The following is a 58,730-nucleotide window of genomic DNA, read 5'->3' as shown; positions in this document are numbered from 1 at the left end:
AGCCAAATTAGCAATCAAAAAACATCAGAGACATTCTCACACATATACACACAACCCCTCCCGCTTCCACCAAATCACACACTTACTAAAATGCTTGCAAATGCACGTTTGCTTTATTGTCATACCCGTTTGAGGAAGATGCACAGAAGCTCTAAAAAAGCAGATTTAATGGTAGAGCATGCACAGAGCAGACCCTTGTTTAAACACCTCATTAGAGAACATGTTAACTTGAGAGACAACGAAGCCTGCGGGTCTTGGACACAGGTAGATTAAATGATAACATCCACAGGGGATTTCTCCAACTTTCAGAAAACTGATGCCTTTCCAATTCTAACTGACATTTTAATGAACTGTATACAAGGAAGAGCACTCTGTAAATGTTACTATTTTAACCATTGTAAACATGCTACAGGATTCTGCACACTAAATTGCAATAAATTGCAGCTACGCAAGCCAGCAAAAATGGACATTAATCTATCCTTCACACTTGTTGCCAGAACTGTTATTTCTTCCAGATTTCATTTTTCATAAGAGCTGCCAAAATGCTGTCTGAAATGCCTCACTTCAGTTTCAGCCTAGCAAATCCTACGTATTGGCCATGTACACACTGGAGCTACAGTAAATCTATTCTGTACACATAAAGTTCAGAAATTTACAGGAGTGATTTATACAACCAAATTAGCTCTCGAAAAATTCAGGTAGCGACAACTGCATTTAGAAAAAAATCTACGCAGTGTGAACGGAAACTGCCTTGAACAACTAGTTTTTAAAAGATTTTTTTTTTTTTTTAAATGTGCATCAGAGGTCTCTCTTTTGTATGAAAACCACAGGGAAGATGTACGAGACTTGACTCATTTGCGTTGCTAGATCGTGCTAGGAAAAAAAAGGACAAGCACATAATAGATGCTTTATATAAAATGACATCAAAATATTTTGACCCGCAAATTCTCACTTTCCTTAAAGGTATAGTTCACCCAAAAATGGGAAAAAAGGGAAAACCCTTTCAGGTTGTTCCAAACCTGTAATTCTTTGAGTTTCTTTATTCTGTTGAACACAAAGGAAGATATTTTGAAGAATGTTGGTAACCAGAACGTTGACGGTAGCCATTGACTTCAATAGTATTATTTTTCCTACTATGGAAGTCAATGGCTACCGTCAATTGTTTGATTACCAACATTCTTCAAAATATATTTTGTGGTCAACAGAAGCAAGAAACTTGGGTAAACTCTCCCTTTAATCGCATAAACTTGATCGCTTTAAAAGCTAAGCCCAAACAACAAATCCAAAAAACGCTTATAAGTGGACATGACAACACTGCAAGGAGTTCTCTGCTAAGCAGCCTTCCCAGCAATACACAACGCCTCTGTTGATGGTGGTTTAGTTAAAATTGCAGAACCTTGCGGTTCTTTAGTCACTGTAACATTACTTTGGTCAAAAATAGTGGAAACCAAACACATGAGATGCCAGACTATTGCTATGGTTACCACAGTGGCAATCACTGCAATTTCGGGAACGATCATTTAAATAAACTTCTGTATTTCAATGCGGTTGTCACTCCTAAAACTTTACAGTGTGTTTGTGGCCATGTGCCAGCCAACATTACATGGTGGACACAATGTAAGCACAATATAGGCTTGATGTATGGGTATTACATGGGTTTGTCCATGGGTTCTGTGTCAGCCTTATTTGAATCATCCCATACTTGTCATGGGTTCCGACATAGAACCCAAGGAGAAACCTATGTAGGGATCATACTGGGGCTTTTTCAGATAGGGCTTATTCAATGTAGGATTACATTGGCTCCACCATGAAATCTTGGTTAGGTAAAAAGCTGCGCAAAAAAGAGTGCCAATCAAGAAATATCTTAAATGTCTTCTGAAAACAGCGAGGAGTTGCAGATGTAGGGTTCTTTGTGGCACTCATCGTCTTCCAGCAGTTTCTCAAGGGCCAGAGTGCCCTCGGGGGCCTGGGGAGGCTCCACCTGCCTAGGATCAGATTCTGGTGAGATTACTGGCAAGGTCAGAGGCACTGGGAAGAGCTGGGAGGCTGACAGGGCTGCTTGCACGGAGGGGGACTGCATGACGGTGCTGGAGATAGTGGATAAAGGCTGAGCCCAAGGAATGTATGTCAAGGAGGAGTCTGGGACCTCCACCGGAGGCAAGGCTGAGCTGGAAGTGCTCACGGTCTAAGAGGGAACCAGATAAAAGACTAATTAACATCTGAAACAATCGCAGTGCCCTGAAACAAAAGCAGTGAGTTTGCATCAGTCTGTGGCTCACCGCAAGGTTGGTGAAGAGAGGGGTGTGCGCAAACGTCAGCATGGGGGAAGGGCCCACCACAGTGTAACTGGGACAGATCGGCTGGACATACATATCAGCGTGGGATGGGATAGTAGGGTCGTGGTGTTGGCAGTCTGGGGTAGTCCAGTGGCTCAAAGGCTGGAGAGCAGACGTGCCGGTGGTCTGGGCAATCCATCCTGTGCAAAGCCCACTGACATCCACTAATGAATCATTAAGACCACTCTGGATGGCTTCTACAAAGCTAGAAGTCCCTTTTAGAGAGAAATAAGAGCATAAAAAAATATTTGCGCAATCAATGAAATACAATAATATTCATATGTAACTTACCAGCGTGTGTGTATGACGGAAAAGTGTTGTTGGGAACCATCACCTTAAAAAAATAACAATGGAAATACAATAATACATTGTTTCATTTGATGCTAATATATAAATAAAATATATGTTACATATTTGATGATTTTGTATAGTTTATTAATGTGTCTTATTGTTTGATTTTTGACAGGACATTTCGAGAAGGGACAGGAATTGATAGAAGTGAGTCTCTTGATAGAAGTGAGCTCTTACAGTAAAAGCAGAATACACACAATACGTGATACAGTAAGTTACTGTAGATGGCCCACATGTCTTTGAACTGCTTGTGTCACTCATTAGCCAGACTACTTAAAGACACAACGTAAAGCATGAAATGTAGTTTCTAATTTTAACACGCATTAGTTAGAAAATATTCTGAAACCTCCTCTTACACTCTAAAAAATGCTGGGTTGTTTCACCCAATTTTGGGTCAAATATGGACAAACCCAGCCGTTGGGTTAAATTTTAAAATGACATTTTTAACCCCACATTTGGGTTTGTCCATATTTGACCCAAAATTGGGTTTTTCTTGTTGCTTTACACAGACAACCATTAGAACTATTCCACCCTGAGGGTCCAGTAACTGGAGCCATGGCCTTTTTGTTTTTCTACAATCAGGACTGAGATCTCAATGAGGACTGTCCAAAACCGGAGCCATTGTTTTTCTGCAATCAGGATTGGGATCTCAGTGAACATTGTCCAGAGAAACATGGCTACAACAAACACTTAAAACCAAAAACACCAAAAATGTAACCCAATGGTTGGGTTTGTCCATATTTGACCCAAAATTGGGTTAAAACAACCCAGCATTTTTTAGAGTGTATGGTGAGCACACCATATATTAAAAGGGATGCTGACGTTTTTAGTGTGAAGTTTTGACAGAAGAATCTCAAGAGTCCCAAGCAAGAATATGAAAACATTAAAAAAGCAACAAACTTGTTATTTTTGGTAAGACGCAGGATAATGTGCAGTTAATCGTCTTCAAGTCAGTTTATATAACAATGATAACGCCAGCTTGTTTTACACAAAAGAAAAACAATTAAGGAGTAGCACAATGATATTCCTTTGTAAAATGGTTTGCATGTCAGGGCAAGTGTTTCCACTTAAACAGATGACAGGGACTTTTGTCTGAGACTTACACCTGGTAGATTGGATCAAGGCATTTACTGCTGTGGCCCCCAGCCCAATAATGTTAAAGCTGCTTAAAAACCCCATCTCCCTTAGAGAGGCGTTAAATTAAATGGCAGAGAGCCAGGGCCGGATTAAGAGTTCAAAGGCCCCTGGGCACAATGACTTGTAGATGATTTTTATAAACTACAGTGTCCCGTTCCTCTGCATTTCATGTGAATATACGTCGCGCTGTACAGTATGTTGAGACGGAGGCGCCAGAACTGCAAACTGATAGAATGCACGATCCTACGATATTTCTTCAAAAGCAGATCGTGGAGACATTTTAATCATAATATTTGACATAATATTTGACGGTGCCCAGGGCCCCTTAGATGTCCTGGGCCCCTGGGTAACTGCCCAGTTGCCCTAATGGTTAATCCGGCCCTGCAGAGAGCACTTGGAGGGGTTGGCTTATGATAACCTAGCTAACCTAAAATAACAGACAAAGATAAGCACATTTCCAGCTCTCGTGCGTGGTTTCGCTTTGGGAGCAATTACTGACTCACGTCTCAAGCTTCAGCAGAATAGCATTTATAAACAATCAAGATGGCATTGCAAGAGAGTCGAAGAGGCTTCACAAGATGTTTGCTAAAGACATACAAGCTAATTTTTAAGAGAATTGAATGGCTGCAGTGTGTGTATTTATGTTGTGTTGTCAGGTGCAATTTTAAGGTTGGTAGGCAAGCCTCTTGGCAGATCCACAAACGGATTTGCATAGGCCCTATGCCCAACCCCTCAGGCTATGTGGGGTAATAGTTTAACTGTCACGGAAAAACACCTGGATTATATTAGGACAAAATCCCCTTGGAGTTTGGAGAGCCTGCCTTCTTGCTCTCCGTAATGCCTAAAATTCAAGCTGACATTGATTTTGCAATATTTCGCAATCCTATGATCAATTTCTGAGTTTTCAATCCTCATTTTTCCCCCCATTATTCAGCCAATTATTAAAGTGCTATGACCTGAATTGTGTTTGTCATATTGTCATATAGATTAGATAATGAAAATAAAAGCTATAAGACTTGAATGAGTAATGAATGAGATAATGTTAAGTTTGCCAGTTTCTACAATCAAAAGCATGTTGTGTGTGCACACGTGGGGTGTAGTTCATACTGTGCCGGGGGGCGTCGTTCTGGCAGCATTTCCTCTTTTTCTCCGCAGCAACTCCTTCACAGGGTCTTTGACCCTCACTCCCTGGTACGGCTTGGATGAGGGCGCCTCTGACAGTGCTGTACCAAAAAACACACCATGAACATGCTTGACATATGAGCATGCCTCGTGATGAGTGAACAAACAAAAATTGCACTACTATTACTGCACTTTAAAAACCATGTAGACATGTAGGGATTTCTTGTTCATGCCAAGTCAAACAAGGTGGGGCAGAAAGTGTTGAAAGTTTCAGTCATTCAACAGATACCTCTTTTATTTGGACCTTTCGTCTTTTTTGTTTTGTGTAATCTGACGTACAAAGCTACTGTAAGACAGTAATCACTCAAACTCTTGCTTTCTTGTTCAATTTCATTCATTAGTGAATAGTGTGGACCTTGTAAGTCTGAATGACACTGAAATCTGCTTGTTTGCAGAAATAATTATACAAATCCCACTTCCCAATCAATTCAAATGATGCAGCCAGTCAGATATAACTACATTGCAGGGCTGTTTTTCATTAAATAAGAAATGGTGGAACATGGCAGTAGTAAATTTCCACAATTGACGTGTTGAAACCCTGGAGCAAATTCTTACGCTTGTCTCTCCATGTTAGGAAACTCCATGTGAACCTTTTTTTAGGGAAGCATCACTGGAGTATCACTGCTTTCTGGACGCTATATATTTCATGGTTGGAACGTGACCACTGAACATCTGTTCCAACCCCTCCATACAGATACATTTACAGTAATAAATAGCAAGTAAGTGTGATAATGGTGTCCAGGCATTATGGAAGGCTGAACATTTTACAGTTCAAAACTGCACGTATCATTTTCTTATATAATGTTAATTTATGAACTTCCTGGAACTACTTGAATCTGCTTTGAACTTTAAAATATGCCGATGGCCATGTAATTAAACAGGTTGATAAATAGAAGGTCATAAAAACTGGCCTCCATGAACTATGGCTCGTGAACAAGTTTGTGTGGTGCACAGTATTCACACAAAACACTAAAATAAAGCGAAATAACGGAATTACACAATAACATGTAACAAAACACCCCAATGTACACATTCAACATTTTTGAAAGAAGGCTTACCAAGGCAGCATTTATTTGACCAAAAACAGAGTAGAAACAGTAAAATTGTGAAATATTATTAGAATTTAAAATAACTATAAATATTTAAAACTATAATTTATTCCTGTAATGGTAAAGCTTCAGCAGAATTACTTCAGTGTCACATGATCCTTCAGAAATCATTCTAATATGCTGATTTGCTGCTCAAGAAACATTTCCTTTTATCAATGTTGAAACCAGTTGCTGCTTCTTTGATGAAAGTTCAAATAGAACATCTATTTGAAAAACTTTTGTAACATTATAAATGTCTTTACTGTCACTTTTGATCAAATTAATGTGTCCTTGCGGAATAGAAGTATTACTGACCCGACCCAATCTTTTGAACAGTATTGTATAATAACAGTATATTGTATATACACATCTATGATAATAACAAAACACTCTCTCTCTCTCTCTCTCTCTCTCTCTCTCTCTCTCTCTCTCTCTCTCTCTCTCTCTCTCTCTCATTACTTTCTAAATTCCATATCACTTTCTAAATTCCATATCAACCTCTCATATCACTTTCTAAATTCCATATCAACCTCTCATATCACTTTCTAAATTCCATATCAACCTCTCATATCACTTTCTAAATTCCATATCAACCTCAACCAGTTGAACAAAACAAGGACAGAAATGAAACTGCAATGAATTGAAATTTCTTCTGAATTAATAATTTAAAAATGCATAAATTATTATTGAAATTACCAAAGTATTTAAAGGGAGAAGGTTGCATTAAAAACATACATTTTAACATTAGACATTCAATTTTGATGTTTAATCCATTTTTTTTTGATAGAATTGTTCTAAAGCTTATTTAATGCAATTACATCAGAAGTAACTGTAATTAACAGACAAATGAAGAGTAATCTCTTACTTTACTTTTCAAGGGACAAGTAATTAAGTTACAGTAATTAATTACTTAGTAATGCAGTTATGCATAACACCCAACACTGAGCTCATCTCAAAATGTCCACGAAGAGCCCACACTCTCAGAACTTCAGTGTTCTACATAGAACCATAGGGTTCTTAACTCAATAAAAAATAACAAATATACCGCTTTATGCCAAAATGTTAAATGTCTTAAATGACTGCATAATACTTTCATGTTTAACATGTTATTTTAAATATTTGTACATAGTGATAATAAAGTTATGAGCTCTTTTTTCATAAAATATAATTAAAATGAAAAATAAATTATTTTAAAATAAATTATTTAAAGCGAAATCCACAATGGTCCCAAGGCAACCCCTAATATCTGAACCCTTAAGGCTCTATATAGAACCCTTTCTTCTAAGAGTGCTTAAAGTGATTGATTCTAACAGTACATCTCAAAGATATATTTGCTTTTTACATGAACAGGCAGGTTCTTTGCACAGCCTGATAAGTTGAGTTGCGTGAATCTACACAGATGCAGCTGCAGTGAATTCGAAAGAAAGCTGCATGCAGTGCACACTGTGTACTTAAGGAGGTGCGCTTGTTTGGTGATGTTTGATTGCCTAACTGTGCTCATACCAACAAAACAAAAAACAAAAAGTTTATTGTGAAAATCCTTGATGAAGCTCCAGATGTTTCATTTAAGCAACCCCTGGACAAAATTGAGTATAATGTGATCAATGAATAAATGCATCACTCAAGTCAACATGTGTGACTCATGATTCAATCATTTGTGAGTCACACGATCCTTTAATGTGAAAATCTGATATAGCTTTCCCTGTTTGAAACACTGTTTGCGTATACGTCTCTCACACTCTCCACGCCCCATTCTCGCACAACTGTTACTTCTTAAGGCTGAAGTCTCAATGTTTAATCACCAAATAATGCAACAGTAATGTACCTGTTCTGTGCCATTCATCAGATTCATGACACACATTGGTCTCTGTTAGAACAGGCCGACATCTAACCACCTGTAACTCTCCATAGCCTTGACAAAACAACCGTCAGGTCTTTTTTTTCTTTAATAAATGTCTGATTGTCATTCTGCAAACAATAATAAAAAAAATCCTTTCAGTAAGTCACTGCACTCTCATAGAACAGACATTGTTTGGGATTTGTAATTTATGCATTCCCAACAGAAACTAATTCCGTTTTTTTTATCATTCACCGACACAGTCACTCTAAATATATAACAATGAAAGCAAAGAGGCTGCTACAGTTGTGCAATACAAGCACAGCATGATTTAAAAAGTTGAAAAAAGAGGAAGCTATGCAGCTGTGAAGTCTTTTCTTTCAGGAGGAGGGCAATTGAAGAGTTTTATCAAGATGAAGCCACTCCACAGAATGTATGGTTTCTGAAATGGTGCACATGTTTCCCAAGAGGTCAGTAGTAATAAACCATCAGTCTAGCAGGGAAAACCCTACTGGCAATAAACATGATGATGACCTCCTTTCTGCTCTCACCTCGTAATTTAAAGGTGAATGTGGAACCCCCATGTTTGAATTTCTTGCGAACAAAATGAGTTGCTGCTGTTCATACTGCTCATTTACATTTACCACTAGATAAGATCTCGGAGACACAGTGAGTGCATGCGGAATTAAAAACGGAAATTAAAAACTAACCCCTAATCTCCCCTTGAAATTATTTTAAGTCCACCCATCTGTTATTTTTGTATCAATCAAGATACTTTGAATTAGATTATATTTTAATATATTTAACATATTAATTTTAGTTAAAGTTTTAGTCATTGTGTTTTGTTAAATATATATTTATAGTTTCTATTGAGTTTTTAGTTTTAGTTACTTTAGAACTTCAAACTCAACTAAATTAATATGACAAATGTAATAGGTGAAATTAAATATATATTTTTAACATATTTTTATCATTTTATTTCAGTTAACATTGGTTTTATTGTTAACTAACCTTAAAATAACCCTGATTTCTGACGTTTTAACTCTCCGTTTCAGCACAAAGTAGGCATGCGTTTTTTTTAGAAACGTGGCTGGTATACATCCAAGTAAAAAAAAAAGATTCTTTTAGGGGTTAATTTGACTTCAGAAAAAAAAAAGCAGAAAAATCAATAAAAAGAAGTAAGCTTGTACTGCACCAGTCTTGAGCTTGTACCGCACCAGTCTGAGAACTTTATGTGATAATTCATTGCATTTATTCATGTTTTATATCCGCTCAAAAAAAATAATATATATATATCATGGAGGACAAAAGAGAAAAATTTGAAGAGTGAAATGTTGCTTATAAAATTCCTTATAAGATTAAGAAAAATCATGAAGCATCAATGTGATACTTAAATATTAAAGCATATTTTTCAAGATATTGAAATGACTCCAAAATTACATTTAGAGTTTCTGTCAAACTGCCAAAGAACAGGCCCCAGTGTTAAATTATCACTGCCAGTGTTTAAATAATCCGTGTGGATGTTGAAAAGGCAAACACGGAGATATTAATTAATCACGCCACTTATCAGAACAGATAATGAGCCCAAACAGCAACGCTCAATTGGTTTCCATCCGTATAATGCAATGAGAGCATATGCTAATAGATTTTGCATCTGAACTTAATTGAATAAATTAATATTTTCTTGATGATTCAGGCTTTTGCCGTGCATTTTATTTTCATAAGTAAATAATCGTACATTTGCATACTGCAACACAATGCATTGTGAAATGTGCAAATCTAATTGTATTGATATTCAGAAATTGTACTTACATTTTCCCATGTGGATATGTAACAATCTAAACTCTTATGATATCAAGTGAAAAACTCTTTTATTACTTCCTGAGATCATCTCATAATTGTACAGCGGTCGCTTGAGAGGGCTGCCTTATAAAAGCATTCAAGTGATGTCACCATAAAGGGAAGCCGCTATCCTCATTAATTCAGTTTACCAGAATTTAAAGTTTCAGCTTCAAATTCTATGTCCATAACTCCTCTATAGTGAAAGCAGAGAGGGTTTTGGTAAACTGGTGAATTCCCCTTTTGTCTTGATCTTATATTTGTTCCAAAAGAGACATTAAAATGTGCCACGAGGCACATCTGTACAATTTGTTTTCTTCTAATGATCAGGACAAAAATGACCAAAACTCTTAAAATGCAAAATTTTTCAAATTATTTTTATTATTTTAAAATCCATGCCTGTGAAGCAAATAAGTATTTTTCTAATTTCTTTTTTATATGTAATTGATGTCTCCATTATTTTGAAGATTATGATATGCTCCATTGATAAATATGCCTCATGATTACTATGCAGAGGCAGTTATATAATATATAACATATGATCTATATTAACTTTACTGCTCATTCTGGGTGCAGCTGTTAAAATCTGAGTCCAAAATTAGGCTGCTGAGAATTGATGTACTCTATCTGAAACTGCCACGCTAGTCAATTTATTAGTGGTAAAGGAAACACCTGCACGCACTTTGAGCTTCATTGACCACTCAAGCCATGAAACTCATCATGTTCCTTTTCTCAGCTCAGTTCTTTCTATTATTACACAAACAATCACACATCTCAGCAACAAAAACAAGGAACAGTTTTTTTTTTTATAACAAAATAACAAAATACATCTGCTTGTAATGTACTATGATGCAAACACTTCCCACTGCACAGTTAAAGTTCAAATAAAGCTGACACTTAAAAGGACTTCACAAGGCATTTTCAAAGTTATTACACAAACAATCACACATCCCAGCAACAAAAACAAGGATCAGCTTTTTTTTATATAACAAAATAACAAAATACATCTGCTTGTAATGTACTATGATGCAAACACTTCCCACTGCACAGTTAAAGTTCAAATAAAGCTGACACTTTCACAAAGGACTTCACAAGGCATTTTCAAAGTTCTCATCAATATTTGAAGCAGCCTCTGGAAAAGGCATATTATAGAGGAAAGTCAAAAAGCTAAAAATACTTACTTCACCCCTGTGTGAGAAGACAGATCTTCCTTCTAAATCAGAAACAAAGTGTAAATGAGATACAACACAGTGCCAATGGTTAATGCACGAGAGCATTCTCTAATGCAAACTACAGTGTGGGCTCAATGCAAAAGAAGCAATTTTCAATAGGCCTCAGTGGACATAACATTTTTTTTTCTTTCTACTGCAAATTTTCAAGTACAGCATGAAACCTTGTGAAGTTCTGTGGGTAAAAGCACTGAGATATTTTTACGAGCTCAACCTAGAGTCAATGAGGTCTGTCAGGTGAGGAAATAAGGTCTTGACCTTTAGGACTGTTGTCTTTATATAGGCGCTGTGTAATGTTAAACTCACTTATGCCAATTTATTTTTTTGAAAGTTGTGACTAAAGAAAAGAGGAAGCGATGAAACGAGTACAGCTTTGCTTCAGGCAACTTGAGCATCCTAGTTTACAAGTTCAGTTACTTTAGGTTTTAGGTTCAGCTTCAATAAAGACGCGTCGAGCGTAACGGTGAAGGATGAAAGGAAAGAGTCTTATCCTCGCTCATCTTTCACCTGGAGCATCGCTGGAAAGCAGCAACAAGTCGAGGGCAGGGGTCACTGTCATACACTCACCTGCAGACACAACGTGCTGCTGTGTGTGTTTTAGTATGAGGGCAAATACCACAAAACAGCCTCTGGGGTCGGGAGTGACGGCCTCGGCCAAAGATGGAGTGGCCATTCATATTAATGATCTATGGGCTGAAAATACCGTTTTGAAAAATAATGATACAAAGCGAGATTGTGCAAAAAAGTCATTCATCTTTTATAGTGACGTTCAAAAATATGTATGTTTTATTATCAACAAACCTTTTGGCATATATAAAGAGATGGGCATACATGAAAATGAAATAGAAAATTTCTCAGTTGAATATATCAAAATGTATATACTCCGTATCTAAATGAAATACCAACTTTGCTGTGCAGAAAAAACTAAAGTATTAATACAAATACAGTATTCAGTGAGGTATCACTATTAGGCTGAAATCTATCTGGACCTATTCTGAATGTATAGGACAATGTGTAAGAACATTTTGGTATATCTGTGCACCATTTCTGACCAGGTTACTGGAACATACTAAATAGTTCACATGTAGCCTAAAACTGTGGGAACTTTTCCTGTAATAGTAAGGAGTACATGTTGGGCAATAAGTCTTATCAAAATTTAAGATAGGCCTACAATTTTTTATAATCTCTATAACAGATCCTTACAAAAAAAGAGAGTATATTTTAAGTTCATTGCACTGTTTCAACTTGAGACTGAATTGGCCCACTAGAGTATAAATGTATACTTTTTTAGTATACTTTAAGTGTAACAGTAGCCAACTTTGAGTAGGCATACACATCTAGTTTACAGTTTTGTGTGACTCCCAGAGGGTTAAAGAATTCATCCAAAAATGTAATTCTCATTATTCGTTTACCCGAATGCAATCCCAGATGAGCACAACTGCCTTTCTTCAGAAATTCAAGATCTTTGGATGCATACCATGAAAATGAAAAACTGCAATGATTTGGAAAGTCCAAAAGTAATGCATGATCCTGAACAATTAATATTGAATGTAGCAAAACAATAGGTGTATATTGATATATACAAATAAAGATTTAACAAAAAGCTCTTCCTGTCTGTACTCAATTCATTGAGTAGCTGTGCAACGCAAATATGTTGGCATGTTCATGAGAGTTGAAAACGATGCTTTGATCGCAAACAGAAGAATGAACTTTACATTAAAATTCAGATATTTCAAACAGTATCAGAGCCCTGGTCAAAAGCACTAGTTTAAAGTAGAGAATATTTTTTTTTATTGATTTGTTTCTTACATTAATCACAATGCTGGAACCCATTTTCTTGCATTGCATGCATCCTACAGAGCTGGAATTTCCTCCAGATTAAATATATGCATTTGTGTTCTGATGAAGAAACTCATATACACCACGGATGGCATCTGGATAAGTAATTAATGAGAATCTTTATATATGAAACTATGCTTGATTATATTTTTAAACATTATGATAATAGTTTTAAGAGGATAAAACAATGTCAAAGAGAAAAGTGTAAATTACCCAGTCCAATGAGAGGAACTAGCGTGTGAATTAACCTTAAAGGAACACGCCGACTTTTTGGGACTTTACCTTATTCACCATATCCCCCAGAGTGATAAGTCCATACATACCCTTTCTCCGTGCGTGCCGTAACTCTGACTGACGCACCCACTGCTAGCCTAGCTTAGCACAAAGACTGGAGGTAAACGGGTCCAGCTAGCATACTGCTCCCAATAAGTGACAAAATAACGCCAAGATTTTCGTATTTACATGTTATGATTTGTATAGTCACAGCGTGTACAAATAAAAAGGTCACATGAGACACAGCCATCTTCTAACCGTATACATACTGGGAACTATATTCTCAGAAGGCAAAGCACTGCTAATTGGGCGGAGTGATTAGCACAACACTATGAACGAACTCTCTGCTCCTCACCACGGGGCTTCTCAGGTGCTGCGAGCAAATCACTCCGCAGATGTAGCAGTGCTTTGCCTTCGGAGAATATAGTTCCCAGAAAGGCCCGGAAAGGTAGGAAAGACATCGTTAAAATAGTCCATGTGACTACAGTGGTTCAACCTTAATTTTATGAAGCGACGAGAATACTTTTTGTGCGCGACAAAAACAAAATACTGACTTTATTCAACAATTTCTTCTCTTTCGTATCAGTCTCCGACCCGCGTTCACGAAAGCACCACGGCGCATGCGTGACCTTGTAGTCACATGGACTATTTTAACAATGTCTTTCCTTTCCAGGCCTTCAAAGTGCTCATTAAATAGCTGTTAATGGAGCACGGATTTTAACCCTGAGCCATCGGATTTCATCAAAAAATGTCTTAATTCGTGTACCGAAGATGAACGAAGGTCGTACGGGTTTGGAACGACATGAGGTCGAGTAATTAATGACATAATTTAAATTTTTGAGTGAACTATCCCTTTAAGTAAATAAATGAGGGTGTAGGTTTCTTACCGTAGAGAAAACAACAAAATATCATCCTAAAAGAAACAAGGGCCAAGACATGACAGTTTAGATGTGTGTAAAAGCAAGTGATTTTCCAGTTAGCCAGAGAGGAGTGAATAATTAAGTGATTGAGTGCGTGTCTGTAAACTATGGGTGTATTCTGTATATGCTACTGATAACATGCATGTGAATTTGCATGTGCCTCACAAATGCGGTAGCTACTGCATGTGTGTGCACACATTTTTGCAAAAGTACACTACTCTGATCTTACAAAATTGGAAATACATTAAAATCAGTTTAAGGGTTCCTATAAAAGAAAACCAAACCACTTTTGCAATATTACCTCTTTATAATATTGTTCCAGCTGTTCCAGGCAGGTCAAAGTAGTTCCAGCCATCTTGAGGATTTGACCGCATTACAGTTCCATATCACGCCGCCAAATTATTTCAGTTATCTCAAAGGTCCTCAGGGGCTAGAACAGCAAAATAACCAAAACCCACAAAAAAATGATCAATCAAATGAATATAACTAACAACAGAATAACAATTACAAACTTTTTTCATGTTTTATCATCTATGGAACGCAAACTCTTTCTCCCGCTCTTTCTTCCAACGTTGAATCGGAAAAGGCGAAGTTGAGTAAAATACATGTAACAACAAAGAAATAAACTTACCTTGAACTAATTTCTTCTTTAGTAAATTGATGCGTTTAATGTAAACTTATCCCTTTAAATACTTTGGTCAGTTCAAGAATAGTTTAGGCAATTTTATAGGCTATTATTTATTTGAAAGAATAAAAAAAGAAGAAGAAGTTTCGTTTCGTTTCTTTCCTTGAGGTTCAACACCTCCGTGAAGTTGGCACCCCATAAAACTAAATAATCTCCAAAACTATGCCATTGGTTTGTGCTGATTTGTGCCGCAAAAACAAACGTTTGTGCTGGTTTGGTGTTTGAGATATTGAACATTATTATTTCTAAAGGAGGGGATATAGATACAATGTTAATTTTAACGGCACAAATCGGCACAAACCGAGCACAAACGACCGACACAGTTTTTGTACGATTTAGAAGAAATGGGGTGGAGAGTGACGTCACAGCTCCCGAATTAAATGTGTTATATCTGCCAAAGGAAAATAGATACAATGTTGTTCTAATGGCACAAACCAGCACAAACGAACCACACCGGTTTGGAGCGATTTGAACAACATGGGGTGGAGAGTGACGTAACACAACCAAAAAAATAATGTTCAATATCTCAAACACCAAACCAGCACAAACGTTCGTTTTTGCGGCACAAATCAGCACAAACGCAGCACAAGGTTGATATGGGGTTTAGAACATTATTAGTAAGAAGTAATGCAATACATTTGAGAGTAGTACAGTAATCTAATATTAGGTATAGCTAGTAAATAAATTACTTTTTAGAGTAACTTACTCAACACTGAGTATATTTTATATATTACAATCTATTATAATATGCTAATTTAGTGCTAAAGAACCATTTCATTATTATCAATGTAGAAAACAGTTGTGCTGCTTAATATTTTTGTGGAAACATTTTGTGATACGGGATTATTTGATGAATAGAGTTAATAAATAATTGTTGATAAATAAGTTTATTCGACATATATCTTTGCTGTCACTTTTGATAACTTTTTGATGTTATTCTTTTCTGAATAAAATAAAATAATATATATATATATATTTAAATATCATCGGCCAACCAATCAAGCTTTGCATGATTAGAAGCAAGATCTTTTCTTATTATTAACTGTGTCCAACTAGTTTGTGGTCTCCAGTAGGCTACAGAATACTGTAAATGAATCAATAATATATCAATCCCATCCCCTTTGAGAAAAAAAAGACATTCACAAAACAAACATCAGCATTTTTTGCTTAAAAAGGTTAGCATTTGGTTTCGCCTGCAGGCCAGAATGAAACCTTATGTGCCAGGCGAGGTTACAGCCTGTGTGTACATGCCACTTCCCAGAGTGCCAGAGCAGGCAAGGGCCTGCTGAACAAACAAACCAACGCAACTCTATCAACAAACTTAACAGATACATGAAGGAACAGACACCAAACACGGCTCTTGTCTCACGTGCGCTCTCCTTGCACGCCTCCAGCCTCACATGCTCTGTCCCATGGTGGACACGGGCAGGGGACCCAAAACTAATCCCCAGAGATTGACAAATGCATCTTATGTGTACTGAACTTAACTGAACTCAAGTAAGGACATGACCTGTTGTGAAAAAATAAATAAAAATACAAGCCATTGATTACGTCTCATATGGCGTATTGTAAGTATTGCAGAACAAAGGGGCATGTAGTTGCACATGCTCAGGCTGCAGTAAAAGCTACATCTAAATAGATATGTAAAAGCTTCCTGAAAAACTTTAAGGACTTAATACACAATACAACAATAGTCAAAAGTCTTTTATGACAAGACAAAAGGTCAAAGGATTCATCTGCAGCCACAAAGCCACACTAGGTTCACTAGTGTAATGAGGGCTGGGTGGGAGGGACGGGTTAAGAGAGACTGAATGAGTGAGAGCAACTGAACAAAAGGATAAAGACAGGAGCAGAGTGCAGCGCCTGAGGCGGCAGGACCAAATTCCTGTTGTCTTAAATGAATGAGATGATAAGCTTCCCTGACATACACCAGCAAGAACTTTGCAGGGAAATGCCAATATCAAGTTCTTGTTAAAAGCAAAGACATAACAATACAATATGATAAACATGGGATTGATGGGTCTAATAAAGTGTCAATAATACAAGCTGACTTTGCTGTGAAAAGGACTTACTCAATATTATGGTTGGGCAGGTTTTTTTCCACCACATTTGGTTGCAACTTGCCAAGGTACTGTAAAACACCTCAAGCTGTTATAAAAAAAATGTTTGTGTTTAAATGCTGATGATAAAATTCCTTACGATTTTCGAATCCTTTTCATCCTTTTGGGGCAATTTAGCATTGACAAATAGCCCACATTATATGTCATCTTAAAGGGTTAGTTCACCCAAAAATGAAAATAATGTCATTAATGACTCACCCTCATGTCGTTCTAAGCCCGTAAGACCGCCGTTCATCTTCGGAACACAGTTTAAGATATTTTAGATTTAGTCCGAGAGCTTTCTGTCCCTCCATTGAAACTGTATATACAGTATACTGGCCATGTCCATAAAGGTAATAAAAAGATCATCAAAGTAGTCCATGTGACATCAGTGAGTTAGTTAGAAGTTTTTGAAGCATCGAAAATACTTTTTGGTCCAAAAATAAAACAAAATAAGACTTTATTCCGCATTGTATTCTCTCCCGGGTCTGTTGTGAATCTGCGTTCAGGACTCCGCAGTGACGCTGCTGACGGAAGACGCTGATGACGTGTTATCTGGTGCGCCCGAGCTTCGTTTACAGTCTGAGGGAGACGCACGCTATATTCAAGCTATTCTACATTGTTTGCGTGGATATCATTTTTTTAATGGTGCGTAAATGTGCATGTCGCGGATGAGACACTTTTACAGCGTGCGTTTCCCTCAGACTGTAAACGAAGCTCGGGCGCACCAGAAATACACGTCATCAGCGTCTTACGCCATCAGCGTAACTGTGAAGGATTGACAACAGACAAGGGAGAGAATACAATGCGGAATAAAGTCTTATTTTGTGTTATTTTTGGACCAAAAAGTATTTTCGATGCTTCAAAAACTTCTAACTAACCCACTGATGTCACATGGACTACTTTGATGATCTTTTTATTACCTTTATGGACATGGCCAGTATACTGTATATACAGTTTCAATGGAGGGACAGAATGCTCTCGGACTAAATCTAAAATATCTTAAACTGTGTTCCGAAGATGAACGGCGGTCTTACGGGCTTAGAACGACATGAGGGTGAGTCATTAATGACATTATTTTCATTTTTGGGTGAACTAACCCTTTAATCTATTTTTATTCACTGCCTCATTGTTTCAAACTTTTGGAAAAACATCTCAGAACTGGTTTAACATCACTGACCTCTGTCTTCAGTGGACTTTTTATAAGTTAATCATCTTTTTATCGCAAATGGGACATCGTCAATCATTGGTAGACATTCATCTTCATTTATGTGTCTCTGAACTGATCATGGTAAATTATTGTTCTTGGGTCATTTGTTCAACAGCTCTACACAAATTGCACCAGACGTGTTCACAAAAATAGGTCGAGGCAGACACTGAACTTGATGGTTTTTGGAACATTTTGGCATGGGATGACATTTAGTTGTCTTATTAAAGTCCTGAGTAAAAAAAAAAAAGATTAAATGAATTACTAATTACATACAAATTAATACAAATTAGTATTAATTACATACATCCACATATATTTACAAGGGTGAACATCAATTGTTTTAAAACGTTTTTATTAATTTTTTATTAAATGCAGAACAGAGTCTGCTGACAAAAAGAGAACAGGATTTGTAATAAAACAAGAATCAACATTGACTTCGCTCTTCAGAGATGGAGAGAACTGAGAGATTTTAAATTTTGTAAACGCGAGAAGAGATGCCGTTTATATTACTCAACAGGGTCCTCATTTATAAAGCTAGCATATGCCCAGATTTGATCTTAGAGTGTGTGTAAGATCAAATCCATGCCAGCATTTATATTTATAGAACATCAGCAGGGTCTGAGCAGAGGTAGGCCTACACACTTTACCTTGTGGCAGACAGTTGGAGAACGGCAGGTTTTTCAAAAATCTAAACAATTCTTGCCGGGCAGTGACCGTTCTTAAGTAAAGGTTTTGGACGTTGACTGTTGCTGAATTCAAGATCATTTGCGATTTATAAATTTCACTTCTGGAAGAGAGGCGTATTTTTTGTGCATAAGTTCGTTCTCTAAATCACATGTAGCTATAGGCTACGCACACTCTCATGAAAGTGCGTATGTATCTATACCACGAATGTTATTTCTCGTGCCATTTATACGCCAAAAATCGTTTTTGTGTGCATATGATTGTATTCGCTTTCATATGATACGCACTTTATGGTGTGTAATAAGCATGCACTCCCCACCCCTAATACTACCCAAGGGTTTTCAGTGCGTTGCATATGCACACAAAAATTAATTTTGGTGTATAAATGGCACGAGAAATAACATTCGTGGTAGGCTATAGATACGCACTTTTTATGAGATCGTGTTGGATCAATCGTGGGACGGTTTCTAAATAACATTTTATAATGAGTACCCAGGTGAGTAAGGTATTTTATTGCACATATAAACTGACAGCTCTAATAGAGTTGATTCTAAATCATTGTCTATTGTGATGGATCATTTTATTACGGTTGTTGTCATTGTGCTGGAATTTGTTTTCAAGGAAGTAGGAAATGGGTAAAGCTACAGTCATATCTTCAGCTAGTCAGCTTGAGATAATTTTCATCTAAACTGGAATATCTCTTAAGCCTGGTGAATGTTTTATAAAATTAGTACAATAAAATGCATGCAGTTTATTGTTAAAAAAACAATAGCCTATCTGTCTCCACTACTGCTGTCATTACTACTGAGCATTTTACAAAGCAATCGAGTGTTCTTATATAAAAGTGTTATTTTCATAATTTAAAGGTAGCTTTTAAGTCCAAGGTTTCTCTACAAAAAGCGATTGTTATTCCAACACGTGATACATGTTTTAAAATTGTAAGTTTGTTCATGCAGAACTTAACATTTTCAAGATTTCCCCTCATATTACATATAGTGATGCTAAGGTCTGATAAAAAAAACCCCAGTGAAGTTACACAAAGAGGAAGACTTGTTGTCTCCATCGAACCTGGTGACTTTTGACTTGCTAATAATCAGTTGATGACGTAATAGAGCAGAACGTATAGGCCATCCATCACTGCCAAAGCCACATCTAAGACCAACTGCATTTATTCTCAGGCACATAATCACCTCCGTGAAGCTGGCACCCCATAAAACGAAATAATCTCCAAAACTATGCCATTGGTTTGAGCTGCGTTTGTGCTGCGTTTTCCCTCAGTCTCTGTCAGTTCTCGTTAACGTTTGTGTTGGGGATTGCCCCACTGAATGCCGGTTCTTTAATGGGCTTAACCACTTCAGTACTCTGATCAGGGAGTAGGAGTCATCATATCTTTTCCACATTTATTTTGTGCAGGGTTTCACCATATAACATGTCAATTATGCATTTGAGGTAGTTTCTGCAATAAACAAATAAACAGAAGTAAATAACCAAATGTTAAACATACATGCTCACATACTGTTGTGATAAACAGTAGTCTACATGACAGATTAGACTATTTTAACAGCTCTCTCAAAGTGTGTTTAGCAGAATAAGAAAGCAAACAGAATATAACAGAATATATAAACAACCTAAGGTACATTATACAGCGACCTCATTATTGTATCAAATAATAATAAATCTATAATATCTTAGATGCATAACCCTAATTAAACGAGGTATTACCAATATTAGCAAAATAAGCCCCGATGCTAGCGGCACTTTCACGTGCGTTTCACATGACAAACTAATGTACATAAAGATCGCGAAACACCCGCGATTCAAGATTGCGAAATACCCGCGATTTACAGGCTTAGTGTTAAAGATAATCTTAACAGTATAAACATCCAGTATTAATAACATAAAGTCAGGAAATAAACTCACTTCTTCAATAACTTTTGTCCTGCACTCAGAGATGCTGCACGGGTGGAAATATGCGTCATATTCTGACAGCTCTGTATGCGTAACGGAGAACGCGCCACTTACGCCAAAACCGCATCCAATAAAATTGCGTACTACATACTATCCGTATGTATTAAGTATTCTACATAATAAACCCTGATAGAATACAGCAGTAGATAATACTTAAAGACAATGTAATGTAAAGAATTCACAACAGCCGCCCCCACATTTGAGCAGCAAATGTGCAATTTAAGAGAATTCTTTAAGGGTCTTTGTTGTCCTCTAAGGCTGGCAACAGAATAAGGCGCGCAACTGGCCTGGTGTACACCTTACCCTTGACAAGAACATCTGCTGTTCTCACACATCCATCCTTACTGACAACAGTCTTAACCACTTTACCAACAGGCCACTGAGCTCTGGGAAGTTGTGGATCAACTATCAAGACTACTGAGCCTACTGTCAGAGTGTCTGATGGTTTGTGCCACTTCTGGCGTGTCTGGAGCGTTGGTAAGTAGTTCCTTGTAAATTGAGTCCAGAATTGGTCCACAAGATTTTGACAATGGCGCCATCTGCGCCGCCCCATTTCTCCTGAAGCATACGCCACCTGTGGAAGCGACGCGTCCCGCCGCCCCATGAGGAGAAGGTTTGGTGTAATGGCGTCGAGGTCTGCAACGTCTGCTGAGACGTATCCGAGGGGTTTTGAATTTAGAATTCCCTCTACCTCTACTAAGACGGTAGACAGGACATCTTCAGAGATAGACTGACTTCCAACTGCCACTTGGAGAGCAGCTTTAATGGAGCGGATCTCTCGCTCCCAGACACCACCAAAATGAGGAGCATTAGGCGGATTGAACTTGAAGAGGATCTGATACTCGGCTAACTGCTCTTTTAATTGGGAGTCCATAGCTGCAAAGGCTTCTCGCAGTTCTCGATCGGCACCACGAAAGTTTGTGCCACAATCTGACCTGATCTCCTTTGGTCTGCCACGTCTGGCAATGAATCGCCGAAGAGCAAGCAAGAAAGCATCCACATCCATTGAGTTGAGAAGCTCTATGTGGACAGCTCTTGTGGTGAGACATTTGAAAATGACACCCCAACGTTTCTCAATCCTTCTGCCTATTTTGACATGATACGGGCCAAAACAGTCCACTCCTGTAGAATAAAATGGGGGACTGAGAAGCCTGAGCCGCTCTGGTGGCAAATCTGCCATTGGTGGTACTTTAGGCTGAGCTCGCCATCGTTGACAGGATGAACAGTTAAGCTGGTGGTGTTTAATCGCTTGACGTCCCCGCAAGATCCAGTATTGTCTCCGTATTTCTGCATACACTCTTTCTGTACCTGGGTGCAACAAGCGCTCGTCAAAGTCTTTAATGAGAAGCTTTGTTGCTGGATGCTGCGGATCTAACACTATCGGGTGAATTTGCTCAACATTCGGGCTTTCCAGTCTCCGTAATCGTCCTCCGACTCTTAGTACATTAGTCACTGGATCCCATTCTGGAGCAAGACACATTAGTCGACTGTGGTTTGGTATGAGTTTTTGTGCTTTGAGGGCTGTTATTTCCTCAGGAAAGCTCTGAACTTGACACTCTCTCAATAAGATCAATTCTGCTTCACGATGATCAATGAGCTGGGTGTTTGTTGAATCATCTGTCGCTCTTTGACATGATAGTCGAGTTGCCTCCACTAACTCCTTCCATGTGCTGAACTGAATGGCATGTGGAAGGGTTTGATCTGGTTGCGTAGTGGTTAGGCAGCAGATAGTGAGACTCTTCAGTTCAGGTAACTCTTCTGACCTTGTCTGTTCAGGTCTCTTTGGCCAGTGTTCGGAACTCAGTTTTAGAAATGGTGGTCCCTGACTCCAGCGACCAGGCACAGTAAAACTTAAGAGTGGTTTACCTCTTGTGATATCGTCCGCTGGGTTCTGCTGCGTGTCCACATACCGCCAAGCACTGCGCTCTGTCAACTCTTGTATTTCTGAGACTCGTGTTCCGACAAAGACTTTGAATCTACAAGAGTCTGACTGAAGCCACTCCAGCACAGTTGTAGAGTCTGTCCAGAGAGTTGTCTGCTGGATAGTGAGAGTGATCTCATCTTTCAAAAGCTTTGCTAGCTGTGCTCCCGCTAATGCTGCACATAGTTCCAAGCGAGGTATGGACTGTTGCCTCTTGGGAGCAACTCGCGATCTAGCAATAACGAAGGAAGTATGGATGACATCTTCTGTGTACTCAGCTAAGTAAGCTACTGCCCCATACGACCTCTCAGATGCATCGCAAAACACATGGAGGTCATACTTCCGTTGTACATCATTAGGAACTGATGAGTAACAGCGAGGAATGGTAATGGCACTAAGATGCTGTAACTCACTTTCCCATGTGTTCCAGGCAGCTTGAAGATCTGGGGGTAAGTTTGGGTCATCCCATTCTCTTTTTTTGGACCATAGCTGTTGAATGAGCACTTTTGCTCGTGTGGTGAAAGGCACAATGAACCCCAGTGGATCATACTGAGTTGCTAGCACTTGATAGGCTGTTCTCATGGTTAGTGTGGCATGTTCAATGGGACGATAGTGGTATCCTAATGTATCAGCAGCACAATTCCACCTGAGACCCAAAGTTGGCTCCATTGGATCAGTCCTGTTCTGCCCAAGCCATTGTTCTGCAGCCAAAGACCTTGCTTCCATGGGTAGATGTGATATCACTGATGGCTGGTTGCTGGCCCATTGTCTGAGGTCAAATCCACCATCTGACAGGAGATTGCGCAGTTGATTGCTTGTTAGCTTGGCCTCAGATGCGGTTGGAAAGCTTGCCAGATAGTTGTCCACATAAAAACTCTGTTGCACTGTTTGTAGAGCACCTGGATAACTCTCTTGGTTATTCCGAGCATGCTGTTGCACAGCAAAAATGGCACAACATGGGCTGCTGGTTGTACCAAATGGCAAGACCTGCCATTCATAAACGTCTGGGCAATTCTCACAGTGTAAATCTCGCCAGATGAAGCGGAGTAGAGGTCTGTCCTCAGGCAACAGGCGAACCTGATGGAACATTCCGCGAATGTCCGCACTTACAGCCACGTGGTGTTGCCTGAATCTCAAAAGGACCCCCAACAATGATGGGCCGAGTGTAGGCCCTGGCAGAAGATGATCATTCAGAGACAGACCTTGATACCTGAATGAGCAATTGAAGACCAGTCTTGGTTTATTATTGTGGCACACCAGGTGGTGGGGAATGTACCAAGCTTCCTCTGACTTGGTAACTTCTTCAGGTTGGAGCATGGTAACATAACCTGCCTTAATGAGCTTATTAATCTCACCAGAATATACAACAGCTTTCTCTGGGTCTCTCTGAAGTTTCCTCTCTGTGCTCCTCAGACTAGGCAGAACTGATTGCATCGTACTTTTGAGTTTTGGAGCACCAGGTCTGCGGAGCAGCGGGGTGGCATAACGTTGAACTTCTTCAACCTTAATCCTCTGCGTTTGGCATTCAAGAAGTTTAATTGCCTCTTGATCTTCCTTGGATCGAACCACCAGTTTCTCATTCCGATAAGGCAGGACATCAAGTTGCCATAACTTCTCAACATTACGACAGAGCAAGTCATTGGGACAAACAGTCGACATGAAAAGACACTGCTGCACTGAGTTGTGACTTGGTGTGCCCTCCTCAGCTCCTTGTAGGGCCCACCCCAGAGCTGTATGCACTGCAACTGGACCACCTTTAGGTCCTTGGCAGATTGGCCTATCCGCTGTGAGAAGATGGACATTGTCTGATCCAATCAGTACCAGTGGACGCACATTATAGAATGACTGTAACGGAAGCTCTCTGAGGTGACCGTACCGTTTCTGAAGTCTCTGCACTGGATATGATTGCTCTACCAGGTCCAGACCCGAAGAAGTGAAGGCCCCAAGTATCTGAAAGCGTCTCTTCGGTTCACTCTTTGAAGAGATTTCCAGGTTAACCTTGGACCCGGAAAGGTGAGTGATGTCGGATCTTACAGTGCGTAGAGCCAGTGTTTCAGGTTCACCTTCCAACTGAAGCTTGTGTACGGCTATTGGCAAGATCATGGTTCTCTGCGCTCCATCATCCAGTACAGCATAAGTCTCGACTGACCTGAACTTGCTGTGTAGCAACACTGGTACCACTTTGAGAAGCACTCTGCAGGTCGCACTAGCAGGGGTGAGGTAAATGCGACTCTCTGATGTGCTTGATGTACTTATTGTTGGATCATCACGGGCTATACGGTGAAGCACCTGGAGATGTATTCCACCACAGTCACTGCATGGCTTTTTAAGGTTACATATCTCAGGTACATGCAATCGTGCACATCGCCAGCATCGCTTTCCATCTGTAATCCATCTTTGTAGGTCAGCAACTGACTGCTCTTTGATGTTATCACAGCGGGTAATGTAATGCTCTTTACTGTTGCAAAAGAGGCAGTGTACCTTGAATGGTTTCTTCTGCTTGAGCTCTTTGGGACGGGAAGAAAACGCAGTCTCAGCAGAGGATGCACCATGATAAACAACTAGACTTGGTCCCTTTGTTTTATATGTGGGTTTCTCTTTCCCGACCCCTTGACGAGTTTCTCGTGCTGGTAGCGCTGTACTAACCGAATAGACAGTCTTTGCTGCTGTGCCTTGACTTGTAGCCATCCAGCGAAGTCCTGCAAATTATAGGGGTTAAGAGCTATGGAGTTGAGCTTTCCTTGTTGTTGAAGGAACTCAATGAAGCCATCCCGTAGATACTTTGGCAGTTTGCTGAGTAGGCGGTCTACATGTGAGCAGCAATTAAGCTCCATCCCTCTGGGTCCCTCTAGTGACAGCAGCATGCTGACCAGGAGATGAACTCGCAAAGCAAAGCTCTGAAAGCTGTGGTTATCATTGGGCCTGACATCTGGTGATGTGAGGATGGCTGCTATCTCACTCTGAGCCAGTTGATGTGGCTGACCATACTGTAATTGAAGTGCTTGCATAGCTGCCGAATATGGATATAGGTGATGCCGGCAAGACTGCGCGATCATCTGAGCTTCAGGCAGTTTAAGATGTTCCAACAGGACATGATATTTATATTTCTCTGTTAGTTCTGGGTAAGGCTCAAGCAAATTGTCCAATGCCAGCTTCATGTTAGCAAATTCTCTTTCACTGTCACTTGTGAAGTCTGGAATTTTAGGTTTAGGGGGGTTATACAATGTCCGTTGAGGTATATTACCACCCGGTGGAGCTGCAGTCTGTGCTGGTATCAGCTGTGGAGGAGCGACAACCGAAGCAGAATTCACTGAAGGGAGTAAACCAGGAATCATGTTTTGAGAGGGTAATGTTGACATAATTTTCTGATAAGGAGGGACATAACTGAATGAAGTAGATGCATTCACTGGCTGTATCTGCGAATGTGGTGCTGCAAGATAGCCGTACGGTGTCATGGGATGCTGATAAACTGGTACTGGCGAAATCAGCTGCTGCTCAAGGGGCTGGAATGATTGTTCAGCCTTATTAACTACAGTTTGTTCGTGAAGGGGCAGAAATCTGGCAGAATGAGATGGAACTGGCTCAGATAGTGGTGGTAGTAACAGATGAGAGACTGGAGATACTGTGCCAGAGGAGATAGGAGAATATATTAAACCTGTAGTTCTTGATTGGTTTGGATGGAGTGGAATGAATCCAAGGTTGCGACTCTCTACCTCTGCTCTAGGAACATCACCTGTCCTGTGTGACTTTTCCTCGTGTCTCACTGATGTACATACAGTAGCCTGTTTGCCGACATGTGACACCGTGTCATGTGTCTGTATAGGCGGAGGGCTTGATGAACTAAAAGGTGTCGGAGAAGACTGTGGTGCTGATGTAATAGCCTGTTTTGGTTCATTGTCTTCATTTTCCTCTTCTTCTCTCAAGAATGATTTGATGTGTTCCATCATCCCGTTTCGGCGGTGCTTGCGTTTCTTAAGCCGATCTAGTTTCCTGAGAAGATCGTCCATTTCGAATGTCTCTTCTTCCTCCTTCTCATTCATGGATTCCATGAGTTTCGACAATGAGTCCATACTCAATACGTCCGCTTGACTAGGACTGGGCGTGTCTCGATGTCCAGCTTGGCTGGAGGCTGCATCTGCTTGACTAGTATACACTGCGGCTGCTGCTCCTGTCTGCTCCTCTGACTCCCTCTGAACAGGACTGGAGGAAAGGGCAGGTCGGTGATGTAAGTCAAGGATGTAATCCTCAAGACGCTTGGGGGTCTGACGTCGACGTGACTGTCTTGCTTGAGCATCAGCATGGGGAAGTGATGCTGGTTTGTCCTCAGATGACATTCTGAAATAGTCAAGCTCCGGCTCGAAGGACCATTTGTTGGGGATTGCCCCACTGAATGCCGGTTCTTTAATGGGCTTAACCACTTCAGTACTCTGATCAGGGAGTAGGAGTCATCATATCTTTTCCACATTTATTTTGTGCAGGGTTTCACCATATAACATGTCAATTATGCATTTGAGGTAGTTTCTGCAATAAACAAATAAACAGAAGTAAATAACCAAATGTTAAACATACATGCTCACATACTGTTGTGATAAACAGTAGTCTACATGACAGATTAGACTATTTTAACAGCTCTCTCAAAGTGTGTTTAGCAGAATAAGAAAGCAAACAGAATATAACAGAATATATAAACAACCTAAGGTACATTATACAGCGACCTCATTATTGTATCAAATAATAATAAATCTATAATATCTTAGATGCATAACCCTAATTAAACGAGGTATTACCAATATTAGCAAAATAAGCCCCGATGCAGCGGCACTTTCACGTGCGTTTCACATGACAAACTAATGTACATAAAGATCGCGAAACACCCGCGATTCAAGATTGCGAAATACCCGCGATTTACAGGCTTAGTGTTAAAGATAATCTTAACAGTATAAACATCCAGTATTAATAACATAAAGTCAGGAAATAAACTCACTTCTTCAATAACTTTTGTCCTGCACTCAGAGATGCTGCACGGGTGGAAATATGCGTCATATTCTGACAGCTCTGTATGCGTAACGGAGAACGCGCCACTTACGCCAAAACCGCATCCAATAAAATTGCGTACTACATACTATCCGTATGTATTAAGTATTCTACATAATAAACCCTGATAGAATACAGCAGTAGATAATACTTAAAGACAATGTAATGTAAAGAATTCACAACAGTTTGGATGTGTGTTCCCCCTGTGTTCTTCCTAGTTCCAATGTGTTTGTTCATTAAAGTCTTCCTTCTAGTATCCTTCGTCGTGAGCATTTCTGAGTACCAAAGTCAAGTAACACTACCGATAAATCATGTTTTTTATAGGAGTCAGATTGCACAAATTCATACGAAATCACCAACTAGTACAATACTTATGAACTGCATGTTGTATCTTGCTAATACAGTGATTGTTACAAAAATGTATCCAAATAATTTAAAGCTGCAGTCCGTCGTTTTTCCTCTTTGTCGCCATCTCTGTTCGAAATCTGCAATTGCAGTTATTCGCGGAATTATTAACTGTGCGTGGGTAGTAAATCGGCATGAGACAGCGCGGATGAACACAATGTATTGAGGCTGCCGCGTCGCTGTGGATACTGTACTTTCATCAGCAATCTCAGAGTATACTTTTTGAAAGTGTCAACATTAGAATTTTCATCGAAAAATGTCATCTGAACAAGTAAGTAACATTCACTTTTGTTCTGACCAAATTCGTGGGGTGGGGGTAAGCATTGCAGTAGCTATATCATGCTGATTAAATCTAACGATTGCTTATATCACGTCAAAACGTGAAAAATATATTTTTTCTGTAGCCAATCTGAAGTCCGAAGTCTTTGTGTTTTACAACTGGTGAATCTCCAGTTGTCACTGGTGATTGTCGCTTTAAACTTTCGGGATCCGCCATACCAAGTGCTAAGCTAAATCTCCACCATCATCCACACACGCTAGCCGGGGACTCCTTCTCTATGTGTACAGAAGTGACGTAATGACGCAAAGACATGCTCGAAATTCCCGCGGAAATCCACCAGTACCACTGGAATTAAAATCATTATTACAAGCTTACCGTTTTGAATCGAGGTAAGGCAAGCAGATCGTTTTGAACACTGGCTGGTTACGTTTTTTTTCAAAAATGTCTTTTTTGATATTTTTAAACACAAAAAAGTGCCGGACTGCAGCTTTAATTAGAACAGGGACAAAAAAAAAAAGATTAAATAATGCTAGTAAAAATATTTATGGACTATAAATATGGAAAACGGATAGCCAAAATGTAACTGAAAGGTGTATTGCTCACTATTCAATTATTGTTAGAACTATAGAATTGTTCTATGAAAGCAATATCACATTTGGAGTAATGCTGATTTTCAGAAACAACTTAAATGTGCAAAATCATCAAATTGATGATAATTAGATTGCTTTAGATCAGTGGTTCTCAACTGGTTTAGCCATGGGATCCTAATTTTCCCATGGTCATTAAGCGGTGACCCATTTTTTTTAGGACTTTTTAAACAAGCAAATGTATTTCTAAAAAATGGTTGAAACGCAAACAAGTACCACCCCATGTTACTTAACATACACATAAATTGTGGGAATATCACTATCAAAAGTCATATCCTACCTCAAAAATTGATATTTTTTTTAAAAATAGCACAGTGAAAATAAAGTGGTATTTTGTAGTAGGCCTATAGTGACGGAAAATACAGTTACCTTACCATGATAAATACACAATACTAACATGAACTGTAAATAAAACATATGGACACTGATCCTGATAGACGGAACATTGTACCAGCATGCAAATCCTTCCCAGATAAAAAAGGACGTAAGTTACCAGTTAGATAAATGACTGCTACTTTTTGCTAATTTCATGACTTAGCTAATTGACAAGTTAAGTAGGCCTACTGAAAGCAAAGTTCGTTTTCAGAGGTACAAGACACTCTCATTTATATCATGAATAATGACAGACATATGGCTTAGATTGACAACATCTCACCTGACAGCAGATACTGAATCAGCATAACGCGTTTTTCTCACACTCTTTACTAAGCGCTCGTGCACGTCTTTCAAAATAAAAGTCTCGAATCAGAAAAAACATTTAGAATTACGTTTTGTTGTTGTTTCTTTGACTCTCCTACCCACCAGATGAGAAACACTGCTTACATGATATTCAGCTTTTAGACTAACTAACATAAATTTATCTTGAATTAGCATCGCTTAGCATGTCAATGTGACCTTGTGTTTTTGAGCGTCTATTGCAGCGCAAAAGAGCATATGAATTGGGTTGGCTAATAAATAAATCACCACAACGGATAACTTTCATGGCAATTAATCATCCCCAATTTCTCCATCGTGTTACTGTCTACATTTCCACTGATAACATCTGTATGGTTTACTGTAATGGAAGAACACTCTTTTGTCACTCCTGACTCCTTCCTTCCCCCTGCCTGTCTTACCAACTGCTTGCATGAACTAAATACCTGGTTTTCTGCAAATTTCCTCAAACTAAATAGCAATAAGACTGAAATCCATCTCATTGGAACTAATTCTACTCTCTCTAAGTCCAGCAGTTTCTCTCTATCCATCGACGGTTCATCCATTTCTCCTTCCCATCAGGTTAGGAACTTGGGGGTCATCTTCGACAGCACCCTTTCATTTCAGGCTCACATTAATAACATTTCCAGGTCTTGTTATTTTCACCTCCGTGATATTGCTCGCCTCCGTCCATTTCTCACTCCGCACAGCTCTGCTATTCTTGTTCATTCGCTTGTCACCTCCCGCTTTGATTATTGTAATTCCCTATTATCTGGTTTACCACATAAATCTCTTCATAAACTTCAGTTGATTCAAAATTCTGCAGCCCGTATCATAACCCGGACTTCATCTATGCAACATATCACCCCATTACTACACCAGCTACATTGGCTTCCTATCAAATTCCGAATTGATTTTAAAATTCTCCTCCTTACATACAAATGTCTTCATAACCTTGCTCCGCCTTATCATTCTGACCTAGCTTTACACCCCTTCTAGAACTCTCCGTTCTTCTTCACTAGGTCTCCTCCATGCACCTCCTGCTCGCCTAATCACCATGGGTCACAGGGCTTTTAGCCGTGTTTCTCCACATCTTTGGAATTCTCTCCCAGTCAACATCTGTAATTCAGATTCCTTAGCCCAATTTAAAGTCAAACTTAAAACCCACTTATTCAGAACTGCTTATCTTCCTTGATTAACTTTGTGCACTCAAGTCTAGCACTTTTATTATTGTTTTTATTGATATTGTGTTTATTGACATGTTATGATTGCTGCTTCTCGTTGTAAGGTGACCTTGAGTGTTTTGAAAGGCGCCTCAAATAAAATGCATTATTATTATTATTATTTTGTCATTACACAAAGACCACCAAAGGCTCTGCTGGAATTCAAAGCAGGAAGAGCAGCACAGAACACACAGTGTCCGTATCCTGGAACGGCCCCTACAAGCCCCTCAGCAGATAATGGCTAATTCTGCTCTCAATCTGCTTGTAAATGCTGCTATGTAAATGTCCCCTGAAACATGCAAGGTCAAAACAGGTTCAGCCTTTGATCACGCGCCAATGTAAAGCACAGTACAGACAGGGGCCGTCCGAAAAAATCTATCCGAGCATGGTCACAGACCTCCGTGAAGTTGGCACCCCATAAAACGAAATAATCTCCAAAACTATGCCATTGGTTTGTGCTGATTTGTGCCGCAAAAACGAACGTTTGTGCTGGTTTGTTGTTTGAGATATTGATCATTATTTTTTTGGTTGTGTTAAGTCACTTTCCACCCCATGTTGTTCAAATCGCTCCAAACCGGCACCATTCGTTTGTGCTCAGTTTGTGCTGGTTTGTGCCGTTAAAACAAACATTGTATCTATTTTCCTTTCGAAGATATAACAAATTTATCTCGGGAGCTGTGACGTCACTCTCCACCCCATTTCGTCTAAATCGCACAAAAACTGCGTCGTTCGTTTGTGCTCGGTTTGTGCCGATTTGTGCCGTTAAAATTTACATTGTATCTCTATCCCCTCCTTTAGAAATAACAAATATAATTCGGGGCAGTGACGTCACTCTCCACCACACCTCATCTAAATCGCACCAAACCGGTGTCGTTTGTTTGTGCTCGATTTGTGCCGGTTTGTGCCGTTGAAAGAAACATTGCAATTACGATCCCCTCTTAAAGATAAAAAGCTACGTTTTAAGTAGACTACAGTTACATAACTGTACACCCCATCGTTGGAAACTGTGCCGCTCATTTGTGCTCGATTTGTGCCGGTTTGTGCCGTTACGATGAACATTGTATCTTTTCCCCCTCCCTAGAAATAACACTTTGGATTCGGGACAGTGACGTCACTCTCCATCCCATGCCGTCCAAATCGCCCCAAACTAGTGTCTTGTGTTTGTGCTCGATTTGTGCTGTTTTGTGCCGTAGAAAGAACCATCATAAATGATTCCATTCTTTAGACATCGCTCACAAAATCTTTGGAGGAGTAGGCTACTGACGCCCAACGCAAAACGTCGTCAAAATATGCTCAATCGTTTGTGGTCCGTTTGTGCAGTAAAAAGTTTAGTTTGAGCTGCTTCGGTTCTTCAAATATTAAAATAATATTTATAGGTCAATCTGAGGTCCCTCAGGCTCATGCTCCAAATTCACCCCAAATATTCTCTTTCGTTTGTGCTGGTTTGTGCCGGTAAAATTTTCGTTTGTGCTGCGTCGGGTTTTAAAATATTAGACACTGAACGAGAGAGAATTATATATATTACATTCTAATATGCTGATGTTATGAATTTGATGCGCAAGAAACAATTTTCGATTACAGCCAATGCCATGACCGCTTCTTTCTTCTTCCATTCATAGAGATAAGGAAATTAACCCACTTCTTCTTTGATTATGGCGGGGAGGGGAAATTACGTATTCATGATAGAGCAACCTCATGCAAAATAATTTGCTCTAGTCATAATGACGTTTGAGATATCTTTAACTTTCATTCTGCCTAGTCAAAACTGAATTACAGATATCTGCAATTGTCATTTAAGATGTGTGACGAGTTGAATGTCGTTTTCAATGACGTCATTGCAGATATCTGTAATTCAGTTTTGCTAGGCAAAACTGAATTACAGATATCTCTATCTGTCGTTTCGACTAGTCACAATTACGTTACAGATATCTTAAATGATAATACAAACTATCCAAAATATAATTACGACTTGTCAGAAAGACGTTGTTGATATCTACAATGTTAATTCCGGATCGTCAAACTTAGCTTTTAAATGTTAAAAGGGCTTGCCATACCGGTTTGGTGCGATTTAGATGAGGTGGGGTGGAGAGTGACGTCACTGCCCCGAATTATATTTGTTATTTCTAAAGGAGGGGATAGAGATACAATGTAAATTTTAACGGCACAAACCGAGCACAAACGACCGACGCAGTTTTTGTGCGATTTAGACGAAATGGGGTGGAGAGTGACGTCACAGCTCCCGAGATAAATTTGTTATATCTTCGAAAGGAAAATAGATACAATGTTTGTTTTAACGGCACAAACCAGCACAAACTGAGCACAAACGAATGGTGCCGGTTTGGAGCGATTTGAACAACATGGGGTGGAAAGTGACTTAACACAACCAAAAAAATAATGATCAATATCTCAAACAACAAACCAGCACAAACGTTCGTTTTTGCGGCACAAATCAGCACAAACCAATGGCATAGTTTTGGAGATTATTTCGTTTTATGGGGTGCCAACTTCACGGAGGTCACAGAATCGTATGATGACTTCAGAGCATCATCTCAGCGGGATGAAGTGAAGGCACTGCAGAAATGAACGGCCCTGCTGGCCAGTTTACAAACACTTTTAGCCATTTTCTGCGGAATGAGTTATGGAAATAGAGCAACCTTTCGAAATTCATTTCAGTTACCTACCGTAATAAGTTTAACATAAAAGCTGTTTCCTTTTGAGCAAACACAGAAGAACCTAGCATGCATCAGGCCAAAAGCAATGTTGAGCCTTTGCACTTTCTTTGTAGCTATATTTTTGCCAAGAAAATGTAAATAAAAAAGCTGTAGTTACCAAAAAATATAATTTACAGCATTCCAACTTACTGTAAATATGCATCATAACATAACCTGCATTAAATAAAGTTGCCATATTTTTCAGTTCTGAGAATGTTTTCTAGCAAACTAGACTAACAAACCGGTGTAATGTTTGTGTGTGTGTGTGTGGTGAACCCTCATAACAATTTTAATTTCAAGTTCAATAAACAGGCATTGCATAATCATTTTTTAAAAATCATTAACTTATCTTATACGAAACGATATCCTTAGATGGAAATGTGCCAAACAGATATCACTGAAACTTGCTCCTGTGGTGATATATTTTCACCTGTTCTGGTGACTAATGTTTTGTAAAGTAGACCTTTATTTGTTCATGGGAAGGAGTCGTCGATCTGATAAACTTGATCTGATCTTTGCAGCAGTATTGACGCATGCAGTCTTGAAATGGCATCATTTCTTTCATCTATCAGTAGAGCGTCAGTCAAGTGTCATTTTCAGTGTATTTTTAAACCACAACTAAACCAGTCATTTAAATCAAGGATTCGCGTACTTGTTATAAATACGTAGAGCTATAACACTGTGATTAAGCATTAACCCAATAAACGTACTGAACAGCTAACCATTTCAGAAAAATATCAACTTTGCAGTCTCTGTTTTAATGGGCCTAAACGGTGACACACTTCCTCTTTTGAGAATAAACAGCAAATGGTTTCTTGCCAGGGATTTTTTTAAAAGCTTATCTTAGTCAAACATAGCTTTCTGTAAAAGGACGGGTCCAGTTCTTCCAAGGAACATGTTCCTGGAATTCCCTTATTCTTCATTTAATCAGAACGGGTCAGTTTAATATCTCCCCTTTATAAAACACACACACACACACACACACACACACACACACACACACACACACACACACACACTAGATTATACATAATGTCCAAGAAAAGCACACTGAATATTCAGAGTAGTGGTCAACCGATTTCTTCATCTTTCTGAATGTGTGCACATGGCAATATGAGTTGAATAAGTTATTTTCTGACTTATACTGCTGCAAGTGTGGGCTTGTGCTAACAATGTATACAAGATTAGGTGACAAGATTAATTGTAGCTCCAACGTTATTGTTCGTGGATCCATAAGTTTGTCAGGAATGTGGCACGCAGATTATCGATACGCATCCATGCTTTCAACCATCTTTCTCAGACAGTTCTAAACTCAGATACTTCTAGGGAATTCTTTCACAATATAAAGAAGTAGAAAAAGACCACCTGTCCCGCACCATTATCCATTATCAGGGCTTGAATCAGGTGTTACTTGATATATTAGGAACTTATGGACAAAATAGATGTGAGATTAGGTTCCCTGTACAATGATTGAAAGCAAAGCACAAAACCCCATTTAATGCAACATTGAATTGAAGATGTGTCACCGTGTTATGCATCAACCATATTACTATATATATATATAAAATAAAAATAAATCGGTCTTTCATTACTAGGCTAAATTATGTTCTAGAAGGGGATAAGCTTAAAATGTTATCTCTGGTGTTATTGGTTTAAATAGTAGCATATAATAGAAAAAACTACAATAAAAATAACAAATATTATCTTTTAATTATGTTTATAAGCACTTTGCCTTATTACCTTAAAATACCTGTATGGGACATGAATACAGTTTGCAAACTATATCCTAATATATATTTATATTGATTTAGATTAAGAAGGCACAATATAATTTATTAACGTTGGATGTTTTGAATCCTATATCATAGATTATTAGATGATATTTAACAAAAGACACAAAGGTGGCAACAAGAGGCGGATTATACTGTGGCGTCTGCAGGGCAGTGCAGCACTGCCACCTAGTGTTGATACAGCGAAACAAAGCGCTGCGTTGAATTAATAATTCGAAATCAATGTGTTTTTTTGTTACATAAATCTTATTAGTTACAATAGCTGTAACTAAACCATCATACGATGATTCATGTCTACTGGGACTTAAAATGCACCAATTAATGTGGATTAATCTGCGAAACACAGACTAATATTCAGATTGGTGCAAAGTCTTATTCCTTCTATTTTCCATCTTTTTTTCTCTTGCTATGACTCAATATGTGCCAACATCGTCAGATTTAAAAAAGTGTAGGCTATACTATTAATTATAAATATTTATTATAAAAAAAAAAAAAAAATCACAAATCTATCATTAAAGTGATTCGAGAATTAATTGAGAGGTGAATAACATGCACAAATTAATGTACAGTAGCCTAAATGCCAGATGTCAATATGGATTTATAAGGTGAATGCATTTAACAAATAGTAGCGGCACCTGGGTCTTAGCGCTAGTTTATGATCAACATTTTGTAAGCTTTATATTTTAATATCGCTGAACAACACATCAGACACACTTGTGGCAGAATTGTAATGTCCTTGCGTTATTCAGCCTGAGGGTGGCGCTCTAATGATGATTGACAGACTTTAATACATTCAACAATTAACTGCCTAGTAGTAGGCTATTTATTGCCTCCGAATGTAGTTTTAGAATATTGCAAGTTGTGAAGGAATTCCAGTGAGGAAAACAAAGGCATGTCTATTCTCAGAACAAACATAAAACAAACACAACAGAACTAGCCTACTGTAACTAGTAGGGCTAGGCATGGGCTATTCACATAAGCACTTTTTAAGGATTTAACACTTTCAATAAATTGATATAGGCTATGCTAGCTACTTGGCTACTCCCTCCACATGGGAAGAACAGACATGTCAACTTGTTACTGACCAGATCGAGGGTTGTTGTTCCAAAAGACGCTAAGAAAAGCGGGGATTAAACTCAAAAACCCGACTTGAATAAACCTAACAAATAAGTTGGGGCTAAAGCGGTTTCATAAAAGGTCATTCAAGTTCACGCAATCCCAATAATTTGATACAGGTTTATCTAGTCTAGATAACTGCGTGTGCACGCGTTTCTTAAGCATCCAAATCGATCAAATCGATCCACCATCGACGAACATCATATATTTTGTGCTGTTTTATGCGTTTGAGACATTGTGTTGGCAAAACTTACATTTCACAGGAATATTCTCCATCTGTAAATCTTAGAAAGTCGTGCAAATATTTCCATTTTGCTCCAAAACTTCACATTGAACGAGCGCTGCTGCGCGCATGCGCGCCAAACAGGAGCGTAATAATTCTGACTAACATTTTGCTTGGAAAATTAATAGGCTATGCGATATTGTATAACACCAGAAATATCTTCTAATTATAATAATTTATCTTTAGGATGTTGGATAAGTTGCAGTGAACGCTCATTACACTCATATTTTATAGGCTACTTAAAATAATACTAAAAAATGTAACAGAAGTAGCCTAATTCAGGGAAGAATTTAAGAAACCAAATATAGCCTAATAAAGATACAAAATATGGTTTTGGGTTTAGGACCTAAGCTACTTAATAAAGATGACTTATGCTTATTTAGAATGCTGAGAATCACAGTTTTTAATGCAATAATTTATTTATTTATTTTTGGGGAGAAAGCAAGAATGTTTGGTTAGATTTAGTTTATACAGTACATTATGGAGAGGATAACATGAAATTAAGAGCAAAAGTATACATTTTGAAAAGATATGTGTGCAACTCTAAAATCAAAGAATATTCCATGAAATAAAGGAATACATATTAGCCTACATTAACCTTCCCTCCCTTTTAATTCTAGTTATTTGTTATTTTATTTATGTACTTATTTAATACGTCTTTAAAGGAACTGTCCATTTGTATAATTGTGTTAAATGTGTTTGAATTGAAAGACATAATAAAAGATAATATATATATATGCTAAAATATTTGTTGTTGCATTAGATGTGCCTTATATAGGCCTAGAATTTTAAACATACTATTAGAAATAACTGTAAAGGGACTATTGTAATGGGGTAAATCAAGTGTAGGCAAATAAAACAAAGCTCAGATTAATCTTACCAGTTAAAATGTAGTCTGTGCTTTTGTAATTAATTCTTTATTTTAAATGTTTTGTTTATTTTAGATTGTAATGTTCTAATGTTCTTCTAATAACCATAAAAATGTACAGCTGCCAAATAAAACCAGAGAGAAATGTATTCATAAATCTTTAAAACTATCTAACTAAATCTTGGGCACAAAACATTCAGCCAGTAAGAAAAGAAAAACTGTAAGATATATATATATATATTGTGTGTGTGTGTGTGTGTGTGTGTGTGTGTATATATATATTGTATACTATCAATTGTTTATGTAAAAAAAAAAACATATATATATATATAAAATATGGTAACAATGTTAACAAACATTTCATATACAATTTAACAAGTTTGTAGGTCTATATTATCCCATTTATCATTGTAGCCTTATTTAAGTTGATTTTTATATTTATTTTTGGACTGATAGTGGTTAATAAAGTCAAATAATGGCATGAGAGAGTGTCAGACATTGTGTTCCTATTGGTCAGTGTTAGAGGATCTGTGCAACATAGGCTTAGCCTGACAGTTAGCCTGCCCTGGACCAGGCTAGTTTCTCAGCAAGTTGCCAGAGTAACTGAGTTTGAACTATTTTAAGTTTGCTTTATGAAACAGAATCAACCGACAATAAGTCTGAGTAACCAAAATAAGCCTGGCTTCTCTAATCTTGTTTGATGGAACAACCCTCTGATGCAGACTAGCTGAAGCGGACTTGTGTGTGTGTGTATGTTTGTGTTTCGTCGGTAGATGTCAGTGTATTATTTAATATGGCACGCAGAGCCAAATGCCATCCAGCTCCACCTCTCTGGACGTCACGGGTTGAGTTTGTTTGACAGTCCAAACTTGGATGATGAAGACCCCACGCTGCTTTTCGATTATTAATAATGCAAATAATTTATTAATAATAATATAATAATAATAATTGTTTTACGATGCATACGTTTTTGGTCAGGGTGTGTATATTTGCCTCTGATTTATTAAAGTTATATTGCTTAATATTATTTAGAGGACGAAACAAATTGTTACAAAATTAGTTTATATAAGCCTCAGAAGATTTAGGCTATTTATTTATATTAGGCATATTCAATTTTCTTGGTTTTATTCCATTTTGTTCAACAGAACTGCACGAGTTAGAGTTACTCCACATGGGTTCACTGTTCTCGCAAGATAAAACTCAGGTGAGATACTTCGACTGCCCCGCCTCCTCCTCAAGTCGTGTAATGAAAACACATCGTCACTTACATAACACACCTGTTGAATGAGGAGTAGTAGCATCAGCCCACTCGACCATTTTATGTTTGTTATCATAGCGCTCTAGACACGTAGAACGTTCTAGTCAGCTTTATAACCGGATAACATGGTGAGCACGATCCGTCAGGTAGAGGCCACCGGGCGAGATATGTTGCCTGAAGACACCGAACACCGCGACTATTCGTGCGACGGGTCACCGCTGCCAGCAGAAACTCCTTCGAATGGAAGTGGGGCGAATCTACGGATACCGACGCAGAAACCGTCAGAGGATAATACCACCAAGAAGAGCTGCCAAACAGGTGGATACAAAACATCTCCTGAACAATGTCCTGGAGAACTTTAATCATTGTGACCCTACTGGGTTTAAGTCTATCCAGCCTAAGCTGGTGTGCTCTGCTGGTCTTAGATGGGTTAATATGGGCTTATGGCCTAACGAGTATTTAGCAGCTCAAACCATCAACACTGTCTTAGATTGGTTTAAGATGTCATGTCACCATCATTTTAAAATAGGCCTATCTAATAAATATTATATATTTATATATTTAATTTATATATATATATATATATATATATATATATATATATATATATATATATATATATATATTTAATAACTTTTTAAAACAAATTATTATTGTTATTCTCCAGTTGCCTGTTTTTATGCTGTTCATAAAAGTAAGTATACTATCGGAAGTCATTATGGAAGTTATATGTGGGCTACTATTATACCGATGCGTTTCGTATAGCTTATACAGTTAACATGATCATAAATGAATTCCTGGCTGAATTTTGAAATGGGTTTGTGTGCTGTTAGATCACATTAGGTATGTCCCATTCCAGAATGACATTTCAGAAATATAGCCCAAGCCCACTCCTTCGCTAATAGTCCTGTATTCCTTTAGGACCAAAAAAACTCAAGTCCACGTCTGAAAAGAAATACCTCGGAGTTAGAGTGAAAATGCCAGTACGGGACATTCTCAGAAATATACGGATTGCCAATGGTATTGACCATAAAGATCTGCAGGTATGATTTTGTTTCTTCTTCTATTTATTTACAATCACATTGAGGCATGTTGATCATGGTCTGACTGTATTATTATTTTTTTAGGGGAAAAAATCTAAGGGATCTAAAGGTAAGGTTGAAATATGTGATATGATATGTAAATGTTAGCATGATCATTTTAACCTCATTACGGTTCTAATTAGAAATGTCTTTGGTACAAAGGGGATAAGAAACGAGTTTCCACTGGTGGAAACCGGAGACATTTTCTGGTGAGTGACGTCTGTCAGAACTATAGCTCCTTTTTTTTTTTTTTTGGAAACGTCTTTGGATTGGTTGCCTGGTACATAGACTGGTTGTGAGAATTTTTTTGTCGGTTACAGAAGAAACATCAAACAAAAGGTCTGGAAGAGCTTGCTATTATAGTAGAAGTGTTGGAGGAGGATCTTAAGACCTGTCAGTCATACAGATCACCAAACAAAACCCATTCAGCTTCATTCTCTTCAGAGTTCTGGGTTGAAGAAGCATCTCAACATGGTTTGATGAACGCATATGGTCAGGAGAATGAGATGCCTCTATCTCCAAGCTACTCTGTACCCTCTGAAACCTCGCCTCCCCATTCTGTGTGCAGCTCTTATCCGTCCCCAACTTACAGCCAGGGTGCCGATGTCTTTGGGAATCAGGAAGAATATAGCAGTTATGAGTCAGATAAGTACAGGTATGATGATCTAAATGGAATGAGCTGCTCTGCTGCAAACTCATGCGAATACCAAGTGCCCTCCCCACAAGAATCATTCCATGGAAGTCCCAACCCAGAAATCTGGAAGGTCTCTCCACAAAATATGAAGTGTCCACCATGGCCACAATCTCAGCAGGAGGAGTGGTGCGGTATGAGCTTCTTCAGTACTCAAATGCAAAGAGAGGAGAATCTGCTGAAGGAGATATCTGACCAAGAGCTTCTTGCTGTCGACGAAAACGGAAGAACGTAAGATCATTTTACTTTTCAAAAACTCACTGAAGCCATTGCAGATGGTTTCTTCATGCAGATTCTAATGTGCAATCTTTCAAAGTACGGGTGTAATTTATAAAAAATGAAGAAAGTGCGTAGTTTCTGAAAATAATCTTCAAGTTGCAAGGGTACTTTTGTAGTGCCACCTTTATCATTTGAAACTTTTTATGAAATACTGAAAGAACGAAATTGGGTCACCCATCGTCGTTGTCACGTTCAATAAGTGGCTGCATTAGTTTTCCGCTCACAACTTTATGACAAACCCCATTATTAACTCCTCAAGCAGGGTAGAATAAAAAAGATTAATGGCTCGCATAGGAACCCGGTTGAAATTCGAAGCATTTCGGCACCAACAAAAATGGCACAGAGGGTCTTCAAACAAGCCCTCTCTCTCGCGCACAGAATTCATTGGAATGGTTATTGACATGACCGTACACACAAACCTGACAAACATCTTGAAAGACTACATCAGTTGAAATGACAGCTATGTCATACTCATTAAAAGATGATTCATGTTTTACCTTTCCGTGGAATTGGCCAATAGAACTCCACCCATTGAACGCAGCCTTTACAATTAATAATAGCTTTTCCCTGACACTGAAAAGTGAAGAGATCATGCAATGGAAAGTGACTGTTTTCATGCTTTCTCCACAGTCTTTTACACAGAGTTGTTGAGGAGGGAAAGAGATCCCTTGTGTATGTTATTGCCAGAAGGATGATGGCTCTGAAGAAACTAGATCTCAAAGATTCAGAGGGAAAGGTGACAAACAATCATACATGCATATTCTCTGAGTGTCAGTCACTCAACAAACACGCATAAATGTTGCATGGGCCTGTTTTCCTTCCTAGACTCCCCTTCATCTCGCTGCACAGAAGAATCAACACTTCATGGTGGCTGATTTGGTGTCACTTGGTGCAAATATCAATGCGAAGGACCGATATGGGAAGACGTGCCTCCATCTCAGTGCAGAGAATGGATATATTCGAGTCTTGGAGGTACATTTATGTGGTGCTGGAATGTTATCATACAGATCTCACTTCTACACATTCACTCATGCTGTAAATGGTTTTTTTGACAGGTCCTGAAAGGTTTAATGAGAATTGGCGTATATGTTAATTTGGAGGAAAGAGATGCAAACGGTATGTTCAGTTTCATGTATTTATGCTAATAATGTAATTGTGCGTTAGGGGACAAGTTATTAATTTCCATAAAAGTAATCCGGATTATTCGCATTTGCCAAATCTTTTATGAGGTTGTGTCGCAGTAAGCCTGTGGCTTCAACCTTAGAAAGAATCTTGTAGTACTAGTCACAAGCTTTGTCGTTTCATAACCCTGTTGTGAAAGAGGTGACTCATTTTTACTATGTTTTGTAATCAGAATTTACATTACAAAAGAAAGACTTTGAAGTAATGTGGTTTATTGGTTAAAGATATGGGCTAGTAGCTGAAAGGTTGTTGGCGTTGTAAAAATTGTGTGCAAATGAATCGATTTAAGAAAATGTACCAGTTATAAATATTTCTTAAATTGTGTGGACATACATTTTTGGCCAGGCTGTCATACAAAGAAATTAAGAACACATGCAAAAACAAGAGAGAACCAACAAAATATTAATAACTGATTATGTTGTAGTTAAAGCAAAATCCAGTCTTTAAAAAAAAAATAAAAAAAAATTGTCAGATAAACACCTTATCTGAGTTCATTGTTTTGTTCTTCCCTCATATTTAACATATATATATTATGTAGCGGATTAAACCATTAAAATATGTAACATATATATGATAAAACCATTAAAATATGTAACATATATACAGTCATGGCCAAAATTGTTGGCACCCCTGGTAAATATGATCAAAACTGGCTGTAAAAAATAAATCTCCATTGTTTATCCTTTTGATCTTTCATTCAAAAAATTGCCAAAATTCTAACCTTTCATTGAAGCAAGAGAATTGAAAGTGGGGCTAAATCACATTATGAAATAAATGTTTTTCTCCAAAACACGTTGGCCACAATTATTGGCACCCTTTCATTAAATACTTTTTGCAACCTCCTTTTGCTAAGATAACAGCTCTGAGTTTTCTCCTATAATGCCGGATGAGTTTGGAGAACACCTGACAAGAGATCAGAGACCATTCCTCCATACAGAATCTCTCCAGATCCTGCAGATTCCCAGATCCATGTTGGCGCTGCTTCTCTTCAGTTCAGCCCACTCATTTTCTATAGGGTTCAGGCCAGGGACTGGGATGGCCAGTGCAGATCTTGGTTTTGTGCTCAGTGACCCATTTTTGTTTTGATTTTGATATTTGTTTTTGGATCACTGTCCTGTTGGAAGATCCAAACATGGCCCGTTATAAGATTTCTAGCCCCGGCTGTTAGGTTTCGATTTTTTATCTGTTGGTATTTGATCCAATCCATGATGCCATGTATCTGAACAAGATGTCCAGGACCTCTGGCAGAAAATTAGGCCCACAGCAGTAAAGATACAGCAGAGTATTTCATTTTACACATGGGGTACTTTTTATCCCTGTGTGCACCAAACCCATCTTAAGTGTTTGCTGCCAAAAAAGCTATTTTTTTGGTTCCTCTGTCCATAGAACGTTTGAAAAGTACCTGACACTACTGGCACTTCAAACGGGACGGGTTCTATGGTCAGATGAAACAAAAAAATAGCTTTTTTGGCAGCAAACACTTAAGATGGGTTTGGTGCACACAGGGATAAAAAGTACCACATGTGTAAAATGAAATACTCTGCTGTATCTTTACTGCTGTGGGCCTAATTTTCTGCCAGAGGTCCTGGACATCTTGTTCAGATACATGGCATCATGGATTGGATCAAATACCAACAGATAAAAAATCAAAACCTAACAGCCGGGGCTAGAAATCTTATAACGGGCCATGTTTGGATCTTCCAACAGGACAGTGATCCAAAAACAAATATCAAAATAAAAATAAAAATGGGTCACTGAGCACAAAACCAAGATCTGCACTGGCCATCCCAGTCCCTGGCCTGAACCCTATAGAAAATGAGTGGGCTGAACTGAAGAGAAGAAGCACCAACATGGATCTGGGAATCTGCAGGATCTGGAGAGATTCTGTATGGAGGAATGGTCTCTGATCTCTTGTCAGGTGTTCTCCAAACTCATCCGGCATTATAGGAGAAAACTCAGAGCTGTTATCTTGGCAAAAGGAGGTTGCAAAAAGTATTTAATAAAAGGGTGCCAATAATTGTGGCCAACGTGTTAAGGAGAAAAACATTTATTTCATAATGTGATTTAGCCCCACTTTCAATTCTCTTGCTTCAATGAAAGGTTAGAATTTTGGCAATTTTTTGAATGAAAGATCAAAAGGATAAACAATGCAGATTTATTTTTTACAGCCAGTTTTGATCATATTTACCAGGGGTGCCAACAATTTTGGCCATGACTGTATATATATATATTACATATTTTAATGGTTTGATCATATATATGTTACATATTTTAATAGTTTAATCAAACTTGTAGGGTCATTAAAAATAATATCCCCCTCCCAGACAGCAGAAATAATATGGGTCAATAACACTTTTTGTCTATTAATTCATCCAGAAATACATGAAAACCTATTTGTTATACCTAGTTTGGCATAGTCTTTTATTATTATTCTCTTGAAAAAAAAATTTAAACAATGTGTGCGTGTCAGTTTGTATATAATTATTATCAATTAAATTATTCATTTAATAATTTTAATGACAAGGCAGGGTTAGTTCGGGTTGTAAAAAGTCACATCACGCATTATTAGATGGCCACTTCAGTATAGAGCACTTGAATGTCAGATGGAAAAACTGCAATGGCTAGTTCTTGCAGTTTACGTGACATGTTGTAGTTCTTGATCAAGTTGCCACACAAATTATGATATCTTTGGATCCTGGCCATGAGCTTTCACACATTGAAGTTGTTTTTGATCAAATCATATGCTCAATGGCTAATTGGAAGTGTATTTCTATAGCGTGTGAAGAGAACAGGGATTTATGGATGGCGTTTTGTTTGCAGGGCTCAGTGCGTTGCAATGTGCAGCGGTAGCTCTTAACCACACTGTGCGGGAACTGGAGCTGTACGAGTCTGCAGGCCATCTTAGACTGCACACTCTTCGCAAGGAGCAGATGATGGAAACGCTCGAGTGCCTCTTTCAAATGGAGTGCTTTACACATGCTCCGGTGAGAACGAGAGACGTACATGATTCAACATCCCCAACATAATTCACTTGCGTAGGGGTTTCATTCGTTTTCTTTCATCATAGAAACATCGCCTCAATACGATGAACAGTGTTGATTCCAAGCCGTGTGGGCAAGCATTCTTTCAGTCAAATAAAATCAAGGTGAGAGGCATGTTTAATATTAGATGACTGATGTGCTATGAGGACAGGAGTGTTTGAAATGGTGTTAACTGATGGTCTTAACCTGTTACATTGCACGAATATATCTGACATGTTTTGTTCACGCCACAAATTCCTAAAACCTGTGGTTATTGAATTGTTTTTCTTGTTTTTCAGGCCATCAACAACATGATTTAGAAGTGGTTTGGCTTATTCCCAGCTGCTTCTAGCAAGCGTTGTTTTCTCTGCCTGGCCACGCAGTACTGTTAACTGACGGTAAATGTTTTTGAGTGAATACAAGCTTTAACCTGCCAATGAAGACAATATGTACATGTGTATACACACACATATTTTAGTTATCAGTTCCTTTTTTGTTGTTGTTGTGGATAATGAGAACAGTCTTCAGGGCAAGGTAAAGCTATGTATTATGCAACCATAGGTTTTGTTAAGTGATACGGTGAAAAGTGAGGTGTATCGCTATGCAAAAACACAATGGTTGCCCATTAGCTGGTTTCTATGAAACTTCCACTGTTAGTTACATTTGAGTAGCAAAATGTTTTAAAAAGAAAAAAATGTGGAAAGACCTATGAGTCTGTCGAATGCCACAGTTCCTATTCACTCCAAGAGTAAATAGTTGTGATATTGAGGAGACTGCCATGACTACATATACTGGTGTACAATAGCAAAATGCAGAAGTTGTGCCAACAATGGAACCGGTTTTTTTTTTTTTTTTTTTACACTCAATTTTTCTGAATCAAGGAGACACAATTTTGATAGGGATGGCCCGATACCGATACTGAGCTCATGTACTCGTACTCGTAAAAGCGCCCCGATACCAACAACCGATACCAGGCAGCGTGTGTACAGTGTTTGTGTCCAGACAAAGAAGCACTGACAACAGAAAGTATAATGGGGATAAAAAAGAAGGCTGTCTATGAAGTAAATGTATCATATTAGTGAAATATTAAACAAAATATAGTAACGCCTATATAGCTGTGGTGCGCGAGCTGATAAGAGAAAAACGCGCAGTGGATTGAGCGCATCAGACGTCAGTGGAAAGTTTGTAGTTCAGTCGGATGTCAATGGCAAAGAAAGTAAAACGAGGCATGTAGCTTATTATTAACATTAACTGACCAGAGAGAGAGAGAGAGAGCGCTGTTGAATGCTCTGGATTGCTGATCGTTCACTCGGCACGTATAGCCTATTTGGATTAAAACCAAATCGTATATGTAAGTAAAACATGAACTGTTACCTTATTTATGTTTAACGACATTATTACAGGACATTTGCAGGTCAAGAAGTTACATGAACTTCAAACATCCAAAGCGCGCGCCCCGAAAACCATCGCCTCAGACAGCGCGCGAACACTGAGTGGAATTCTTTCACTATTGCGCTTGTACGGATGAATTCACACAAAACTATGTAAAAACGCCTGTCTTGGCGAGTATCCTAGTAAACAAAGTATATTATATGTCAAGTGAACGTAGACAGTATAATTCAAATGGGGTCCGTGCGTTCGGTCTTAAAGGGGCAGCAGTTGAATTAATCTGCTGCTGTGTTTTAATGTTAACCAGACAAAGGATTATCTCTTGACTAAATAGGCTACCTTTTTTTGTAACTTCACAAAAAGATCCATCTATATTTAATTTATACAATAATGAATATGCAGTGCATTAAATATATTTGATGAACAAATTAAGTTTACATTTAATACACAAATATGATTTGACATTCTTTTGGTTTCTCTACCAATACATTTAAAAATGACAAATGCATGAATTAAATTAATTGAAAATAAAAATACAGGTATCGGTTACCGTATCGGCGAGTTCCAAAAATGAAAGTATCGGTATCGGACTCGGCCTGGAAAAAGTGGTATCGGGCCATCCCTAAATTTTGATATAAAATGTATTTGTTGCATTTTGCTTTTGCACAACAGTATATGTCCATGTTTCCTGCTGGGTTTTATTCTCCATTTTGCAAAGTTGTTAGTGAATTCTGATGCATACTATTGTTCAATAAGAAAAGTCAGAAAAAATACGAGATATCAGCAAGGACGCCTTAAATTGATCAAAAGTGACAGTAAAAACTTTTATTTCAAAAAAAATTCAGCTCTTTAATTATCAGAGGGCAACTTAGGACAACTTTGAACTTTTTTTTTTGATACACTTTAAATGTTGACTACTGTTTCTTGAGCAGCAAATCGGCATATTGGGATGATTTCTGAAAGATCATGCGACACTGAAGATGCTGAAAATTCAGCTTTGTTATAGCCTATTAAATGGTAAATATATTCAAATTAGAGTAATTTCAAAATATTACAGTTTTACTGTATTTTTGATCAAATAAATGCTGCCATGGTGAGCATGAGACTTTTTTTCAAAAACATAAAAAAAAACACGATTATTTGAATTACAAGGTATATGTTAGTATTGGAGGTGAGAAGCTTTAAAAATATTCTTAATCAATTTTACAAAAAATTGCTCTTGTGTAAGCAAAAGCTGTCCATTTCTCAATGTTGTATTAATGATTAGCCAGTAATAGTCATGAGTGCGACCCTGATTTAAGCTTGGGATAGTTTACATTTTTGTCATTTACTTACCCTAAACTACAGTAACCTGTTCCAAAACTATGTGTCTTTCTTCTGAAGAATTTTGAAGAATGTTGGTAACAGACAGTTGATGGACCCCATTAGCTTCCATAGTATTTTTTTTCCTACTATTGAAGTAAATCGCTGCCATCAACTGTCTAATTACCAAGATTCTTCAAAATATATTTTTAGTTCAACAGAAGAAAGAAACTCATACAGCTTTTGAATAACATCAGGGTGAGTAAATGATGACCGATTTTTCATTTTTGGGTAAACTATCCCTTTAATAGCTGCTTCCTCTGTGATAGAATGAAAATTATTTGTTTTGGGCATTGGGTACTATAAGGTGTTTCCAACACCATTGTATTTAGCATATTTTTGTAATGGGTGCCGGTTATATTTAGCATATCTCAAACTGTTTTACATTATTAAACCTGCGCCATGTAACAGTTAATGTTACATGGGCACATAGAGGGGGATTTATATATTGCATGTATGTATATGACAAAGTGTACCGATTATTATATCTTTTTTTTTTTTACATATGGTTTTAAAAACAAAAAACACACATTATATATTAATGGGAGTGGGTATTCATTAGAAATTATAGCTGCAATTTTCTGTGAGAGATACTTTGATTATTCATTTGTGGTCATCTTTCCAAACTTCTTTTAATTACAAATACTTAGTTGCAATCAAACTAAGTTAATCGTAAAGTGTACCGATTATTATATCTTTTTTTTTATTTTACATATGGTTTTAAAAACAAAAAAGACATATGACATATTAATGGGAGTGGGTATACATTAGAAATTATAGCTGCAATTTTCTGTGAGAGATACTTTGATTATTCACTTGTGGTCATCTTTCCAAACTTCTTTTAATTATAAATACTTAGTTGCAATCAAACTAAGTTAATCGTATAGTGTGCACCCGGCTTTAGTCTGCTTTAAAGCCACTTGGTAGAAAATAATTCATCTTGGATTCAAATAGTAAGACTATGAATGCATTCATTTATAAGCTGAGCTGATGTGCCGCAACAACACGTTAATTCCTAGGCAGGCGGATGAGGCATGGATGAGGAGAAAGACAGCAAAGTTTTCGTAGTTTTTCCTTAAGTTTTGCTTGTCCCTCCTCGACTGACTATCCCCAAGCTGTCTTCCATGGCTGCTTAGGCCTAATCTTGCGAACTTCCCTAAGCACGTCCCCACTGCCATTTTAAAGTACATTTAACTTTGTCAAGTGGACTAGGGACGTTTATTCTTGAGGGAAGTTGGCTAGGGAAGGGCATACAAAATTGGACTTAAACGCAGACCTGGAGTGATCAAAGAACTCTTTGGAGTGACTCCCGTCCGCTCATGTTGTGACGAATGTCAAGTGACACGAATCTAATGTGACACAAAAGTGACATGAATTCCGAAATGATTAAAACATTTTTTTATATATATATATATAAAAATGTAGCCTAGTTATTTTGCCTTTACATTTGTATTTTCAAGATTCCAGCACTTGATTGTGTCTGCCTTTTGTTGTTTATTTGTTAAAATAGTTCATTTGATGTCTGTTTTGCTTGTAAATTTGTCTGATTTCAATTAAAAAATGATGTGTGTATATATAAAAGAAAACGTTCAGACTGAGGTCACATTGTAAGACCCACATCAGATTCCACTTGTTTTGTGCTGTTCACTGTTATGAAAAAAACAACAAAAAGCAGATCTGAGTCGCATTTGATTTGGGACACTTTTGCCTGCAGTCTGGACGTAGCCAAATTGTCAATGATTTGTGGAAACAAAAGTTGTTTGGCCATGTCTGTGATTATCTATAATCATGCATATATAGAAGAGATTGATGTATTATTTGGTGTTTTTTTGCATTACTGTGGGAAGAGGCGTTTTCATAAACTTAAACTATGAGTTTTTGGACTCCCATCAGTCTTATCTTGAGCAGGTCTGTGCCAGAGGCATTATGGGGCAGGTTTGTACAGATGAGATACCAGTGTAATTATCTTGTTGCTTTGTTGTTTTCATCTTGACCCTGTTAGAGCAAGAGAGAGAGATAAAAAGTCTTATAAAAGACAGTCCCTGGACCTTTATTTTGGAAAATAATAATAAAGCTGTTATATTAGACTGCTGCTGTTTTTTGTGTTTTCATGCAAGTTTGTTGCAGTAACTTACATTTTTCTCCTTAGCTCGTTCATGAGAGTTCACAAGAGACTCCTGTTCTGAATTTTCCATTTAAGCTCACTGACTGGTTGATCCGGACACAGCTGGAGCGGAAGAGTTTCACTGAATTATGACTTTTAAGCGGTTGCGTGACTTTTATAAAGTTCAGACCATTTTAACAATATTTTATGTTGCTTTTGTATCCTTTTGGAGGCCTGAAAGTGGTGTTTTAGTATTATTTATACTGTTACATTTATTAATGTTTATATCTTTTATATTTTTTATATTTTCAGATTTGATTTAAGCTTACTTTTGTACTTTTGTAATTTTTAGATACCCCCCCCCCCAAATATTTCGTTGTATTTAATTTTTAGTTATTTTACATTTATTTCATTTAATTGCCAATGTAACATTTCTAATTTGATTTGAAGTTTAATGTTTTCATCAAATATTCATATATTTTATTTCATCTTTATATCAATTAACGGAAACTAATTTTTAATAGTTTTAGTTAACAATAACAATTCTGCTTTTAAAAGCTCCAGTAGGCTACCCATTCATTGTAAATGTAAAAAAGAGAAACCAGAACGAAGGTTTTTTTGTTTGTTTCACCGAAGATAAATGTACATTTTTGGAATGACATGATGGCAGAATGTTTTGACTTAACTATCCCTTGTTAAATGATAAGAATCACTTTTACTCGTGGCAATAGCAGCTTAGGCCTACTGTTGAAGGATGTGTCGGGTGGGGGTGTCTAAACACGCATGTGAAGCTCTTTGAAGAGGAGTTTCTTACATGCCTTCAAGCACAGTCAGCTGGAAGGTAAACAGACTGCTGAGTGAAATGCCCTTTGCCCTGAGGGCCACAAACGCCTATAAGCTTCTCACGCACACTCGTCTAGCCTGTCTTCAGAATCACTCTCTGGAGCTCTGAAAATAAAGACGGCAGGTGTGATCTGCAAAAGCCTACACTTGACTTTAGAGATTCCAGAAATTTCTAGTAAATCTTGAAAAAAAAAAAGTAACGAAGTAGGCCTAGCCTATATTTGCGTTACATTTAGCCTACTTGAGTATTTTTTTTTTTGTGGACTTTTAAGAGTAGGCCTAGCATATATTTAATGTGGGTAGCCTACTCGAGTAGGCCTAGGCCTACATTTCTAATGGAAAAAAAGTAGGCTACTATTATTTTGTTACGTTGGGCGACGTTCCTTTCGTTAGGCTAGGCTACTTTATTTTAATGCAATGTTGTTAAATGCGTAGTTTATTCCAAGCGCGCTGTAATTTTTTTCTGGGGCCTGAGCGATGCTCAATTCACAAATGAATCACTTTTGAGTCGATTCTGTTCAAATAGGCTACTTCATCAAACAAGTTGGCAGATCTGTCAATTTTCAGTTTCCTTCAAAGAACTGAATTGCCTGAAGCGGTTTCACAAGTTTTACAGGAAGGTTTAAGAACATCAAGAGCGTTTGATGAAGTGGCCGTGGACCTACAGCCTACAGTCAAGTAAAAACAAATATAGCAAATGCATATTGTTTGCCAGCAAAGATCTTAGTTGAACATCTTTGTATGCTGTCTGTGAATGAATGATTCCACAGGACGATACATTCGATTTCATTTCATTCAGGTAATACATTTTACAACCAAACAGATTATTTTTTGGACATATAGCCTGGCTACCCTTAATTTATACATGAAGCTACCATTGTTCACAGTTTATGAAATGAACGCCATCCCGCGGTAGTTTGTGTGTATTGCGCAGGCGTGCGAAATCGTCTTGAAAACGAATGCCTTTGCCTGCTTACACAGTAAACCAGTTTAAACTGCTTGCAGAAATATACATTTGATTACATTTCGGAGAACAGACGGAAGATGATCCGCCGATGTGCATTTGATCGTTGTGTTCTGATGTTCAGTAGCGGTCATGAGCGCGAGCACATGTTTTAACTCTTTCTTGCTGTGTCAATGGTAACTATTAAGATTATTACTTTTACTTTGAGTAAATATTTCTATAAGTACTTTTACTTGAGTACAGTTTTTGGATACTCTACCCACCTCTAATAATATAAAAATAATAATAATAATCCACCAATAGGCTAATAAAGGATTAGCAATCCACCGATTCTTTCTCTGAAAATATTTACACTCCATTTTTATAGATAGGCCTACAGATCACATTATCTTATTATTCAAAGATAATGTGTAAATATTGTTCCGCTAACTGTATGTTATGGTTTTTCACAATGCTTTGCATCTACAGATTTAAATAGCAAAAGATAGTCAAAATATCAATCAAAAATATGTTTGCAATTATTCATCTCTCTTTCTTTTTTGTATGATTATGTACCGAGACACCAATTAAGACACCCAACAACTAATAAATAATAAGATATTTATATATCATTTTGTACAGGATGATGTTTCGATCATCCTAGGCTGCGTAAAATAATTAAAAAGAAGATGATAAAGGGGTAGGCCTACAGTAAACTTGCCCCAACTAATCATATTCACACACACACTCTCTCTCTCTCTCTCTCTCTCTCTCTCTCTCTCTCTCTCTCTCTCTCTCTCTCTCTCTCTCTCTCTCTCTCTCTCTCTCTCTCTCTCTCTCTCTCTCTCTCTCTCTCTCTCTCTCTCACACACACACACCGACGTTTTATTTGGACTCTTGTTTGATTCCTGATTAGCTTTTGGATGTTATTAAACTAGTGATTTAGAATCCTGTTATTTGCGTGATATTAAATAAACGACCATGTTCAGATCAAATTTTAGGATCAATTTATTCAGAAATCCATGGTAAATAAAAAGGGTCACATGATTTTTCCCGTAACTGTTGCCTATGTTGTACAATTGTATACATACAGCCTAGATAGCAACAGAGACTGGGCCAGTTCTGGCGTACATTCGGCACTTATTGCTTCTGAGCGCTGTGATCTAGACTGAAAATAAACCGGCAAGGTTTCTCTCACTCACCAAACAGAACAGGAACCTCGTTGCCTGCCGACTCGTTTGCCTTTGATGCCATCGTGAGGCCACATCACACATTACAACCAGCTATGTTTTTCGCGCTTATGGGGAAATCATAATTATAATGGGTTATAATAATGACAAACTTGTTAAAAGAATACAGCGTTTCAGTTTGCTGTCAATTTTCTGCTAAAAAATAAATAAATAAAATAATAATAATAATAATTAATTGTAAGCACATTAGCCTGAATATTGAAAATGTAAATAATAATTAATAAAACCAGGCCTATTTAATGACAATAACAAATACATTTTTTTTAATAAAGCTATATATAGGCAACAATAATAAAGAGGAAAAGGTGGACTGCCGAATTTATCATCACATAGCATGTGATTTTATAAAATCCTTTATTCCAAAAGCTTTTCATACATGCTAAAGAAATGTAAATATGTTATTTCATCACCTTTAAAGTATACGTTTGTATTTTAAAAAGTATAAAATGTATTGAAAAACATGTTTTTGATCGTTTTCTAATGTATTTTCATCAATCATTAACAGATATTTGCCTTTAGCTAGGAAAAATTACTGAAATGTTTTATTTTCAGTGATGTTTATTTGCTGATATACTGTTCTTTTTCTGTGAGCATTCATCACCATAAATATTCATTTATATCAGCATGTGTAAACAAGCAAAATAATTTTTCATCACAATATTCATAAAATATTTAAGAATCATTTATTGACATTTTAATCAACCAAAAATAAGAATTACTGCACAATATAATTTGTATTTATGAATCAAGTGTCGGTAGATTCTGAAACACATTAGAACCTGCAGAAATAAATGCATTCAGATTTGCTACGCTTGTCGGTTTTCAGAGGCACAGTATACTACTGTAGTAATGTGCACCTGTTCAAAAATGTTGAAATCATTCAAATTCTTCAGAATTTTAAAGTCCTGTATCAAATGACAGTGATTGTTTTCCGCAAACCTGCATAAAAACAATCTATATCTCATACAGATTACACATTAATAATAAAAAAAAAAAAAACATTTTAAAAGCACTATGTTAATGAGAATAGAACAAATGGGCAAAATAAAAATTCTACATATTGTCATAATGCACAAAATCATTCATTTCTTATTTTGGGGGTCATGCAATAAATTGTAACCCAACATGCTTTTCGATGTATTAGACATGCATTCCATACCTGAGCCAAAAAAAATAAAATAAAAATCAGTCATTAATATACTATAAACCTTAGTTTAAAATATATTTTAAAGCAATTTAAATATCATTGCAAAAGCACTATTTCTCCTGTATTCTATATATAATTACATGAGATATTTCACAAATAAAGGAGAAATATAAGGAAATACATGAAATAATAAAGCAAAAAAAAAGGACAGACAACTAAAAATTAGTGACATTTTACATTGCAGTGCTTTGCATTATTACAATATTAGTAAGAATTCCGAGCATGTCGCTACATTATTACAATTTCTCATTATGTTGTGCTGTTGAGTAAGCATGATATTTCATGATAAATAAAGAACGGAGCAAGCCTGTACAGAATATCTTATTTTGTACACTAAAACAATGTAATGTCCCATGTGAAATTCATTCAAATCTTGATGGGTAGCTTTTCATTAAATATATCGCTGTAAATTCAAATACCAAGCAAGGTCATTAGAATGTATTCAAGGCTATCATCACAGTGCTTCAGATATTATGCTCTCAGTTTCATGAAACCATGCGGCTTTCGCTTTGGAAAAACAAAACCATTTTAATACATGAGCTCTTGTTTTTTTTTTCTTTTTCTTGAGGTTCACTAACTATTCGGAGCATAAAAACATGCTGTCAGAGCCTGGTATAAGTGAAATGCTGGTAAGAGACAGAAGTTTAGGCACTGGAATCCTCTTTTAAGCGCTGACTGCGAGCCTTGTAGACTTCAATCAGGAGATCTTTCACATACTGAATCTCTCTCTCTACAGATTCTGCTTTGTCCCGAAGTTCTCTGTTCCGCCCTTCCAAACCATGAAGCTCCTCCTCCAAACAGTCCTGCTCCGCCCTCTTACGCTGACGGTACCTATTGTTTTTATGGCAACATTTGTGGAATAAAATAGCAGGGTTCAGCTTTTCTGCTCGTATGATCCACAACAAAAAACATGCTTTCTAATTGATATAGCTCATGCAATATTCTAGCGCTTTCGTTTGACTAACTGACCAAGGCGACAACTTTATTATTATTTGTCCCCAGTTAAAATAAAATAAAAATGGCTACAGTACCTGTGGGCAGCAGACTTGTTCTGGTCTCTCTTCTTCTGCTTGCGTTCTCCATGGTTTCTCTCAAAAGAACCTACTTTAACATCTGGTTTAAACACACACTGACTTTCCCGTGACCTTTGTAGTGGCTTCTGGACAGGCAACTCCAAAGAGGACTCAACACTGTCACCGGACAGACATTCAAAGCTTTGATCCCCAAGGCATTCATGGTGCAAGTAGTCATTATTCTGGATATCGACAGCCCCAGTTCTGATTGGCTGATCGATTTCATTCATGTAGCCGTGATATGGCTCTAAATTGGCAGTAATCTGATGAAAGTAACACTCGGCTACTTCGGATTGTTTATACGGCGGACAGCTCTCGTTCTCGGCGCACTGCAAAACCGGCATGGCAATCCCGTCGTGGCCGAGCATCTTCATCCCGTGGCTCTGGCCCTCTCTCCTGTGGTGGGGCTCCAGGGACCCACCGAGATCATAACTTCTCATCATCTCCGCTCGGTAAAACACGTCTTCCGTGAAGCAACTTTTTTCTTCTTCCTTCAACAGTAAAGCACATTCTCGAACCTTCTTTGCGCTGCCGTGGTTCTTTGCGAAAGATTTGTCGACAGAGCACTGGTCAAAAGCCAACTCTGCGTAACCTGAATGAGTCCCTTTGAAAGTCCACGTTTCTTTCTCAAACACCTCCACGTCTTTACATCCGTTTGCTGATATTCTTTGGCTATTGCAGTGTGTCCGAATGTAGCTGTAGGGGCTGGGTCTAGACATTTTCGGTCGGCTCACAGAGCCCCCGCAGAAGCCCCGTAGGTCGAGCTCTCCAGTCCCCAGGGACACCAGCCTGGGATTTGTTTCAGGTTGGTTAACATTGTACGAAGCGCAGGGTAACTGATAGTATGACTGCGTTGCCATAGCTTGTAGGCTTTTGTCACACTTTTGCCATTTTTCCAATTTCAGAGGTGTTGATTCATACAGGTAATAATCCTCCAGTTGAGCCAGTTCTTCTTTAAGAAGAGTGGTCATAACCTCCAAGTCGGAGGGCATTTGGACGTCATGCTCCAGAGGTGAGGGTGGGATAGAGGAACCAGGAGAGGATTCTGTGGAAGCTGAGTTTGGGTAAGCGTCAAAAGTTTTTGTCATCCAATCTGTTGAGAAAAACAATTCAGCATTATTTCAACATACAGATGGAATATCTCAGCATATGCATGGTTGCAAATATAACACTGACTGAATTACGAATATCTATATATTCCTGTTAAACAATACATGCAAGTATAGCGATGAAACGATGCAAGTAGATGAAACGATGTGGATCACCAAAATATTTGCTTTACTTACTGTACGCCATTAACACATACGCTGCAGTGCGGTTCCCACCAACAATCGGACAAAATAAAAGTGCCGTACTGCTTACCAATTTAGTCCTCCGTCTGTGCAGACTCCTCCCTCCGCCTATGATTGGCCTTCGTTAGCCAGTAGGAAAGAGGGAGCTCTTAAGCCGGCTGTGCAAATGAGGGGAGTATTCCTGGGAATAATCAATGCCGCCACAATTTCGATTGAAATGGTGAATTGCGTACAACGCATGAGAATCGAAGAAATGCCTCATACAGGAAAGAGATGTGAAAAACTGAAACCTATATTAAAATATAGAAAAAAACATGTCAAATGCACTTGTTAATTCAGTTTTCCAAGTGTCAAAAAATTCAAAATAAAAACAAACTGAAACATTTCATGTTTTTCCAAATAAAAGGTGCACAGTTTCATAGACTGTCATGAAAATTATTAATGTAAAAAAATATTTAAGTTAAATTGACTGAATTGATAAGATAGAGAGCAATATTTCAGCATTATAAACATAATGAATATGAGCTTTTGCTAGAGCTCATTTAGTATGCTGTAATATGATGCCTCTAGTCAGGTTCAGTGCCAAATGTAAAACAGAGGCTAAAGTAAAGTCTTAAAATAATAATTTCAAAAGGATTTTTTTTTACAGTTTAAAATTCAAATGCATGTTATTCTGTAGATTATTAATTAATTTTAATTTTAAAATATAAAAGATATTATGATTTATAAATCCACTCAGAAACATCAAAAGGTCAAAAGTGCCTGGAAATAGAGCTTTACACAATATTGTTCAAAAAGAAGCTGGTGAGCAGTAGCCTACAGAAAATATGCAAACACCAAGTTAAGCAATTTCTGAATTTTTAAATGCAATTTCAAACAAAGCTATAACAAATGTCATGATGAAAACTCATCTCTATAGATTTCTGCAGGTTATTCTCTAGTTCAGAAACTCTGAAAACTAGTTAAACTGAGATATACACTGTCACAGGAAGTTGTAGCTCATATAAAAGTCTGAATGGAAGTTGACACTTACTCCATCGTGTTGGGGTGGTCAGGTCTGAATAGCTTCTGTGAGCGCAGGAAACCGCAGTGGAGGAGCTCACGTTTTCAATTTAGCAGAACATTGTCTCACTCTTCTTCATTTGATGTCGAGACTGATCGGTTACGCGATAAATCGTTCAAAAGTTTTGGAGAACAGAGGAGTATCACGTCAAACCAAACAGTAACCGCTTCACACGAGTTTGTATCCATCCGCCGCCTCGCCCCTCAGCGTAGAGTCCAATTCGAATTCAACGGGACAAAGTTCAATCCGAACTTCAGCCTCGAGTCCACAAATCAGTCAGTAGAGCTATGTGATTTCCCGCTTGATCTCAAAGAAAGTCTGAATACGCGGTTTATACGTGCATTTCCTTTCCAAATGTAGATGGTAAGTAAATCCTGATGATTATTAAGTGGGTCCAGTTGGACAAAACCAGACTGCTGTATATCTAAGCACAAAATCTAAGCACAGAGACCCATGTAAAGCACTATTTAACCACATGCGACGGGGAAGGACACTATATTACACTATGGAGATGTAACTCTTGTTGCAGCCCTGTTGCATCAGACCTGCTGGAATGTTGCCCGAGTTGAAACTTTGTTGCCACATTTGTCCTGATCCGTTTATGCTTTGGACATGTATAATGAGGTTTCATCTTAAGACCATTGTTTGCAAAGGAGAAAAAAAAGTCAAGATTTTCGCTGTAAAAATACTCATTAGGTTGTTTTGATTTGCACCACACTCCCATTTCTGTATAACAGAGACTGGGGCTAGTTGTCACACTGTGAGAAGTTGTCACAAAGGCTGCATCTCTCAGTAACAACAGGATTTGGATTCACAAGTCCAATTACAAGAATGTATGTGTTGCTCTAGCTGTGTTTTTGTATGTTGGTTTTAAACATCAAATCAGTCTTAGACTGTGTTTGTGTGTGGATGAATTCTGCCTTCCAAATTAAAAATTATAATATTTTATTTATTCTGTAGCACTTGGAAATGCTTTCAGACAGATGTCAACTAAGGCAACAAAGGTGTCTGGTTGGGGCAAGTTGTCACCTTTACTTTAAATCG

At 37.9% G+C, this 58,730-nt stretch overlaps 3 protein-coding genes across 12 annotated transcripts; 1 reads left to right on the top strand and 2 right to left on the bottom strand.

Moving 5' to 3' along the window:
- Positions 1-534: 534 nt before the first annotated feature.
- Positions 535-38,940, bottom strand: pou2af1 (POU class 2 homeobox associating factor 1). Of its 7 annotated transcripts, XM_079610913.1 has the most exons (8): positions 36,752-36,858; positions 14,333-14,461; positions 13,999-14,024; positions 10,952-10,983; positions 4,932-5,047; positions 2,628-2,670; positions 2,280-2,551; positions 535-2,185 (listed from the first exon to the last, which is right to left on the bottom strand). In XM_079610913.1, exons 6-8 carry the CDS (start codon positions 2,665-2,667, stop codon positions 1,865-1,867), a joined length of 633 nt encoding a protein of 210 aa, XP_079467039.1. In that variant the 5' UTR covers positions 2,668-2,670; positions 4,932-5,047; positions 10,952-10,983; positions 13,999-14,024; positions 14,333-14,461; positions 36,752-36,858; the 3' UTR covers positions 535-1,864. The 7 variants fall into 7 exon arrangements, with proteins under 7 accessions (XP_079467039.1, XP_079467038.1, XP_079467042.1 ...); XM_079610912.1 differs by lacking the exons at positions 13,999-14,024; positions 36,752-36,858 and adding an exon at positions 38,926-38,940; XM_079610916.1 differs by lacking the exon at positions 13,999-14,024 and having other exon boundaries at positions 4,914-5,047.
- LOC306997584 (uncharacterized protein) lies at positions 38,911-49,998 on the top strand. Of its 4 annotated transcripts, XM_079610907.1 has the most exons (11): positions 38,911-39,224; positions 39,828-39,949; positions 40,034-40,058; positions 40,151-40,197; positions 40,309-40,910; positions 41,589-41,694; positions 41,784-41,930; positions 42,014-42,074; positions 44,961-45,124; positions 45,208-45,285; positions 45,460-49,998. In XM_079610907.1, exons 1-11 carry the CDS (start codon positions 39,032-39,034, stop codon positions 45,478-45,480), a joined length of 1,566 nt encoding a protein of 521 aa, XP_079467033.1. In that variant the 5' UTR covers positions 38,911-39,031; the 3' UTR covers positions 45,481-49,998. The 4 variants fall into 4 exon arrangements, with proteins under 4 accessions (XP_079467033.1, XP_079467032.1, XP_079467035.1 ...); XM_079610906.1 differs by having other exon boundaries at positions 45,208-49,998; XM_079610909.1 differs by lacking the exon at positions 40,034-40,058 and having other exon boundaries at positions 38,915-39,224; positions 40,132-40,197.
- A 3,722-nt stretch (positions 49,999-53,720) lies between these two features.
- atf5b (activating transcription factor 5b) lies at positions 53,721-58,161 on the bottom strand. Its single transcript, XM_079611335.1, has 4 exons — positions 57,657-58,161; positions 56,694-56,913; positions 55,290-56,424; positions 53,721-55,089 (listed from the first exon to the last, which is right to left on the bottom strand). The coding sequence occupies exons 3-4, from the start codon at positions 56,417-56,419 to the stop codon at positions 54,903-54,905; spliced, it is 1,317 nt and encodes a 438-aa protein (XP_079467461.1). The 5' UTR covers positions 56,420-56,424; positions 56,694-56,913; positions 57,657-58,161; the 3' UTR covers positions 53,721-54,902.
- Positions 58,162-58,730: the final 569 nt, after the last annotated feature.

Source organism: Phoxinus phoxinus (genome assembly GCF_949152265.1).
Source record: "Phoxinus phoxinus genome assembly, chromosome: 4".
NCBI lineage: Eukaryota > Metazoa > Chordata > Actinopteri > Cypriniformes > Leuciscidae > Phoxinus > Phoxinus phoxinus.
The sequence above is the reverse complement of the archived record's forward strand: the minus strand, read 5'-3'. Positions and strand labels throughout refer to the sequence as shown.

Excerpts from the sequence above, each read along its gene's own strand:
- pou2af1 (XM_079610910.1), bottom strand. Across the intron at positions 2,671-4,931 it reads GAACGACGCCCCCCGGCACA|GTGATGGTTCCCAACAACAC; the intron begins GTATGAACTACA and ends TATTTTTTTAAG. Across the intron at positions 2,552-2,627 it reads TCCGTCATACACACACGCTG|GGACTTCTAGCTTTGTAGAA; the intron begins GTAAGTTACATA and ends TCTCTCTAAAAG.
- LOC306997584 (XM_079610906.1), top strand. The coding sequence starts at position 39,032 with ATGGTGAGCACGATCCGTCAGGTAGAGGCCACCGGGCGAGATATGTTG. Across the intron at positions 39,225-39,827 it reads CAAGAAGAGCTGCCAAACAG|GACCAAAAAAACTCAAGTCC; the intron begins GTGGATACAAAA and ends GTATTCCTTTAG. Across the intron at positions 40,911-41,588 it reads GTCGACGAAAACGGAAGAAC|TCTTTTACACAGAGTTGTTG; the intron begins GTAAGATCATTT and ends CTTTCTCCACAG.
- atf5b (XM_079611335.1), bottom strand. The coding sequence starts at position 56,419 with ATGACAAAAACTTTTGACGCTTACCCAAACTCAGCTTCCACAGAATCC. Across the intron at positions 55,090-55,289 it reads AACAAGTCTGCTGCCCACAG|GTACCGTCAGCGTAAGAGGG; the intron begins GTACTGTAGCCA and ends TAAAAACAATAG.